At 45.5% G+C, this 72089-nt stretch overlaps 2 protein-coding genes across 5 annotated transcripts; one reads left to right on the top strand and one right to left on the bottom strand.

The window, feature by feature from the left end:
• Positions 1–26919: 26919 nt before the first annotated feature.
• LOC141271717 (uncharacterized) lies at positions 26920–37418 on the bottom strand. The gene is made up of 7 exons (XM_073681811.1): positions 37352–37418; positions 32891–33035; positions 32582–32761; positions 32376–32499; positions 32199–32296; positions 31910–32000; positions 26920–29769 (listed from the first exon to the last, which is right to left on the bottom strand). The coding sequence occupies exons 2-7, from the start codon at positions 32966–32968 to the stop codon at positions 28664–28666; spliced, it is 1677 nt and encodes a 558-aa protein (XP_073537912.1). The 5' UTR covers positions 32969–33035; positions 37352–37418; the 3' UTR covers positions 26920–28663.
• A 6253-nt stretch (positions 37419–43671) lies between these two features.
• LOC141271716 (uncharacterized) lies at positions 43672–66953 on the top strand. 4 transcript variants are annotated; one of them, XM_073681808.1, is made up of 13 exons: positions 43672–43800; positions 49052–49133; positions 49263–49442; positions 49517–49640; positions 49724–49821; positions 50020–50110; positions 54990–55138; positions 56539–56622; positions 56752–56931; positions 57015–57138; positions 57222–57319; positions 57518–57608; positions 60831–66952. In XM_073681808.1, the coding sequence occupies exons 1-13, from the start codon at positions 43775–43777 to the stop codon at positions 62228–62230; spliced, it is 2727 nt and encodes a 908-aa protein (XP_073537909.1). In that variant the 5' UTR covers positions 43672–43774; the 3' UTR covers positions 62231–66952. The 4 variants fall into 4 exon arrangements, with proteins under 4 accessions (XP_073537909.1, XP_073537911.1, XP_073537910.1 ...); XM_073681810.1 differs by lacking the exon at positions 43672–43800 and adding an exon at positions 43820–43972 and having other exon boundaries at positions 57060–57138; positions 60831–66953; XM_073681809.1 differs by lacking the exon at positions 43672–43800 and adding an exon at positions 43820–43972 and having other exon boundaries at positions 49562–49640.
• The last annotated feature ends 5136 nt before the right edge of the window (positions 66954–72089 follow it).

Below are 72089 nucleotides of genomic sequence, written 5' to 3'. Positions count from 1 at the left end.
AGCCAAGCAGAATTTGAAGAAGAGGTAGTATGCAGTGATGCGCAACCGTTTTGTCTCTCTGAATCTGAAGAGGCGGGTGGGCCATTGCCTATGGTCAGCAGCACACCTCAGTACGCATCTGATGATGAGACTCAGGTGCCACTTTCTGGTGCGTACTGTGCTGTCGAGACTACCCAGGAGAAGCAGTTGTTTGAAGAGGGTGGTGTAGATGATGAGGTCCTTGACCCATCATGGCGTGAGGGACAGGAAGGTGGTGGGAGCAGCTCTGAGGAAGAGATTCCCCGAACAGCCCAAAAAGGAGGGAGAGGGAGGGGGCAGACTTGGTTGCCTGTAGCCTCCACTTCGGCACCCATTAGGAGCATGGCTCTTCCAAAATCCAAAGCGGGCGCTCCCAAGACTTGCAGTGCCTGGTCCTTTTTTGACACAGTTGCAGATGACATTTGCTTTGTCAAATGCAAGCTGTGTAATCAGAAGGTGAAAAGAGAGAAAAGTGTCAGCAACCTCAATACCACAAATATGTGGAAACATGTGCGGACCAAGCACGTGGTGGAGTTACAAAAACACACTGAAGACCTAGGCCAACCTACAGCGCCACCTACCACCTCTTCAGCTCGTGTTGTAGCCTCTTCCTCCAGCTCACACACAGCTGGTTCGGCTTCCTCACAGGATCGCCATGGAAGAATCTCTGGCACTGTTGTACAGAGACACAGTGTAATTCCACCCACAGCACCACTTTCCCAGTCATCCTCACACTCCCAGGCCAGTCTACAGCCATCGTTAGCACAGGCATGGGAGAAAAGGCGCCCATACTCGGCAAACCACCCCCGAGCACAGGCTCTGAATGCTGGCATTGCTAAACTACTGGCCCTTGAAATGCTATCATTCAGGCTGGTGGAGACTGACACATTCCGTAACTTTATGGCATTGGCAGTCCCACAATACAACGTGCCCAGCCGATTTTATTTCAGCAGGCAAGCCGTACCTGCCCTGCAACATCATGTGGAGGGAAAAATTAAACATGCGCTACAAAACGCCGTCAGTAGCAAGGTCCACCTGACCACCGATGCGTGGACCAGTAAGCATGGACAGGGACGATACCTTTCCCTCACTGCCCATTGGGTAAATGTTGTGGAGCCGGGTACAGATCTTGAGAGTGGCGCTGTACGTGTTCTGCCAACTCCAAGGATTGCAGGAATCCAGTCTGTACACATTGACTCCTCCTCATACTCCAGTTCCTCTGAATCAGCGCTGCAGGAGCTGTCACGGTCTACCTCCACATCGACCCGTGAACGGTTACCTGTTATGGTGACCAATATGAGCACAGTCGTGGCCAAACGTCAACAGGCCGTATTAAAATTAATTTCTTTGGGGAATCGAAGCCACACAGCGCAGGAGCTCTGGAATGCCATCAAGCAGCAGAGCGACGTGTGGTTTGTGCCAGCGAATCTCCAGCCAGGCATGGTAGTGTGTGACAATGGCCGAAATCTGGTGGCAGCTCTGGGCCTAGGCAACCTCACTCACATCCCATGTCTGGCACATGTGCTCAACTTGGTCGTGCAGAGTTTTTTGAGGGACTATCCGGATCTTGATGCACTGCTTCACAAGGTCCGCATAGAGTGCGCTCACTTGCGGCGTTCCAGCAATGCAAGATCACGCATTGCAGCTCTGCAGCGCCGATTACGTCTTCCGGAACATCGCATCATATGTGACCTACCCACCAGGTGGAATTCAACGTTACATATGTTGGAGAGGTTGTGTGAGCAGCAGGCAGCAGTAATGGAGTACCAGCTGCAGCAGGTGCAAAGAAGTCGCAGTGCGCGCCATTCACACTTCACCACCACTGAGTGGGCCTCTATGAAGGACATTTGCCACGTTTTGCGTGCCTTCGATTATTCCACGCGGATGGCGAGTGCAGATGATGCACTAGTCAGCATGACTATCCCCCTTATCTGCCTGCTTGAAAAAACACTGCAAGCACTAAGGGACGAGGTTTTGGAAGAGGTGGAGGATGAGGAGTCACAAATGCCATCTGCTTCTCTACAGTCTGCGCAACGTGGTTCCTCACAAAGGCCTAGGCAGGGGACACTTTGTGAGGAGGATGAGGAGGAGTCAATGGATGAGGAAGACATCTGTCCAGAGGAGGGAGGTACACAATGCTCTAGTAGTCAGTATCTAGAGCGAGGGTGGGGTGATGCAGAGCAGGCAGAGATCACGCCTCAAGCAGGGGACAGCATTTCTTGGCCAGTTGGCAGTCTGCAGCACATGGTTGATTTCATGCTGCAGTGCCTGAGAAACGACCGCCGCATCGCCCACATTCTCAACACGGCTGATTATTGGGTGTCCACCCTCCTAGATCCTCGCTACCGGGACAACTTACAAAGCCTCATAACACCGTTGAACCGGGAGCGTAAAATGCGGGAGTACCAAGACGCACTGGTGCATTCCATCATGTTCTCCATTCCAACCGAGAGCAGTGCTGCTAGTGCTTTACAAAGCAGCTCAGTGCGTCGAGGCACGACCAAAGACCAGTATGGCCGAAATGTGGCAAAGTTTTGTGTCCCCGCCGCCACAAATGTCTACACCATCACAGACGGCTCCAGTCAGCAGGAGGCAACGTTTCCGTCAGATGGTGACAGACTACATGTCTTGCCCTCTTAGTGTACTCCCAGACGGCTCTTCTCCCTTCAAGTTTTGGGTCTGTAAGCTAGATACATGGCCAGAGCTAAGTCAGTATGCATTGGAGGTGCTAGCTTGCCCTGCTGCTAGTGTATTATCAGAACGCGTCTTTAGTGCCGCAGGTGGTGTACTAACAGACCGTCGCATGCGACTATCCTCCGATAACGTTGACCGGCTTACTTTTCTCAAAATGAACAAGGCCTGGATCTCTCATGAATTTGCCAGTCCTCTTCCAGAATAAATAATTGTTGGCAAAAGTATCCAGGTCTCCTGTTCTGTTCATGTTTCTACCACCTGAACTGTAATCCCTGAGCTCCAACACCGCCAGTTGGCGCTCGGAAGTGCCGTCTGCACAGTCAACACTTGCTGCCATGTCATTGGGGTTCAGCAACGTCAGCTGTTCCCCTGCTGTGCGGACGGCAATTTCTCCTGCTCTGTCCACATTCTCACTACTACAGATTTTAAAGTTGCTCCAATTACACCTCTGGCTCCTCTGTTTCCAGTATTATCCCTGAGCTCCAACACCGCCAGTTGGTGCTCGGAAGTGCCATCTGCACAGTCAACACTTGCTGCCGTGTTATTGGGGTTCAGTAACGTCAGCTGTTCCCCTGCTGTGCGGACGGCAATTTCTCCTGCTCTGTCCACATTCTCACTACTACTGATTTTAAAGTTGCTTCAATTACACCTCTGGCTCCTCTGTTTTCAGTATGATCCCTGAGCTCCAACACCGCCAGTTGGCGCTCGGAAGTGCTGTCTGCACAGTCAACACTTGCTGCCGTGTTATTGGGGTTCAGTAACGTCAGCTGTTCCCCTGCTGTGCGGACGGCAATTTCTCCTGCTCTGTCCACATCCACTGTACTACTGATTTAAAACCTCCTCCAAATACACCTCTGGCTCCTCTGTTTTCAGTATTATCCCTGAGCTCCAACACCGCCAGTTGGCGCTCGGAAGTGCCGTCTGCACAGTCAACACTTGCTGCCGTGTCATTGGGGTTCAGTAACGTCAGCTGTTCCCCTGCTGTGCGGACGGCAATTTCTCCTGCTCTGTCCACATTCTCACTACTACAGATTTTAAAGTTGCTCCAATTACACCTCTGGCTCCTCTGTTTTCAGTATTATCCCTGAGCTCCAACACCGCCAGTTGGCGCTCGGAAGTGCCGTCTGCACAGTCAAAACTTGCTGCCGTGTTATTGGGGTTCAGTAACGTCAGCTGTTCCCCTGCTGTGCGGACGGCAATTTCTCCTGCTCTGTCCACATCCACTGTACTACTGATTTAAAACCTCCTCCAAATACACCTCTGGCTCCTCTGTTTTCAGTATTATCCCTGAGCTCCAACACCGCCAGTTGGCGCTCGGAAGTGCCGTCTGCACAGTCAACACTTGCTGCCGTGTCATTGGGGTTCAGTAACGTCAGCTGTTCCCCTGCTGTGCGGACGGCAATTTCTCCTGCTCTGTCCACATTCTCACTACTACAGATTTTAAAGTTGCTCCAATTACACCTCAAGCTCCCATGTTTTCAGTATTATCCCTGAGCTCCAACACCGCCAGTTGGCGCTCGGAAGTGCCGTCTGCACAGTCAACACTTGCTGCCGTGTCATTGGGGTTGAGTAACGTCAGCTGTTCCCCTGCTGTGCGGACGGCAATTTCTCCTGCTCTGTCCACATTCTCACTACTACAGATTTTAAAGTTGCTCCAATTACACCTCTGGCTCCTCTGTTTTCAGTATTATCCCTGAGCTCCAACACCGCCAGTTGGCGCTCGGAAGTGCCGTCTGCACAGTCAACACTTGCTGCCGTGTCATTGGGGTTCAGTAACGTCAGCTGTTCCCCTGCTGTGCGGACGGCAATTTCTCCTGCTCTGTCCACATTCTCACTACTACTGATTTTAAAGTTGCTTCAATTACACCTCTGGCTCCTCTGTTTTCAGTATGATCCCTGAGCTCCAACACCGCCAGTTGGCGCTCGGAAGTGCCGTCTGCACAGTCAACACTTGCTGCCGTGTTATTGGGGTTCAGTAACGTCAGCTGTTCCCCTGCTGTGCGGACGGCAATTTCTCCTGCTCTGTCCACATCCACTGTACTACTGATTTAAAACCTCCTCCAAATACACCTCTGGCTCCTCTGTTTTCAGTATTATCCCTGAGCTCCAACACCGCCAGTTGGCGCTCGGAAGTGCCGTCTGCACAGTCAACACTTGCTGCCGTGTCATTGGGGTTCAGTAACGTCAGCTGTTCCCCTGCTGTGCGGACGGCAATTTCTCCTGCTCTGTCCACATTCTCACTACTACAGATTTTAAAGTTGCTCCAATTACACCTCTGGCTCCTCTGTTTTCAGTATTATCCCTGAGCTCCAACACCGCCAGTTGGCGCTCGGAAGTGCCGTCTGCACAGTCAAAACTTGCTGCCGTGTTATTGGGGTTCAGTAACGTCAGCTGTTCCCCTGCTGTGCGGACGGCAATTTCTCCTGCTCTGTCCACATCCACTGTACTACTGATTTAAAACCTCCTCCAAATACACCTCTGGCTCCTCTGTTTTCAGTATTATCCCTGAGCTCCAACACCGCCAGTTGGCGCTCGGAAGTGCCGTCTGCACAGTCAACACTTGCTGCCGTGTCATTGGGGTTCAGTAACGTCAGCTGTTCCCCTGCTGTGCGGACGGCAATTTCTCCTGCTCTGTCCACATTCTCACTACTACAGATTTTAAAGTTGCTCCAATTACACCTCAAGCTCCTCTGTTTTCAGTATTATCCCTGAGCTCCAACACCGCCAGTTGGCGCTCGGAAGTGCCGTCTGCACAGTCAACACTTGCTGCCGTGTCATTGGGGTTGAGTAACGTCAGCTGTTCCCCTGCTGTGCGGACGGCAATTTCTCCTGCTCTGTCCACATTCTCACTACTACAGATTTTAAAGTTGCTCCAATTACACCTCTGGCTCCTCTGTTTTCAGTATTATCCCTGAGCTCCAACACCGCCAGTTGGCGCTCGGAAGTGCCGTCTGCACAGTCAACACTTGCTGCCGTGTCATTGGGGTTCAGTAACGTCAGCTGTTCCCCTGCTGTGCGGACAGCAATTTCTCCTGCTCTGTCCACATTCTCACTACTACAGATTTTAAAGTTGCTCCAATTACACCTCTGGCTCCTCTGTTTTCAGTATTATCCCTGAGCTCCAACACCGCCAGTTGGCGCTCGGAAGTGCCGTCTGCACAGTCAACACTTGCTGCCGTGTTATTGGGGTTCAGTAACGTCAGCTGTTCCCCTGCTGTGCGGACGGCAATTTCTCCTGCTCTGTCCACATCCACTGTATTACTGATTTAAAACCTCCTCCAAATACACCTCTGGCTCCTCTGTTTTTAGTATTTACCCTGGGCTCCAATACCGCTAGTTGCTGCTCAGAAGTGCCGTCTGCACAGTCAACGCTTGCTCCAGTGTTATTGGGGTTCAGTAACGTCAGCTGTTCCCCTGCTGTGTGTCCGGCAAATTCTCCTGCTTTGTCCACATCCACTGTACTACTGATTTAAAACTTGCTCCAATTACACCTCTGGCTCCACTCTGTTTTTAGTATTTACCCTGGGTTCCAGCACCGCCAGCTGGTTCTCGGTAGTTCCATTTGCTCTTGTACCTTCTACTACCCATCCGGTTTCCAGTACCGTCAGCTGGTTCTCGGCAGTGACTTTGGCACGGGTACTCCCTCCTGCCCAGCCTGGTTCCAGCACGCCAGCTGTTTCCGGGTAGTGTCAACGTCACTTTGCCTCCAATGCGTTGTCCTGTCGTGTTGTGGTCGGGTTAGCCGACTCTATGGTGCCTGCAGTTTAGGTGACTCCTATGTGGGCGGCGGGATCTGGCAATGAAGGCTGGTTCCATAGTGCCAATAGGACAAGCACCCCCTGTAGGACTGTGGGTTTTGGTAACTGCGGCCGGCTCGCGGCCTTGAACTTTTTTTTACATGGGTACCTTCTGCTACCCATCCGGGTTCCAGTACCGTCAGCTGGTTCTCGGCAGTGCCTTTGGATTAGGTGCCTCCTTCTCGGTATCCAAGTTCCACCAACGTCTGCTGGTCCTTGGTAGTGCTTTCTGGCACAGGTACCTCCTGCTTAGTAACCGAGTTCCAGTACCGTCAGCTGGTCTTCGGCAGTTCCATTGGCTCTTGTACCTTCTACTACCCATCCGGGTTCCAGTACCGTCAGCTGGTTCTCGGCAGTGTCTTTGGCACGGGTACTCCCTCCTGTCCAGCCTGGTTCCAGCACGCCAGCTGTTTCCGGGTAGTGTCAATGTCACTTTGCCTCCAATGCGTTGTCCTGTCGTGTTGCGGTCGGGTTAGCCGACTCTATGGTGCCTGCAGTTTAGGTGACTCCTATGTGGGCTGCGGGATCAGGCAATGAAGGCTGGTTCCATAGTGCCAATAGGACAAGCACCCCCTGTAGTACTGTGGGTTTTGGTAACTGCGGCCGGCTAGCGGCCTTGAACTTTTTTTTACATGGGTACCTTCTGCTACCCATCCGGGTTCCAGTACCGTCAGCTGGTTCTCGGCAGTGCCTTTGGATTAGGTGCCTCCTTCTCGGTATCCAAGTTCCACCAACGTCTGCTGGTCCTTGGTAGTGCTTTCTGGCACAGGTACCTCCTGCTTAGTAACCGAGTTCCAGTACCGTCAGCTGGTCTTCGGCAGTTCCATTGGCTCTTGTACCTTCTGCTACCCATCCGGGTTCCAGTACCGTCAGCTGGTCCTCGGTAGTTCCATTTGCTCTTGTACCTTCTACTACCCATCCGGGTTCCAGTACCGTCAGCTGGTTCTCGGCAGTGACTTTGGCACGGGTACTCCCTCCTGCCCAGCCGGGTTCCAGCACGCCAGCTGTTTCCGGGTAGTGTCAACGTCACTTTGCCTCCAATGCGTTGTCCTGTCGTGTTGCGGTCGGGTTAGCCGACTCTATGGTGCCTGCAGTTTAGGTGACTCCTATGTGGGCTGCGGGATCTGGCAATGAAGGCTGGTTCCATAGTGCCAATAGGACAAGCACCCCCTGTAGGACTGTTGGTTTTGGTAACTGCGGCCGGCTCGCAGCCTTGAACTTTTTTTTACATGGGTACCTTCTGCTACCCATCCGGGTTCCAGTACCGTCAGCTGGTTCTCGGCAGTGCCTTTGGATTAGCTGCCTCCTTCTCAGTATCCAAGTTCCACCAATGTCTGCTGGTCCTTGGTAGTGCTTTCTGGCACAGGTACCTCCTGCTTAGTAACAGAGTTCCAGTACCGTCAGCTGGTCTTCGGCAGTTCCATTGGCTCTTGTACCTTCTGCTACCCATCCGGGTTCCAGTACCGTCAGCTGGTCCTCGGTAGTTCCATTTGCTCTTGTACCTTCTACTACCCATCCGGGTTCCAGTACCGTCAGCTGGTTCTCGGCAGTGACTTTGGCACGGGTACTCCCTCCTGCCCAGCCTGGTTCCAGCACGCCAGCTGTTTCCGGGTAGTGTCAACGTCACTTTGCCTCCAATGCGTTGTCCTGTCGTGTTGCGGTCGGGTTAGCCGACTCTATGGTGCCTGCAGTTTAGGTGACTCCTAAGTGGGCTGCGGGATCTGGCAATGAAGGCTGGTTCCATAGTGCCAATAAGACAAGCACCACCGTTAGGACTGTTGGTATTGGTAACTGCGGCCGGGTCGCGGCCTTGAACTTTTTTTTACATGGGTACCTTCTGCTACCCATCCGGGTTCCAGTACCGTCAGCTGGTTCTCGGCAGTGCCTTTGGATTAGGTGCCTCCTTCTCGGTATCCAAGTTCCACCAACGTCTGCTGGTCCTTGGTAGTGCTTTCTGGCACAGGTACCTCCTGCTTAGTAACCGAGTTCCAGTACCGTCAGCTGGTCTTCGGCAGTTCCATTGGCTCTTGTACCTTCTGCTACCCATCCGGGTTCCAGTACCGTCAGCTGGTTCTCGGCAGTGACTTTGGCACGGGTACTCCCTCCTGCCCAGCCTGGTTCCAGCATGCCAGCTGTTTCCGGGTAGTGTCAACGTCACTTTGTCTCCAATGCGTTGTCCTGTCGTGTTGCGGTCGGGTTAGCCGACTCTATGGTGCCTGCAGTTTAGGTGACTCCTATGTGGGCTGCGGGATCAGGCAATGAAGGCTGGTTCCATAGTGCCAATAGGACAAGCACCCCCTGTAGGACTGTGGGTTTTGGTAACTGTGGCCGGCTCGCGGCCTTGAACTTTTTTTTTACATGGGTACCTTCTGCTACCCATCCGGGTTCCAGTACCGTCAGCTGGTTCTCGGCAGTGCCTTTGGATTAGGTGCCTCCTTCTCGGTATCCAAGTTCCACCAACGTCTGCTGGTCCTTGGTAGTGCTTTCTGGCACAGGTACCTCCTGCTTAGTAACCGAGTTCCAGTACCGTCAGCTGGACTTTGGCAGTTCCATTGGCTCTTGTACCTTCTACTACCCATCCGGGTTCCAGTACCGTCAGCTGGTTCTCGGCAGTGCCTTTGGATTAGGTGCCTCCTTCTCGGTATCCAAGTTCCACCAACGTCTGCTGGTCCTTGGTAGTGCTTTCTGGCACAGGTACCTCCTGCTTAGTAACCGAGTTCCAGTACCGTCAGCTGGTCTTCGGCAGTTCCATTGGCTCTTGTACCTTCTGCTACCCATCCGGGTTCCAGTACCGTCAGCTGGTCCTCGGTAGTTCCATTTGCTCTTGTACCTTCTACTACCCATCCGGGTTCCAGTACCGTCAACTGGTTCTCGGCAGTGACTTTGGCACGGGTACTCCCTCCTGCCCAGCCTGGTTCCAGCACGCCAGCTGTTTCCGGGTAGTGTCAACGTCACTTTGCCTCCAATGCGTTGTCCTGTCGTGTTGCGGTCGGGTTAGCCGACTCTATGGTGCCTGCAGTTTAGGTGACTCCTATGTGGGCTGCGGGATCAGGCAATGAAGGCTGGTTCCATAGTGCCAATAGGACAAGCACCCCCTGTAGGACTGTGGGTTTTGGTAACTGCGGCCGGCTCGCGGCCTTGAACTTTTTTTTACATGGGTACCTTCTGCTACCCATCCGGGTTCCAGTACCGCCAGCTGGTTATCGGCAGTGCCTTTGGATTAGGTGCCTCCTTCTCGGTATCCAAGTTCCACCAACGTCTGCTGGTCCTTGGTAGTGCTTTCTGGCACAGGTACCTCCTGCTTAGTAACCGAGTTCCAGTACCGTCAGCTGGTCTTCGGCAGTTCCATTGGCTCTTGTACCTTCTGCTACCCATCCGGGTTCCAGTACCGTCAGCTGGTTCTCGGTAGTTCCTCAGCTTTCTTGTACCTTCTGCTACATTTCCAAGTTCAAGCTTTTTGAAATGGTTCTTGGTAATCACTCTGGATCTCCCTGACGAGGACCCTGAAGACGAGGACCCTGAAGACCAACCCTAAGAAGACGAGGACCCCGAAGACACCGACCCTGAAGACGAGGACCCTGAAGACCACCCCGAAGAAGACGAGGACCCTGAAGACCACCCCGAAGAAGACGAGGACCCTGAAGACCACCCCGAAGAAGAAGAGGACCCCGAAGACGAGGACCCAGAAGACCAACCCGAAGAAGACGAGGACCCCGAAGACGAGGACCCCCGAAGACGACGACCCTGAAGACCACCCCGAAGAAGATGACCCTGAAGAAGTTGACCAAGAGGACAAAGATGAGAAGACAAGCACCAAGATACAGAAGAACAAGAAACAGAAAACCAAGAACCAGAAATACAAGAAGCTGCAGAACAAAAAGCGGAAGAACATTAAGCATAAGACTAAAAATCAGAGCAAAAGATAATATCTAAATTATAAGCAGAAGATGACTAAGCAGTGTATGGGGGTGAGTCCGTTCCTCCTTGTGGTGCCCCTGGAAAAGACCTGCTGCTGCAGGCCAAACTGAACGCGGACAAATCCTGTTGTAAATCTTTTGTGACGGGCAGAACGAAAGGTGTAATGTCCAACCTTTTATAGATAACAACTACAGGAATGCCTGTCACAAATAAGAATATGATGAAGAAGAAGAATATGAAGAAGATGAAGAAGTAGAATATGAAGAATGTGAAAAAAAAGAATAATACGAAGAAGGTGAAGAAGAAGAAGATGAAGAAGGTGAAGAAGAGGATGAAAAAGATGCTGAGGATGATGAAGGAGAAAGTGTGGGAGAAGTAAAAAAGAAGGTGAAGAGCATGGAAGTAGTGAAACATAAATATCTGACAAAATATAAAATTACTTAACATAGTCAATATTTCCGTAACTCAGAACGTCTTAAAAAAAATATTAATTCCTGCTATTCCATTTGATTGGGCTAAACGTCTATGCCTTTATTGTCTCCCCCACCTCCCCCAATACATTCTACATTATTCTTAGTTGTTTTCCTTCATGTAGAATTAACCTTCAAGGAAAGAAAGGGTTTATTTTCATTCCGATATTTCTGTCCCATTGACTTGCATTGGTTTCCGGTATCGGAATCGGCGATATCCGATACTTTTTCGGTATCGGTCCGATCCAATCCGATCCGATATTTCCCGATATCGGAAGGTATCGCTCAACACTAGTTGTGGTGTTTGGAGAAGCAAGGTCTCCAGACTGGAAAAGCCACAGCTCAGGAAGGAGTTGAGAAAGGCTGAGACTACAACCTGTGTGGACGAAACCCCACACTTCTATGGACTGTGCTATCCAGGGGTGGACACTGACTGCTTGGGGCCCCTGTGCAAGAAATCTGTCTGGGCCCCCCACCTTTTATGGCGCACAGCTACAGATGTATATATAGCCACGCATGCATATATACAGCCTCCTTTATTATGTACAGTATATTGTCGTCCCTCTCTTGTTATGTACAGCTCTGTCCCTTACATATCGGATTATCTATAGCCCCCTGTCTTTATTACATACCGTGTTCTCTTGTTAGATATATAATGCAATGATGGCTGATGGAGCATGGGAAAGCTTCTTTTCTGATAGAGGAGCTGATGGACTGATCTTCTGGTCACCGGCTGCTCCATCAGCCATCATTTTATATCTAACAAGAGACGACTATGTAATAAAAGAGGGCGCTGTGACTGACAAAAATAACAAGAATATGCTATGTCAGGGACAGCATTGTACATAACAGCAGAGGAAGCTATATAATAAGAGATGGCACCATATATAACTAGAGAGGATGTAAGTAATAAGGGAGGGTGTTATACATAATAAAAGAGGAAACTATGTAACTAAGGATGACGCTATACATAACAAGTGAGTACACTATATACTAAGGGACTGTGCTATACATAATAAATGTCACATCGGCGTCTCTGCCTCCTGCCGGGCCAATACACCGTTCTCCTCACCGCCGCGGTCCTGGTCCGGCATCTTCCTGCTCACCTGCTGCTGTGGCGCGCACCATGCGCAGCTTCCCGGGCACTGTGCTTAGGACGCGCGCGCTCCCTCCCTCTTAAAGGGGCCGCGTGCGCCGTCCTAAAGAGCCCCCGTCCAATGGCCGGAGGACTTCTCCTATATAAGGCACCTCCTCGAAAATGGAGGTGCCTGTGCAAGGTTGTTGCTCCGTGTGCTAACACTTGATTCAGCCCTCAGGTCCTGCTGCCAGTCAGTCCTGTCCGCCAGTCTGTCTTACAGTCCAGCCCACCAGTCTGTCTACAGTCCAGCCCGCCAGTCTGTCTACAGTTCAGCCCACCAGTCTGTCTAATAGTGCTGCCCGCCAGTCTGCCAGTTACATGCCAGTAACCTGCCGAGCCCGCCAGCCTGCCTACCAGGAGCACCTGCCAGTAACCTGCCGTGTACGCCTGCCTGCCTGGTGCACCTGCCAGTTACCTTTCGTGCCCGCCAGCCTGCCTACCTGGAACACCTGCCAGTTACCTGCTGTGCCTGCCAGCCTGCCTACCCGGAGCACCAGTCTGGCTATCTGCCGTGCCCACCTGCTTGCCTACCCGGAGCACCTGTCTAACTATCTGCCGTACCTGCCTTCTGATCTACCTGGACCACCCCTCTGCCTTCCTGCCGTGCTCATCCGCTGTATCGGTTAGTCCCTGTCATCTGACCCATGGGAGTCACCTGCTCTCGCACAAAGTGTGGCACCTGGTTCACCTGCCCGGTCCCTCCCTGGTTCACGGAGTCGACTAAGCCGCCGTGTGACCTGGGTCAGGCAGAGTAGGCACTTAGTCACGCCCCTTTGGTCCCTCCTTGCACCGAAGCACAGAGGTTCCACCACCCGGACCCCTAACAATAAGGCTACATTCCTGCATCTGTGTGCAGTGTCGGTGTGCTGCCTGCTTTTACAGACGCATTGAGCATGTCCTATTCTAATCCTCAAAATCGGGTCAGAACAGGACATTCTCTGACCTTTACAGATCTCATTCTCAGATCCGTGATTTTCATGGATGTGTGAATGTTTTCATGGATGTGTGAATGGATCTATAAAACTCTACGAGTCCGTGGACCATCCGATAAAAAAATCTGGCAGCAGACGGACATTTCACACAAATGTGAGCATGCAGCCTAAGGGATTTTACAGACAACATAATGACTCCAAGTCACACAGCGCAAATACAGAATAATATTTACATCCAGGCACTTACCGCTGACGTCTCATCTGATTAAAGTCATTTTCTTCTGCTTCTTCTCCATCTGGTCAGACCTTCATGTCGACATCTCCCAGCCATGACTCGTCTTGTCACGATGATCTTCAGCCTAGAAGATCACATACATTGTATACATACATGTGTCTCCCCTACACTGCGTCCCTGACTACAGATATGTACTCCCCCCCATTAATATACTATTAGCCAATTATTAATCAAAATATAAAGTGATAAGCAGCAGTGTGCCCCCCATTAACTATGATCTCCACCGGCCAATAATATAAATTATTCAGTCTCTGCGACTCTCCCCAATTAACTGTAAGGCTATGTGCACACAGAAAATATACAAGGCTTTACAGTACAAGCAAAGTGAAACCCCCATATAATTGCTCTCTCTCAGCACTCCCCATCATTTTTTGTTAAAATATACTTATTTCCGTATATTTTTTATAAAGGACTTCTTATCAGATGCTGTTGAGGGAGGGCAATGGCCCTTCACGGTTGACCAAGTGAGTGTCAAATTATTATGTTATAAGGTTGATTGCAATCCACAGAAAACCAAACGGAAACAGTGCTCTGTATGGGAGGATTCAGAGAATCTCTAATCCCGTTTATTTCTACTTAGCATTTTATACTGTTTTGAGTATATCAATAGCCAATCACCTACAGCCGTACTACAGTACTACAGGCTTAGGCCAATGTTAGTGCAATTATTACGGAAACACACATATGGTCATATATCATCGTCAGTTTGGCGCATGATGGAAATTTACAAGGTTACCCATCCTGGCTCAGACTAGTCAGATAACAGGAGCAGGGTGACTCACAGAATGTTCTTGTGAGAAAAGGTTAGTGTGGGAAAAGATGCATGTGAAGCATGAGAAAAGAAGGAAAGAATGTATGTTATGCAAAGAGTATAATAACATGATTTTAAAGCAAGCAGACAAAATGGAGTTGCTATAGCATGAGTATCAATATTTCCTTTACACTTGGATAGCATGAATATTAATATGTCCTTTACAATGCGATCGATCAAAGCATATGTCATGATATTCTTATAGAAAAATGTACCGATTTATTCTTGGATTGTCCTTTAAAAAGTATAATTGTAGTGGTTATATAAAATAGTTGAAATAGTTACAAAGTGATTGTCCATTTGTCCATAATTAGCTTATTAGTTGAAATTAACCCATCTTTTCCTGGGATCCTGGATGGTAGGTTGCATCTGTCTAAGTGTCCAGCACGTGTGTCAGGGACTACATGTCATCTGCTTCCTTCACACGTAGATCCTCCGTCGTGTGTCCAAGAGAGTCCCCACCCTGTCTCTAACATGGGGTTATATAGCCTTCTCATAGCATCTGTTCAACCTTTATGGCACTTAACTTACACTGAAGCACAATGGCTTATGCAATCTTATGAAATCTTACAGAATTCAGAATAAAAATGAAATCCATAATTAATACTTAACATTGCTCTTTCACAGCACCCCATCACTGCTATCTCCCAGCACCCCCATCATTGCTCTGTGCCAGCATTCCCATCATTGCTCTCCCCAGCCTCATCATTGCTCTCCCCATCCCCACCATCCTCATCATTGCTCTCCCCATCGCCACCAGCCCCATCGTTGCTCTCCCCATCGCCACCAGCCCCATTGTTGCTCTCCCCAATGCCACCATCCCCATCATTGCTCTCCCCATCGCCACCATCCCCATCGCTGCTCTCCCCATCACCACCATCCCCATCATTGCTCACCCCATCTCCCCTCATTCTCCGGTCTCCCCAGCGTTTCAGTATAAAATAGAAATAAAAAAATAAAAACACAACTTACCTCTCAGTATGCTCCCCCGCAGTATCCTCTTCCAGCGCCGGCAACTTTCGCTCTGACACAGGCCCGCGCTGCATGATGACGTCATCAAGCAGAGCGGGCCTGTGTCAGGGAGGAAGCGCCAGGCAGGAAGCAGAGGACAGATCCCTCCGCTCCACTGCCATTTTCCTCCTGATGGCAGCGGAGCTGGAGGGATCACTCCCTGCCTGCCGTACAAGAGAGGGTAAGCTGGCCATGGGCCCACCGGAGCCTGGGGCTCCGAGAAGCAGGCCAGATTGCCCCTGGTGCTATTGTTTATCTTTTGTTTTGTTGTTTTGCCAGTAAGGCCATGTTTACCTTTGCTGGAGCTGCAGGGCTTTATGCCATATAATAAAGCCTGCAGAGAAAACCCAGTTCCTGAGTCTGCCTACTTCTGAAAGCGGCCGAGCGAGTCGTCTTGCCACAATATACACTGCACAGTACCACTTCTCCTATCCTGTATATATTCACTGCACAGTACCACTTCTCCTGTCCTGTATATATACACTGCACAGTACCACTCCTCCTGTCCTGTATATATACACTGCACAGTACCACTTCTCCTGTCCTGTGTACATACACTGCACAGTATCACTCCTCTAGTCCTGTTGTCAGAGAGGCATCAAAATTGGTTTAGTATTTTCAATATTACTATGTCCAAATAAAAATAAATATTGTAAAACCTGTTTAAATTGATTATCCCAGGTAATCTCCTTTCCTCGGGATAGGGTGATAAGGGATAACTGTCCAATCGCAGGTGTGAGAGTGCGAGCAAGATTTCAGGAACACGTGTGCCTGCTATAAAAATCGGTGGATGTCCTGGGTAAAGGCTGTCAGCCAGCCAGAGAAGTCTGGCAGCAGAGAGGAGCTCATCAAATACCTGGTTCAGAGCCAGCAGAGCATGCAGCAGCAGCACCGAGAGTAGCAGCAGGAGACAAATAAACTCAGCAGGAACAACGGCAGATGGAACTTCTAGTGGGGGAAGTTTGCATCAGAGAGGCCGCCCCTCTCCCAACTCCAGGTGATGTCTCATACATCCGGAAGGCGGTAAGGAGAGCTATGCAAAAGATGACCTCAGGGGATGATGTTGAGGAGTTCCTGACTGTCTTTGAGAGAGTGGCGGAATGGGAGAGATTGCCGCGGGAGCAGTGGGCGGAGGTTCTGGCGACATATTTGACTGGGGAGCCGCAGAAGGCCTATTACAATCTGACTTTACAGGATGCACAGGAATATGCAAAATTAAAAACTGAGATCTTGGCACGCTCAAGATTGACTATGTCTGTAAGGGTGCAAAGAGTCCACCATTGGGAGTATGCTGGTGACAAACCTCCACGCTCACAGATGTTCGACTTGTTGCATTTGGTCCAGAAGTGGCTGCAGCCAGAGTCTTCCTCTCCTGCCCAGATGGTTGAGCGTGTGGTGATGGACAGGTTCATCCATTCCCTTCCTAGACCGGTGCAGACCTGGGTTGCCCAGGGTGACCCTTGGAACGCAGACGACCTTGTGGGTCTGGTAGAGAGGTACCAAGTGGTCGAAAAATCCCTAGGGAAACCCGACATAGTCACCTCCCCGTACTGGAATGCCCAAAAGGGGGCGGGTTCACCACTGAGAAGGTTCAGAGCCACAACTGGGGGGCGTCCCTCTTCTACTGAAAGTGATCTGTTGGCCGTGTTACAATCCAGGACACGTAGCTGCCCAGTGTCGTACGTCTGCTGAGCCAATGGACTGCAGCCTAGGCAGACGAGGTTCATATTATGTGTACCCAGCCTGCAGTGTGGACTGTCAGTCCAGCGATGGGCTGCAGGCATGTGCCGTATCCGTTAATGGAGTGAGGGTCCTGGGGCTGTTGGACTCTGGGAGAATCGTAACCTTAATCAGTGCCACACTTCCTCATCAATTAATCCATACCAAATCTGTGGGCGTCCGCTGCATACATGGGGATGCTAAGAAATACCCAGTGGCCAGAGTGACAGTTGGAACTGACTATGGCACCCAAATCCCACAAGGTCGGGGTGGTCAAGGACCTGATACACCCTGTCATATTAGGGAGTTATTTTCCCTTGTTTTGGCACTTGTGGGGAAAAGGAACCGGACTAAGTAGTGCGGGTAAAAGCCAGGTCCCTGGAGAAGAACCCCTTACAGAGTCTCAAGTAGATGAGTTCCCACTGTGCGTCCTTGCCGGCGATGAGGGCGAGATGGTGACTGAGGAGAACGACCTCCCTGAGTTAGATGTGTCCGGAGAGAACTTTGGGACTGCTCAAGTTCAGGACCTGACATTAAAGGGGGCGTTTGACCAAGTTACTGTATGTAATGGGGTTGCCCAAGAGCCGGGGGCTGACACCAGGTTCCCCCTAGACTCTTTCTCTTTGCAGTGCAGGGGGAGTTGTTATATCGGATGGCCAAACTAAGGGGCGGTGAGATAGTGGAACAGCTATTAGTGCCGGGCCCATACAGACAGAGGGCACTAGATATGGCCCATTCACATGTTCTGGGGGGACACCTAGGGGTCAAGAAAACTCAGGAGAGGATATTAAGAAGGTTTTATTGGCCAGGGTATTACCGAGAAATTCTGAACTATTGTAGGACCTGCCAAATAACTGCTCCCTCCTCCCACTTCCGTAGTCCATTAGTTCCACTACAGGTGATAGGGATCCCCTTTGAGAGGATTGCTATGGACCTAGTAGGACCCTTAGTTAAATCACCCCGAGGCCACCAATACATTCTGGTGATTATGGACTATGAGACCCGATATACAGAAGCGGTACTGCTAAGAAACTCACCGAGTAAATGCATAGCCAGGGAACTTATCCATATATTTGCCAGGACCGGTCTGCCGAAGGAAATCCTAACGGACCAAGGGACCCTGTTCATGAGCAAGGTAATGAAGGAGCTGTGCAAGGTCCTCCAGATTACCCAGCTGCGAACCTCCGTTTACCATCCGCAGACGGCTTAGTAGAGCGCTTTAACAAGACCCTGAAAGCGATGCTCAAGTAAGTCGTATAAGGATGGACATGACTGGGACTACCTGCTGCCCTTCCTGCTCTTCTCGGTAAGGGAGGTTCCACAAGCCTCTACTGTTTTTTCTCCGTTTGAGCTCCTGTATGGACGACATCCGCGAGGGCTCCTGTACATCGCTAAGGAAACCTGGGAAGCCGAGGTTACGCACACCGGAGCATCATTGAACATGTCGCCCAGATGCAGGAAAGAATAGCGAAAGTGATTCCGATTGTGAAAACGCATCTTCTCCTGGCGCAGGTAGCTCAAGCAAGGGTCTATAACCGATCGGCAAGGCTGAGGCAGTTCCAGCCCGGGGACCGTGTTTTGGTGCTAATCCCTAAAGTTGAGAGCAAGTTCCTGGCAAAATGACAAGGTCCATATGAGGTGGTGGAGAAAGTCAGCGAAGAAAGCCGCATCAAATATACCATGCGGACTTGCTCAAGCCGTGGTGGGATCGGGAACCTGTGGAAACTCCTTGCCTGGGAGCCGCTCCCAAAGGCAAGATGGCGGAGGTCACTACAGCGGAGACTCTTATCGCCAACCCAGAAGCAACAATGTCGAGAACTACTACAGCGGAATCGGGAGCTCTTCTCAGAGTTGCCGGGGCATACTCAGGTGGTAAAGCATGACATGCTAACAGAGCCACATGTAAAAGTGAATCTGAAGCCGTACCGGATTCCGGAAGCACGCCGGGAGGTGATCTCGGCCGAGGTGAAGAGGATGTTAGACCTCGGTATGATAGAGGAGTCAAAGAGAGGGTGGTCGAGCCCAATCGTCCTCGTGCCAAAACCCAACGGAGAGTGGAGGTTTTGTAATGACAACCGCCAGCTAAATGAGGTGTCCAAGTGTGACGCATACCTGATGCCCCACGTTGACGAACTCAACGAGAGACTTGGACCGGCGAGGTTCATCAGAAGGGCTATTGGCAGATCCCCATGTCCCAGACGGCCAAGGAGGACGACTTTCTCGATACCTGATGGGTGCTTTCAATACACTCGGATGCCGTTTGGACTACAGTTTGCCCAAGCCACCTTCCAGAGTAGTATGCTGCGGCCTACCTTGACGACATTGTGGTCTTTAGCCCAGACTGGGCTAGTCATCTACCTAAACTACAGGCCGTTCTGGATGCTCTGAGGACGGCGGGATTTACTATAAATCCAAGAAAATGTGCCATTGAGAAAGAGGAGACCAAGTATCTGGGCTATGTCGTCGGGAGAGGCGAAATAAAGCCGAAAGTCAACAAAGCGGAGGAAACAGAGACGGCGTTTCAACAGTTGAAGCTAGCACTGTGTAAGTAGCCAATCCTGGTCGCACCAGACTTTAAAAAAGAATTTGTGGTCCAGACGTACGCTTCAGAGGTTGGTCTAGGAGCCGTACTCTCTCAAGAGATAAATGGGGAAGAGCATCCCATTTCCTATCTGAGCCGGAAGCTTTCGTCCTGCAAGAAGAACATGCAGTAGTAGAGAAAGAGTGTTTAGCCATAAAGTGGGCCGTAGATACACTAAAATATTACCTACTAGGCTGGAAGTTTAAATTGGTGTTAGACCATGCCCCTTTGAGATGATTGAGGGAGAAGAAGGGTAAAAATGCCAGGGCAACTAGATGGTTCCTTGGTCTTCAAGATTTTAAAGTTCATGTGGAGCATAGGCCCGGGAAGTTACACGGGAATGTGGATGCCCTCTCTAGAGTTCCCGGTCTGGTATTGGAAGGTGCCCAAACCCCTGGCTTTGGGCAGAGTGGGGAGGAGATATGTGACAGAGTCACTGGTATAATATGTGAGAGGATGTATGTGTCACACAGTTTGCTAGCCTGTGTGAACTGAAGCCAATAAACTTTCTGCCAGCATGTTATATGTTGGGGGTTAACTCACTTAAAGGGTGTGGTTTTATGGGAATGGCAGAGGGTGGGAGGCCATTCCGCTACCTCCTCTCAGGGTGTGGCTGAGCAAGTTTAAATGCTCAAGGACTATTTTTTTTCGGTTGTGGTGTTTGGAGAAGCAAGGTCTCCAGACTGGAAAAGCCACAGCTCAGAAAGGAGCTGAGGAAGGCTGGGACTACAACCTGTGTGGGCGAAACCCCACACTCCTATGGACTGTGCTATCGTTTATCTTTTGTTTTGTTGTTTTGGCAGTAAGGCCGTGTTTATTTTTGCTGGAGCTGTAGGGCTTCATGACATATAATAAAGCTTGCAAAGAAAACCCGGTTCCTGAGTCTACTTCTGAAAGCGACCGAGAGAGTCGTCTTGCCACAATATACACTGCACAGTACTACTCCTTCTGTCCCGGATATATGCACTGCACGGTACCACTCCTCCTGTCCCGTATATATGCACTGCACTTTATCACTTCTCCTGTCCCGTATATATGCACTGCACAGTACCCCTCCTCCTACCCTGTATACAGTACAGACCAAAAGTTTGGACACACCTTCTCATTTAAAGATTTTTCTGTATTTTCAATACTATGAAAATTGTACATTCACACTGAAGGCATCAAAACTATGAATTAGCACATGTGGAATTATATACTTAACAGAAAAGTGTGAAACAACTGAAAATATGTCTTATATTCTAGGTTCTTCAAAGTAGCCACCTTTTGCTTTGATGACTGCTTTGCACACTCTTGGCATTCTCTTGATGAGATTCAGGAGGTAGTCACCGGAAATGTTTTTCACTTCACAGGTGTGCCCTGTCAGCTTTAATAAGTGGGATTTCTAGCCTTATAAATGGGGTTGGGACCATCAGTTGTGTTGTGCAGAAGTCAGGTGGATACACAGCTGATAGTCCTACTGAATAGACTGTTAGAATTTGTATTATGGCAAGAAAAAAGCAGCTAAGTAAAGAAAAAAGAGTGGCCATCATTACTTTAAGAAATGAAGGTCAGTCAGTCTGAAAAATTGGGCAAACTTTGAAAGTGTCCCCAAGTGCAGTTGCAAAAACCATCAAGCGCTACAAAGAAACTGGCTCACATGACGACTGCCCCAGGAAAGGAAGACCAAGAGTCACCTCTGCTTCTGAGGATAAGTTTATCCGAGTCACTAGCCTCAGAAATTGCAGGTTAACAGCAGCTCAGATTAGAGACCAGGTCAATGCCACACAGAGTTCTAGCAGCAGACACATCTCTACAACAACTGTTAAGAGGAGACTTTGCGCAGCAGGCCTTCATGGTAAAATGGCTGCTAGGAAACCACTGCTAAGGACAGGCAACAAGCAGAAGAGACTTGTTTGGGCTAAAGAACACAAGGAATGGACATTAGACCAGTGGAAATCTGTGCTTTGGTCTGATGAGTCCAAATTTGAGATCTTTGGTTCCAGCCACCATGTCTTTGTCTGAGGCAGAAAAGGTGAACGGAAGGACTCTACATGCCTGGTTCCCACCGTGAAGCATGGAGGAGGAGGTGTGATGGTGTGGGGGTGCTTTGCTGGTGACACTGTTGGGGATTTATTCAAAATTGAAGGCATACTGAACCAGCATGGCTACCACAGCATCTTGCAGCGGCATGCTATTCCATCCGGTTTGCGTTTAGTTGGACCATCATTTCTTTTTCAACAGGACAATGACCCCAAACACACCTCCAGGCTGTGTAAGGGCTATTTGACCAAGAAGGAGAGTGATGGGGTGCTACGCCAGATGACCTGGCCTCCACAGTCACCAGACCTGAACCCAATCGAGATGGTTTGGGGTGAGCTGGACCGCAGAGTGAAGGCAAAAGGGCCAACAAGTGCTAAGCATCTCTTGGAACTCCTTCAAGATTGTTGGAAGACCATTTCCAGTGACTACCTCTTGAAGCTCATCAAGAGAATGCCAAGAGTGTGCAAAGCAGTCATCAAAGCAAAAGGTGGCTACTTTGAAGAAGCTAGAATATAAGACATATTTTCAGTTGTTTCACACTTTTTTGTTAACTATATAATTCCACATGTGTTAATTCATAGTTTTGATGCCTTCAGTGTGAATGTACAATTTTCATAGTCATGAAAATACAGAAAAATCTTTAAATGAGAAGGTGTGTCCAAACTTTTGGTCGGTACTGTATATGCACTGCACAGTACCGCTCGTCCTGCCCTGTATATATATACTGCACAGTACACAGTACCACTCCTCCTGTCCTGTATATATACACACTGCACAGTACCACTCCTCTATTCTTGTTGTCAAAGAGGCGTCAATATTGGTTTAGTATTTTCAATATTCCTATGGCCAAATAAAAATAAATATTGGAAAACCTGTTTAAATTGATTATCCCAGGTAATCCCCTCTCCTCTGGATAGGGGATAACTGTTCAATCGCTGGAGATCCGACTGTTGGGACCCACATGATCCCAAGAATTGGAGCTCTGTAGAGCACAATATAAACGGAGCTGTGGTCGATCATACGCACTATGGCGCCATTCACATGCGGCTCTTCAAATAGCTCCTTTTAGGAGAGTGAGGGGCATGACAAAGTAAAGCAAAATTCACTGATCGAGGGTAATGAGTGTTAGGGTATGTGCACCCGATCAGTAATTGCTGCGGATTGCACGCAGCACCCTTGCGCTGCGTGCAATCCACAGTGGCCAGATGTTACAGCATAGTGGATGGGATTTGTAGAAATCCCATGTCCACTATGCGTCTCTGTGCACCCACGGACACGGACATGTGGCGCGTCTTTTCAGAACGCAGCATGTCAGCATCTCCGCAAGAGAAATTATATCAGTGCAATGTATAGGATGCGGTGAATCCACATGGTTCAATGAACACATGCGGCTTCACCTGTGTGCAGAGCTTTGGACGCAGCATAGAGTGTACTGTGTTCAAAGCACTGCCAATACTGACTGTGTGCACATACCCTTATAGTATGTGGGAGGGTGGGGTTTGTGTGGCAGGTTTGCTTTTTTGACCCAGTCCGGCCCTGACGGTCACTATATACGCAAAGTGCATAAATCCTTAACCTCACCTCCTGGCAGTCCGATAATCTCGGGGATTGGTTCTGTAATGGAACCACTGTCAAAATATCTCGACTGGCTGCTGAGACCATAGTTAAAAAATGTTCCATCATATCTAAAAGACTCTGGTGAATTCCTGAAGACTTTATATGACATTGAATGGTAGGAGGATTTAATTTTAACATCGATAGATGTAGAAAGGCTTTGTACAGGAATTCCCCAAAAAACGGCAATTGAATGTATTTTAACCCCTTTTTGACATTGTCAGTAATAGTACGTCCCTGTGCCCTGGGACTATTGGACTATTACGCACAATGTGATCACACAAGCGGTTCGGGGTGATTGCCGCTGGGTGTCAGCTGATTCTCACAGCTGACACCTGGTGCTATGTGCCAGGAGCGGTGCGGCACCGCTCCTGGCACATTAACCCCCGAAATTCTGCGATTGAAGTCGATCACAGCATTCCTGGAGCAAGGGGAGGCAAGCACGCCCCTCTTATCTTCTCTCCGGCGTCCAGTGCTATCTGTGCTGGGTCCAGGTAGTTGCCATAGTGACCTGATGTAGTGATGATGACATCCGGGTCACCACACATCAGAAACTTAACTGTGATCATGCGCAGTGCACGAGCAAAGTAAATTCTGCATGCAGGCTGGCAGCCTGTATAGCATAGAGATGCTACTGCTGCATCTCTATGCTATACAAGCGATCAGCATGCAAAAGTGAAAGTCCCATAGTGGGACAAAGTGTAAAAGAAAGTGTCAAAGTGGGAAAAAAATAAATAACAAAAATTGTAAAAAAATATTTTTTAAAAAATGAAAAAATAATCCCAAAAAATAAAAATATACTGTACACTTAAATTAAATATTATTTTGAGAAAAAAACAAAACAAAACAATAAAAGTACACATACAGTATTTGGAATCGCTGAGTCCAGAACAACCTGAGCTATAAAACTGTCCCACTAGTTAACCCCTTTAGTGAACACGGGAAAAAAAATAAACGAAGCAAAAAACTACGCGTTATCATACCACCAAACAAAAAAATGAAATAAAACGCGATCAAAAATGTAAATAAAAATGGTACCACTGAAAACGTCATCTTGTCCCACAAAAAACAAGTTGCCATACAGCTCCATCAGTCGAAAAATAAAAAAGTTACAGCTCTCAGAATAAAGCGACGCAAAAAAAATATTTTTTTTATAAAAGTTCTCATGTAAAGGCGCCAAAACATAAAAAAACTATAGAAATGTAGTATCACTGTAAACATACTGACCCGAAGAATAAAGCTGACTTATCAATTTTACCACATGCAGAACGGCATAAAAAAAAAACAATTCCTGAATTGTTGATTTTTGTTTATTCTGCCTCCAAAAATAAGAATAGAAAGTGATCAAAAAATGTCACATGCCCAAAAATGGTACTAATAAAAACGTCAACTCGTCCCGCAAAAAACAAGCTCTTACATGACTGTGTTGTCCGAAATATGGAAAAATGATTGCAAAAACTAGTCTTTGCAAAAAAAGCGTCTTTTAGTGTGCGACAGCTGGCAAACATAAAAACCTGATATGATTCTGGTATCGCTCTAATCGCACCGACTGGAAGAATAAAGTCATCTAATCACTTATAAAGCACGAGGAAAGGCGTAAAAAATAAACTTTAGGGTTGTGCTAGGGTTAAGCTTAGGGTTGTGCTAGGGCTACGGTTGTGCTAAGGTTGGGTTGTATTAGGGTTGGGGTTGTATTAGGGTTGTGATTTTTTCAAAAGTAAGGAAAAAAAAATGATGACGATATGGCGACTAGTGTTGAGTGCAAGTGCTCGCTACCTGAGTTTGCATCGGGTGCTCGGGTATGCACAGAGTATCGCGGGTGCTCGAGTGACATGCTCTGTCCCATATGTTTCGCGGTTGTTATACAGTCAAAAAAAAACCTTGCGGAGATTGCCTGCCATGCAAAGAGCGATCCCCGCATGTTTTTTTTTGGGTGTCTAATAACCGTGAAACCAGCGGGATAGGGACTAGGCATCCACGATACGTGGTGCATACCCGATGCAAACTGAAGTAGCGAGCACTTGCTCTCAAGACTAATGACAACTTATTCAATATGATGACCTAATGTTATCAAATTCTGTGTCGTACCTCTGGGTTCAAAATGTTCACTATACCCCTTAATAAAATCCATGAGGGGTTTGATTTCCAAAATGGTTTCACTTGTGGGGGGTTTCCACTGTTTAGGTGCATCAGGGGCTCTCCAAACGCGACATGGTGGCCGCTCTCGATTCTAGTCAATTTTGTGTTCAAAAAGTCATAGTGCTCCTTCCCTTCTGAACCCTGCCGAGTGCCCAAACAGTGTATTTTCCCCACATATGGGGTATCAGTGTACTCAGGAGAAATTGTACACTAGTTTTTGGGGTCCATTTTCTCCTCTTTCTCTTGTAAAAATAAAAAATTTGGGGCTAAAAGATAATTTTTGTGGAAAAAGTTAGATTTTTTTATTTTCATGGCTCTACGTTATAAACTTCAGTGAAGCACCTGGGAGTTCAGGGTGCTGACTACACATCTAGAGAAGTTCCCTGAGGGGTCTAGTTTCCAAAATGGGATCAGTTGTGGGCAGTTTACACTGTTTAGGCACATCAGGGGCTCTCCAAACGCGACATGGCGTCCACTAATTATTCAAGCAAATTTTACATTCAAAAACTCAAATGGCACTCCTTCCCTTCCGAAGCCCTGCCGTGCGCCCAAACAGTGTTTTTTCCCCACATATGGGGTATCTGCATGCTCAGGAAAAATTGCACAACACATTTTGGGGTCCATTTTTTCCTGTTACCATTGTGAAAATAAAAACATTTGGGTCTAAGGTAACATTTTTGTGAAAAAAGTTATATGTTCATTTTTTTCTTCCACATTCCAAAAACTCCTGTGAAGCACCTGAAGGGTTAATAAACTTCTTGAATGTGGTTTTCAGCACCTTGAGGGGCGCAGTTTTTAGAATGGTGTCACTTTTGGGTATTTTCTGTCACAAAGGCCCCTCAGAGTGACTTCAAATGTGATGTGGTCCCTAAAAAAAAATGGTTTTGTAAATTTTGTTGGAAACATGAGAAATTGCTGGTCAATTTTTAACCCTTATAACTTCCTAACAAAAAAAAATGGTTCTGATGTAAAGTAGACATGTGGGAAATGTTATTTATTAACTATTTTGTGTGACATATCTCTCTGATTTAAAAGCATAAAAATTAAAATTTTTAAAATTGTGTAATTTTTAAAATTTTCGCCAAATTTCCGATTTTTTTACAAATAAACGCAAGTCATACTGAAGTTTTTACCACTATCATGAAGTACAATATGTCATGAAAAAACAATCTCAGAATCAGGGGGATCCGTTGAAGCGTTCCAGAGTAATTACCTCATAAAGTGACAGTGGTCAGAATTGTAAAAATTGGCCTGGTCATTAACGTGCAAACCACCCTCGGGGGTAAAGGGGTTAAACAACGCAGGTGAAAATTAGGACTATAATGACTTTGTAAGTGAAGCTTTGGGTTTTGTTTTATCCCATAACACATTTAAATTTCAGGACAAGTGGTTCCTTCAGCAGGCTGGAACTGCAATGGGTACCCCTGTGGCATGTGTTTTTGCCAATTATTCTTGGCTTTTTTTGAAGATATATATGTCACCACTACCTCAAACCCATATATTAGACCAGTGTTTCCCAAACTCCATCCTCATGGCCCCCACAGGTCATGTTTTCAGGATCTCCATAGTATCACACAGGTGATTGAAGTATCATCAAGGCATCCACAGCACACAAAGAGATGGCTCTCAATTCCTGAGATTAAGAAAGATCAATAACAATGATGACACATTTTCCAGACAAGCAAATGAACTCAAAAATAAATTTTCTTAGTCGAGGTTATCCATTACCCCTACTAAATGAACAGACAGAGTCAGTAAAAAAAACTCAAAAAGATTTATTAAAACAGAAAGATAAGAAAAAGCAGAGTACCGTAGAGAGGTTAACTTTAACTGTCAAACACAAAGCAATGGATAAGGTGATCCATACAGCTATAAGACAAAACGGACACCTGATAGAAAGCGACAAAGAGCTAAACGAGAAAGCCAATAATAAACCCCTATCTTCATGTAGAAGTAGTAAACTGGGAGATTTAATAGTCAGAAACAGAACTGAACACAATACAGGTAACTGGCTAGAGACACTTCAGATGCGGCAGCTGCTCGTTCTGCCACCTGCAGATCACAGATAAAAGGTTCCGCTTAGGACCATTAACCTGACATGTGAAGGACTTTGTGTCATGTAGAACTAAGCATGTGGTATACGTCATCTTCCCATGTAAATTCTATAAGAAAGGTAAAACTATAAGACCTCTGTTTGTCTGATCTAGAGAACATTATCGCTCTATAATTGCTGGAAAGGGAGCTCCTCCACTTAGACGACACATGCATGATTATCATAATGCTGATCCGAACAAAGTGTTTTGCAGGAATAGAAAAGGTCAAGTTCCCTCCACAATTTAGAAATCATCATGTGTTATTATTAAAACAAGAAGCAAGGTGGATTCTTACTTCTGCAGCCCAGGGTCCTTTGGGACTAAATGACAGATTGGATGGGCAACACGGTGACTCAGTGGTTAGCACTGCAGCCTTGCAGCGCTGGGGTCCTGGGTTCAAATCCCACCAAGGACAACATCTGCAAGGAGTTTGTATGTTCTCCCTGTGTTTGGGTGGGTTTCCTCCCACACTCCAGAGACATACTGACAGGGAATTTAGATTGACAGCCCCAATGGAATTAATAGTGGTATATAAGTGAGTAAAATAAATAAATAAAAATACATGTACGTGTTTTTTGTAATTACCTTTTAACATGTTTTTAAATTGCACAATGTGTTGCATGCACTGATAATGACAACTGAACTGTTGAAGAGCAGCTGCGCGTAACGGCTGTGATTCTCCCTCATTCTCCTGCACACTCCCTGTCCTCCACTCAGTTAGATCCTGCTCAAATGTATCCAGTGAGTGCCGCTTTTCTTCAATTTTGATGGATGCATTAAATGAGGCCAATGGCACCCCAACCCGAGCAAAGGAATGGGTCAGAGAGTAATTAATAGGACCCCTAACACATCCCCCCGCCTAGGTTGGTCAAGTATCACGTTCTGAGGACCACTTCCATTAAAATTGTTACCTTTTTCCCCCAAAAATACCAGCAGAAATTAAATATGTGGTGTACTTTAGGGCTGAGGCTTAATAGTGATTTCAGAGTTAGAGTCACTGGGTTACCACGACAGAGAGGGGCCAGAAGACTGCGGTGTCTGGTTTCATGTACTTCTGCACTGGTTAAAAGTACTTCATCATATTCAAAAGTGCAGTTTTTTTCCTTGCTAGCAGTGCAAGGGTTAATCTATTTAGTTGAAGCTCCTGGAGCTTTCCTACCTGGATTGTCTCAGCTGTCCAGTGTTGGCCACTCCCCTCTGCTATATAAGCTCACCTCTGACACTTAGGTAATGCCAGTGTTAGTTCTTACTGCCTGGATCTGGAGTTGGCAGTAGTAGTGGACAACTCCTTTAAGAAGATACAATTTTCAGTTAAAACATTTCCAACATTCTGAACATGAAAAAGGCTTCTCCCCAATGTGACTTCTATGATGTTTATTAAAAGTTGATTCCGTGTAAAACATTTCCCACATTAATTAAATGAAAAAGGCTTCTTCACTGTGTGGGTTCTCTGGTGACTAAGAAGGCATGTTTTCTTCACAAAACATTTTCCACATTCTGAACATGAAAAAGGCTTCTCCCCTGTGTGAATTCTCTGGTGTCTATTAAGATGTGATTGCCGGTTAAAACATTTTCCACATTCTGAACATGAAAATGGCTTCTCCCCTGTGTGACTTCTCTGGTGCGTAACAAGATTTGATTTATGGTTAAAACATTTACCACATTCTGAACATGAAAAAGGCTTCTTTCCTGTGTGAATTATTTGGTGACTTAAAAGATATGATTTGTTCACAAAACTTTGTCCACATTCTAAACAGGAAAATGGTTTCTCCCCTGTGTGAGTTCTCTGGTGTGTTACAAGACTTGATTTATGGTTAAAATATTTCCCACATTCCGAACATGAAAAAGGCTTCTCCCCTGTGTGAGTTATTTGGTGTCTATTAAGATGCGCTTTCAGGTTAAAACATTTTCCACAATCTGAACAGCAAAAAGGCTTCACCCCTGTGTGGGTTCTCTGGTGGTAATCAAGCTGTGTTTTCTGGTTAAAACATTTTCCACATTCTGAACAGAAAAAAGGCTTCTCCCCTGTGTGAAGTCTCTGGTGTGTAACAAGACTTGATTTATGGTTAAAATATTTCCCACATTCTGAACAGGAAAAAGGCTTCTCCCCAGTGTGAGTTCTCTGGTGCTTAATCAAATCTGATTTCTGGTTAAAACATCTCCCACACTTGGAACATGCAAACCTATTCTCTGTCGTGTGGATTTTTTGATGTTTTAGAATACACTTTTTGAGGGGAAAACTATTTCCACATTCTGAATGTGAAAATGGCTTCTTTGCTTTAGGAGCAGTTCGTTTTTTAATGCTTATTTTGTGACTTTGATTTTCCTTAGTAGTCGGTAATGAATCAGAAGACAGGATCTGTTTCAAAGGATCAGATGACAGATCTTTGCTGTGAAGGGATGATGGTATATCTGGAGTAATGGCATTCACTTCAATTGTATTCTGTGGAATCTCAAGATCATCTGATTTAAAAATTGAAGATGTCGGCCGTCCCTCTGATCTCCTGGTACAGTCATCTGCCAAGAATAAAACCAATTATTATTTTAGAATAAAATATCCTTGAATTGTATATTTTTGAGCATTTCTACTTAAACTGTCTGTAAAAATGGTAATTTATGTAAAATATTGAATTATTCATCAAGACACTGACAGTTCACAGTCAATAGAAAACCTCATAGGATGAACCAGTGGATCATAGTGTTCAACTGTTTGTTAATTCTGCCTCCCAAATATGGAATAAAAAGCCACCAAACAATGTTATGCAGGCAAAAATAATATCAATAAAAACTTCTACTCATCTCACAAAAAACAAGTCCCCACTCAGGTCCATCATCTGTCAATGGAAAAACAAAGGTTTCTACACCATTAGTGGCTCAAAGGCTCTTGAAAAGCAACATGGCTTCCATAAACCAATCCAGCAATATCCGCTCTCCCAGAGTCAAATTTCCCCCTCACTTCTGAGCCTTGCAGTGCGCCCAAACCACATTTAGCCTCCATGTATTTGACATTACTATAGTGAGAAGATCCCACTTAATTTACGTTATGTGTCTCCTGAAGCACAATCTGGGCACTATGTGTAGGGTAATAAAATGGTATATTTGCAATTTTCTCTCTCCAACATGCACTGAGTGCTAATTTCCAGAAAGTGCCTGTGGAATCAAAATAATCACTACTCCTATAGATTATTTCACTGAGGGTTATAATTTCCAAAATGGAGTCACTTTATGGGGATTTCTACTGCTCTGGTTTTCAGCAATTTTGTTATTTTAGGGCTTCTGCAAAAGGTATGTCCCATCTTCTCTGGGATCTGCTCCTGCGACATCTGCCTCTGTCACCAGGAGCCGCCTTATTCATTCTACAGGCGGCGCTGGTAATGGAGGAGACATCAGAACCAGAAGCTCTGGGTGATGCAGGTTCTGTCCAGCCCTTGGCTCTGACACGGCTACATGACTATTCTTCTTCCCATCTCACACCAAAGAACAGCAGGTAACACCATGGCCCAAGCCTAGGGGTGCAAGTCCAGATCCATGTAGAGGGGTAAAAGGGTGATGGGCAAGGCAATCCCTATTTTGGACACTAAATAGTGCAGTCAAAAATTGTGAGTATAGACAATGACATCTATTGAAATGATCAAACTCAACAGTCTTCATCAGTAAATAGTAACTAGTGGTGAAACCTCTCTGGGGTAATTAGAGTATGGGGCTCGGTGGCTCTTAGCTATCTAAAGTATCGTAAGGGCACTTGGAAGAGGCAATGGAGACCTTTTTTTTTTTTAAAGACTACCAGGGAGTTACAGACTCACATAAGTGAGGCCGGCCGATCCCACCACAATCAAACTATCACACAGAATTAAGCTGTAAAGAAAGATATGGAATAAAAAAATGTTACATCTCCAACAACGGACTTTATTCATTTATGGTGGACCACTGGAGCTACTATGAGTCCTGACCAGAAGAGTAGAGAAAGTATTAGTGCCCCCATTTCAGGAGAGATTGTGCAGTAATCTGAATTCCTTAGGATTGAAAACATAATGGAATTTATGACGTGGAGTGAATCCATGAAACCAGGGCTCGAGCCATGCCAACACATCTCCTGCAGGCGTGAATAAATGTATATTACATCCATCAGCCACGCACAGCTTAGACATATATCATGGCACAGGTGTAATGTTTTTTATGTAGTTTATCACAATCCTATTTGAAGTTAGATGGTTTTAAAAGAAATTGTAAAGTCAGGATAAAGGGAAACTCTGTTGTTATTATACAGAAATTCACACTTGGCCCTCACTGCATGTTTAATGTTGTCGGTCATAAAAGTGAAGTTAGGCCAGAAAGACTGGACCTGGTCTTGTAGGGACCATATGAGCACATTCAGCAGCACAGAAGGGAGAGAAGGGAGATTCATCCAATAAGATATCAGGATTCTAGGAAGCCAACAGGGGGTAGGTGGATCCCGCAGGTTGTAAATTCTATAGAAAAGGGCTTTCAATGCCCAAAGTCATTCGAACAGTTTTGGGTGAAGGAGAATGTTGTGGTCAAGAGGTAAAATGGTCATCACATGATTGTGATACGGCCGGACTACACCACCGATAAAGCAGCCACAGCCGGTGACTGAGGAGAATATGTGACTTCTCTGCATTTAGTGGTTACTACTCACCTGGGTAGTCATATGTAGGAATCTCCTCTTTACACCGCTCATGACCCCTCACATATGTTTCTGTAGCATTAATATAGGTCAGATCTTCACCCTGAAACAAATATTGTAAAAGTCACAGACAGATGGAGAAGTCGCATCTATGATCAGCTCTAATCCTGCCATCTCCACCGTTCTCATTACACAAGTATAAAACATATAATACTGGTGGATAAAACAAGACTGAACACAAGACCTTCACAGCCGTCTACACATCATAGGGGAGATCTCATGACACCATCTCTCCATCTACCTGATGATCTCGAGGAACACTGGGATCTTCTTGTTTACAGTCCTGTGGAAGAAGAGGACGGGGACATCTCTCTGGTGTTGTCCTCTTACTGGATAGATCTGGAGGAAACACATACAGGGACTGAATTCATTCTTTACATACAGATAATTATAGGCCGTGTGTATTTAGTCCTATTACCTGGTGATGTGAGGGGCTGGGGAACCTCCATCATGACGTCCTTATACAGATCTTTGTGTCCTTCTAAATACTCCCACTCCTCCATGGAGAAATAAACAGCGACATCCTGACACCTTATAGGAACCTGACACATACAATGATACCGTCATACCCCAATCCCTTCATAGCGTTACTGTATAATGTCCCAGCATTCCCAGCAGTGTCACCTCTCCAGTCAGAAGCTCAATCATCTTGTAGGTAAGTTCTAGGATCTTCTGGTCATTGATGTCCTCATGTATCAGGGGGTGAGGTGGAGGTCCTGTGATTGGGCTCAGGTGTCTTCCCCATCCCTCAGACACAGGGTCCTGACAGCGCTCACTAGAGGTCTTCTTCACTACTGTGTAATTCTGGTTATGGAGAGACACATTAATAAATCTCACTCCAGACATTTCCAGAGTCCTCACCTCTCCAGTTCTGTCCATCTGTTATTCCCATAGATAAGAATGATGTAATGTGATGTCATCAGAATCTCTCACCTCTCCAGTAAGCCGGAAGAGGATCTCTAGGGTGAGGTGTAATATTCTCTCCGCCATCTTGTCTCTGTCCATATCCATCTTTGATGGGAGAATTGGGAAAATTCTCTTACATAGAAGATCTTCACTGAGAGGATCTGATATTGACCTGAACAAGAAGAAAAAGAGCCGATGGAACATCATAAAAATCCTGTGTAATAATACAATTACTGGAGATAATAAGGGGAAACATATGAAGAGATATATTATTTTACAGTATTTAGTTTTCTTCTTTACATCTAGTAATAAAACCTATATATTTTAGGCCACAGACAACAAGCAGTTTCTTCCTCGGAGTCTGCAGCTGAATACGTTTCTCATAAACTCATCTTCTTTATTGCTAATTCTCGTCCCATTTACCGACACTGGAATCGACATTAGCTATACTGCAGGAGATATTCATTACATGTAACATGAGAAATAACTACTTCATGATGAGGACGACACATTCATCATCTACTACGGCTCTAGAAAGATATTTGGCCAGAGTCCATCATTGACTACATCTCCGCCTGTCGTCTATATGAATGTTTCCCATCTTCCCCGGACTGTAATCTTATGTCACGTTAGATCTCATGTCTGATTCACACACAGAAGTTTGATGCTTTTATATATAATTTCACAAGCCCCTACATATAATAAACTTAAGTGCCTTTCATGTGGCACTAAAGGGTGTTTACCCTAATAAATAAATGAAAAAAAAAACTATTTTTCGTAACCAGGCAAGGTGAAGCAGACAACTGCGGGTTGATATCAGGCTCAGAACGATCCTGGTTATTGACCCTATCCAGCCTGAAAATACGCGCTTTGCCCACCTCTTCTCTATTGCCCTGGTGCGGTGGCAATTGGGGTAATGATAGTTGAGGTTGATGACAGCTGTGAATTGTCAAAAAACACATTTGGCATCAAGCCCTGGGGTTAGTAATGGAGAAAAAAATACCCAGACAGAAAAAAAAAATTATTTGAAGACTCCCCGACACTCTTCCTGGTTCACCAATTTATTTTTGAAAAAAAAAAACCCATGCAGGTCCGACATAGTCCATGGCGATCCCCGAATCCAACATCCAAAGGCTATGGAGCCTTGTTCAGAGGACAACGCTCTATAGGTCGTAGCAGCAGCCACTCCGGGGCCCACTGCATTCCACAAGACCTGGCAGCTCTGATGAGCAGTGACCTCAGTAACTACACCGCACATCAGAGTCACCAAGTCCTCTGTATAATGGCCCCACACAGTGGCCCAGTGTCTAATGGCCCCACACAGTGGCCCAGTGTCTAATGGCCCCATACAGTGGCCCACAGTCTAATGGCCCCACACAGTGGCCCACAGTCTAATGGCCCCACACAGTGCTCCACAGAATAATGTGCCCCACAGTATCATGGCCCCATATAGTGCACCACAGTATAATGGTCCCATGTAGTGCATCCTGGTATATGGCCCGTGACATTACTAATAGATGGGGGCACACAGGCGACATTACTAATATATGGGGGCACACAGGAGACATTACTAATATATGGGGGCACACAGGAGACATTACTAACATATGGGGGGCACACAGGGGACATTACTAACATATGGGGGGCACACAGGGGACATTACTAACATATGGGGGGCACACAGGGGACATTACTAACATATGGGGGGCACACAGGGGACATTACTAACATTTGGAGGCTCACAGGTGACATTACTAATATATGGGGGCACAGGTGACATTACTAATATATGGGGGCACACAGGGGACATTACTAATATATGGGGGGCACACAGGGGACATTACTAATATATGGGGGGCACACAGGAGACATTACCGATATATGGGGGGCACACAGGCGACATTACTAACATATGGGGGGCACACGGGGCAGTAATACTATTTTGGGCACACAGGGGACATTACTAATATATGGGGGCACACGGGACATTACTAATATATGGGGGCACACAGGGGACATTACTAATATATGGGGGCACACAGGGGACATTACTAATATATGGGGGCACACAGGGGGCATTAATACATGGGGACACACAAGTGACGTTACTAATATATGGGGGCACACAAGTGACGTTACTAATATATGGGGGCACACAGGGGACGTTACTAATATATGGGGGCACACAGGCGACGTTACTAATATATGGGGGCACACAGGGGACGTTTCTAATATATGGGGGCACACAGGGGACGTTACTAATATATGAGGGCACACAGGGGACGTTACTAATATATGGGGGCACACAGGGGACATTACTAATATATGGGGGCACACAGGGGACATTACTAATATATGGGGGCACACAGGGGGCATTAATACATGGGGACACACAAGTGACGTTACTAATATATGGGGGCACACAGGGGGCATTAATACATGGGGACACACAAGTGACGTTACTAATATATGGGGGCACACAAGTGACGTTACTAATATATGGGGGCACACAGGGGACGTTACTAATATATGGGGGCACACAGGCGACGTTACTAATATATGAGGGCACACAGGGGACGTTACTAATATATGGGGGCACACAGGGGACATTACTAATATATGGGGGCACACAGGGGACATTACTAATATATGGGGGCACACAGGGGGCATTAATACATGGGGACACACAAGTGACGTTACTAATATATGGGGGCACACAAGTGACGTTACTAATATATGGGGGCACACAGGGGACGTTACTAATATATGGGGGCACACAAGTGACGTTACTAATATATGGGGGCACACAGGGGACGTTACTAATATATGGGGGCACACAGGCGACGTTACTAATATATGGGGGCACACAGGCGACGTTACTAATATATGGGGGCACACAGGGGACGTTTCTAATATATGGGGGCACACAGGGGACGTTACTAATATATGAGGGCACACAGGGGACGTTACTAATATATGGGGGCACACAGGGGACGTTACTAATATATGGGGGCACACAAGGGACGTTACTAATATATGGGGGCTCACAGGGGACATTACTAATATATGGGGGCACACAGGGGACATTACTAATATATGGGGGCACACAGGGGGCATTAATACATGGGGACACACAAGTGACGTTACTAATATATGGGGGCACACAAGTGACGTTACTAATATATGGGGGCACACAGGGGACGTTACTAATATATGGGGGCACACAGGCGACGTTACTAATATATGGGGGCACACAGGCGACATTACTAATATATGGGGGCACACAGGCGACATTACTAATATATGGGGGCACACAGGCGACATTACTAATATATGGGGGCACACAGGCGACATTACTAATATATGGGGGCACACAGGCGACATTACTAACATATGGGGGCACACAGGGGACATTACTAACATATGGGGGCACACAGGGGACATTACTAATATATGGGGGCACACAGGCGACATTACTAATATATGGGGGCACACAGGCGACATTACTAATATATGGGGGCACACAGGCGACATTACTAATATATGGGGGCACACAGGCGACATTACTAACATATGGGGGCACACAGGGGACATTACTAACATATGGGGGCACACAGGGGACATTACTAATATATGGGGGCACACGGGGGACATTACTAATATATGGGGGCACACAGGGGACATTACTAATATATGGGGGCACACAGGGGACATTACTAATATATGGGGGCACACAGGGGACATTACTAATATATGGGGGCACACAGGGGACATTACTAATATATGGGGGCACACAGGCGACGTTACTAATATATGGGGACACACAGGTGATATTACTAATATATGGGGGCACACAGGGGACATTACTAATATATGGGGGCACACAGGAGACGTTACTAATATATGGGGGGACACAGGTGACGTTACTAATATATAGGGGCACCCAGGAGACGTTACTAATATATGGGGACACACAGGTGATATTACTAATATATGGGGGCACCCAGGAGACGTTACTAATATATGGGGACACACAGGTGATATTACTAATATATGGGGGCACACAGGGGACATTACTGATATATGGGGGCACACAGGGGACATTACTAATATATGGGGGCACACAGGGGACATTACTAATATATGGGGGCACACAGGGGACATTACTAATATATGGGGGCACACAGGGGACATTACTGATATATGGGGGCACACAGGAGGAGTTGTGGCCGCTGCAGGTGAATAGGGGAATATTATCATGTGGAGTCACAGGGGGAAAAGGGAGAATTATTACAGAGGGGAGGACATTACTCTCTGGAGGACAGGAGGAAACCGCAATCACTGCACACACAGATAGGAATCGCAGGTGTGAATAAGGACTATAGTGAGTGCGATAATAATGTGCACAGTGCTGCGCAGTATGGCGGCGATATAGAAGGAAGAGGAAGAAATAATTCACATAGAAAATAACGCGGAGTCTGCACAGACCTCCAGCTGCAGAGCCACACCCCGGAAAAGGAGGAGCCACCTGGGAAAAAGGCAACCGAGCCGCCACCACATATATGGCTGCTCTGTGCGCACAGGAGCTGTGATGAGGTCACAGGAGGGGAGGAGTCAGGGGTCACATGATCAGGGGCCTCAGTGGATGCAGGACTCTGCTGTGCTGGTTGTCATGGTGCTGGATGAGCTGAAGTTTATGTGTGGGGTCAGGAGGGGTTTACAGTGTGGATGTAGCAGAGCCGCGTGTGTACGAGGTGTACGGAGCAGAGCCGTGTGTGTACGAGGTGTACGGAGCAGAGCCGTGTGTGTACGAGGTGTACGGAGCAGAGGCGCGTGTGTACGAGGAGTACGGAGCAGAGCCGCGTGTGTACGAGGTGTACGGAGCGGAGCCGCGTGTGTACGAGGTGTACGGAGCAGAGCCGCGTGTGTACGAGGTGTACGGAGCAGAGCCGCGTGTGTACGAGGTGTACGGAGCAGAGCCGCGTGTGTACGAGGTGTACGGAGCAGAGCCGCGTGTGTACGAGGCGTACGGAGCAGAGCCGCGTGTGTACGAGGCGTACGGAGCAGAGCCGCGTGTGTACGAGGTGTACGGAGCAGAGCCGCGTGTGTACGAGGTGTACGGAGCGGAGCCGCGTGTGTACGAGGTGTACGGAGCAGATCCGCGCGTGTACGAGGTGTACGGAGCGGAGCCACGCGTGTACGAGGCGTACGGAGCGGAGCCGCGTGTGTACGAGGCGTACGGAGCGGAGCCGCGTGTGTACGAGGCGTACGGAGCGGAGCCGCGTGTGTACGAGGCGTACGGAGCGGAGCCGCGTGTGTACGAGGCGTACGGAGCGGAGCCGCGTGTGTACGAGGCGTACGGAGCGGAGCCGCGTGTGTACGAGGCGTACGGAGCGGAGCCGCGTGTGTACGAGGCGTACGGAGCGGAGCCGCGTGTGTACGAGGCGTACGGAGCGGAGCCGCGTGTGTACGAGGCGTACGGAGCGGATCCGCGCGTGTACGAGGCGTACGGAGCGGATCCGCGCGTGTACGAGGCGTACGGAGCGGAGCCACGCGTGTACGAGGCGTACGGAGCGGAGCCACGCGTGTACGAGGCGTACGGAGCGGAGCCGCGTGTGTACGAGGCGTACGGAGCGGAGCCGCGTGTGTACGAGGCGTACGGAGCGGAGCCGCGTGTGTACGAGGCGTACGGAGCGGAGCCGCGTGTGTACGAGGCGTACGGAGCGGAGCCGCGTGTGTACGAGGCGTACGGAGCGGAGCCGCGTGTGTACGAGGCGTACGGAGCGGAGCCGCGTGTGTACGAGGCGTACGGAGCGGAGCCGCGCGTGTACGAGGCGTACGGAGCGGAGCCGCGCGTGTACGAGGCGTACGGAGCGGAGCCGCGCGTGTACGAGGCGTACGGAGCGGAGCCGCGCGTGTACGAGGCGTACGGAGCGGAGCCGCGCGTGTACGAGGCGTACGGAGCGGAGCCGCGCGTGTACTAGGCGTACGGAGGAGCGGAGCCGCGCGTGTACGGAGCGGAGCCGCGCGTGTACGAGGCGTACGGAGGAGCGGAGCCGCGCGTGTACGGAGCGGAGCCGCGCGTGTACGAGGCGTACGGTGCGGAGCCGCGCGTGTACGTGGCGTACGGAGCGGAGCCGCGCGTGTACGAGGCGTACGGAGCGGAGCCGCGCGTTTACGAGGCGTACGGAGCGGAGCCGCGCGTGTACGAGGCGTACGGAGCGGAGCCGCGCGTGTACGAGGCGTACGGAGCGGAGCCACGCGTGTACTAGGCGTACGGAGGAGCGGAGCCGCGCGTGTACGGAGCGGAGCCGCGCGTGTACGAGGCGTACGGAGGAGCGGAGCCGCGCGTGTACGGAGCGGAGCCGCGCGTGTACGAGGCGTACGGAGCGGAGCCGCGCGTGTACGAGGCGTGCGGAGCCGCGCGTGTACGTGGCGTACGGAGCGGAGCCGCGCGTGTACGAGGCGTGCGGAGCCGCGCGTGTACGAGGCGTACGGTGCGGAGCCGCGCGTGTACGTGGCGTACGGAGCGGAGCCGCGCGTGTACGAGGCGTACGGAGCGGAGCCGCGCGTTTACGAGGCGTACGGAGCGGAGCCGCGCGTGTACGAGGCGTGCGGAGCCGCGCGTGTACGAGGCGTACGGAGCGGAGCCACGCGTGTACGAGGCGTACGGAGCGGAGCCACGCGTGTACTAGGCGTACGGAGGAGCGGAGCCGCGCGTGTACGAGGCGTACGGAGGAGCGGAGCCGCGCGTGTACGGAGCGGAGCCGCGCGTGTACGAGGCGTACGGTGCGGAGCCGCGCGTGTACGTGGCGTACGGAGCGGAGCCGCGCGTGTACGAGGCGTACGGAGCGGAGCCGCGCGTTTACGAGGCGTACGGAGCGGAGCCGCGCGTGTACGAGGCGTACGGAGCGGAGCCGCGCGTGTACGAGGCGTACGGAGCGGAGCCACGCGTGTACGAGGCGTACGGAGCGGAGCCGCGCGTGTACTAGGCGTACGGAGGAGCGGAGCCGCGCGTGTATGAGGCGTGCGGAGCCGTGCGTGTACGAGGTGTACGGAGCGGAGCCGCGCGTTTATGAGGTGTACGGAGCGGAGCCGCGCGTGTATGAGGCGTACGGAGGAGCGGAGCCGTGTGTACGAGGTGTACGGAGCTGAGCCATGTGTGTGCGAGGTGTATGGAGCGGAGCCGCGTGTGTGCGAGGCGTACGGAGGAGCGGAGCCGCGCGTGTACGAGGCGTACGGAGCAGCGGAGCAGCGTGTGTACGAAGCGGAGCCTCGTGTGTTCGACATGTACGGAGCGGAGCCTCGTGTGTGCGAGGTGTACGGAGCATGTATGAAGTGTATGGAAGCAACACAAGTTTTTTCTACAGACAGTTCTTCCTCTTCAGAAGGGAATTTGTATAGCTCCTCTGATAATATCTACAGGACTTACAAGCAGCAGATAAGGACATGGTAGGAAATTGCGAGTTTTGAAACTTATTTACAGAGGAGAATCGTATATGGGGGTGTGAGAATCCCAGTCCTTCCCGATACACATAGAGATGATGAGGCGTTTATGAAAGGTTGGGAAGATCTCCTGACAGCTCCTTACGGATGATTAATCACCTTCTCGAATATGAGAAGAACCTGTTACTGATGAATCAAAAATTAGAGAAAGAGATAAGAGAAATTGAACAGTTTGCTTCACAGCCTGATTTTGTGAATTTGGAGTTAAAATTACAAAAAAATCTTGAAATATTTAATAGGGACATCAAAGAAAGGAAGCATGGGAATTTTATATGAGATCTGAAAGACTTCGAGACTGGAGAGGTATAGAAAAATAAATGTATTGGGCAAAGATCAACAAGACCCAGGTTTACTGACCTTTCGCGTACTGATCTATCGGAGTCTGATAGCGCTGTCAGTGGGCAGGGAGATTTTAGGTTAGGAATGAAAAGAAAGAGCGGATATAAAAGGAATCGGAGACAAAGGAAATTGTCCCTCTCTAAATCATTGGGGGGACAATTTGTGGAACAATTCAAAATTGTTTTCCAGAACCCCCCTCTCCTGCTTATTTTCATCTACATTAACCACTATGAGAACAGAACCAGTAACTCAGGGAGTGGAAAGCTCAGCCCACTATACCTGCTGTGTTTGGAAATATGATGTCAACGGGAACACCAATTGTCCCCCAAATGTCAGTAGCGGCAGCTTTACCTGCAACCCCCATGACTATGACAACAACAATGCCATCAATAGGCGCCACTGGACAGACTTTCCCTTTTTTAGGGAACAAATAATAGACAATGAAAGTAATAATAGGTCTCTCTGTAATGATGATAATTTACAAATTTTCACTTAGTGACATACAGATAAGACTTCTAAGGAAAGGGCGGTCATTTACTCCAACCCCAAGGTTTGATCTCTTTGTATGGACGAAGGATGTCAACTTATTCGCCCGTAAACTGGCCTTGCATAAATATCATGCAATTAACCCCTTGATGACCGGAGCAGTTTGCGTTTTTGATTTTTGCTCCCCTTGTTCCCAGAGGCATAGCGTTTTTATTTTTCTGTCAATATGGCCGTGTGTGGGCTTATTTTTTGTGGGACAAGTTGTACTTTTGCACGCCATCACTGGTTTTATCATATCATGTACTGGAAAACGGGGAAAAAATCCAATTACGGTGAAATTGCAAAAAAAAGTGCAATACCACAGTTGTTTGGTTTTTTTACCATGTTCGCTGAATGCTAAAACTGACCTGGCATTATTATTCTCCAGGTCATGACGAGTTCGTAGACGCCAAACATGTATAGGTTCTTTTTTATTTACGTGGTGAAAAAAAATCCAAAGTTTGCTAAAAAAAAAAAGTCTCCATTTTCCGAGACCCGTAGCGTCTCCATTTTTCGTGATCTGGGGCCGTATCTACCATTTTGGGGTAGATCCGATGTTTTGATCGCTTGTTATTGCATTTTATTGCAATGTTGCGGCGACTAAAAAAACGTAATTTTGGAGTTTAGAATTTTTTTTCTCGTTACGCCGTTTACCGATCAAATTAATTATTTTTTTAGATTGATAGATCGGGCGATTCTGAATGCGACTGTACCAAATATGTGTATGTGTTTTTTTTTTATTGTTTTATATTTAATGGGGCGAAAGGGGGTGATTTAAACTTTTATATTTTTTTTATTTTTTTAATATTTTTTAAAAAAAAATTTTTATTTTTTGCTTGCTTCAATAGTCCATGGGAGACTAGAAGCAGCACTTGCCTGATCGGCTCTGCTTCATACAGGCGATGAGCAGATCATCTGTATGTAGCAGAAATGCTCACTGGCTATGAGCACTGACCACTGGGCGGCACTCATAGTAGTCTTGACATGACAACCTATTTTTTTTCTCTTTAAATAAGGTAGTTATGTTAAATATTCGAATTTGGCACAATTCCTGAAACCTTCTTCCCCAATCCACAGCAATTGCAACTTCCTGCACCAACAGGTGGCAGGACTGTATCCGTTTGCAAAATGGCTGACATCGATGTTCGTATTAGACAACGTTCTGTGATTGAATTCTTGCAGAAGGTGAAACGCCCATTCGAATTCATGAGAACCTGAAAAATGTGTACGGTGATGCAACAGTGGATGTCAGTACTGTTAGACGATGGGTTCGTCGCTGTAACACAGCTGAAGGGCCATCACCGTTGGCTGACAAAATGCGGAGTGGCAGGCCAGTAACCGCAGTGACTCCAAGCAGCATTCAGCGAGTCGATGACATCATTCGTGGTGACCGCCGGGTGACTGCAGATGAATTGTGTGGCATTATCTGCCTCAGTAAAGGCAGTGTGATGAAAATTATTCCACAACTGGGATACAGAAAAGTTTGTGCACGGTGGGTCCCAAGAATGCTTTTTACCATGCTGGAATACATGCCCTTGTCAAACCAAGACAGTGGAAATGGATGCAAATTATATTGAAAAGTGATACATTAATCGTTAATGTTGTCGTTTTCAACCTATGTAATTGCATTTGAATTTTTTGCCAATTAAAAGGAGAAAAAAAATAGGCATTACTTATTGACTGACCCTCGTAGATAGAAAATAGATAGACGATAGATAATAAATAGATAGATAGATAATAGATATATAATATATAGATGATAGATAATAAATATATGATAAATACATAGTTGATAGAGAGATAATAGATCGATGATAGGTAATAGATGACAAATAGATAGATGATAGGTAATAGATGATAAATAGATAGATGATAAGTAATAGATGATAAATAAATATAGATAATAGCTGATAGGTAATAGATGATAAATAGATAGATGATAGATAGATAATAGAGAAATGATAGATTATAGATAGATATATGGATAGATATATGATAGATAATAGATGATAAATAGATAGATAATAGATGATAGATAAATAATAGATAGATAATTGATAATAGATAAATGATTAATAGATAATAGATAGATGATAGATTGATGATAGATAGATAGATGATAGATAGATGATAGATAATAGATGATAGATAATAAATAGATAGATGATAGATAGATAGATAGATAGATAGATAATAGATAGATGATAGATAATACATAGATGATAGATAATAGATTGATGATAGATAATAGATAAGGGACTCCGGTCTCTTCCTCATGGACTGGTGACACCTAAGATGTCTGACAGCAGCTCGCTGGTGACATCATTATCTTCGTCAGCCATTAAAGACATCAGAGCTCAAGGACCATCTTGTTTCCCACTGAGAACAATCTGTAATTATCTGCAAACTGGGGGGACACAGACCCCACCCATAATCCAGCACAGCAGAGTCCTGCACCCACTGAGGCCCCTGATCATGTGACCCTGACTCCTCCCCTCCTGTGACCTCATCACAGGTCCTGTGCGCACAGAACAGCCATATATGTGGTGGCGGCTCTGCATCTGGAGGTATGTGGAGATTCCTCATTACTCTCTATCCGGATATTCCTCTCCCTTCTATATCGCCTCCATACTCCGCAGCACTGTACACACATTATTATCACCGTTGAGCTTGAGGAAGCGAGAGGAGAAGGAGGAGGATATGGCTGATGGACTCTCCGGGACTCTGGACAGCAGAGAGGTGACGTCTGGGCCAGAGAGGTAGATCTGGGTGTCATCAGCGTACAGATGGTGCTGGAAGCCATGGGGATTTATGAGCTGTCCCAGGCCAAGGGTATAGATGGAGAAGAGTAGGGGTCCTAGGACAGAGCCTTGAGGGACTCCAACAGAGAGGGGGTGGGATGAGGAGTTAGTGTGGGAGTGGAGACGCTGAATGTGCGGCTGGAAAGGTATGAGGAGATCCAGGATGGGGCGAGGTCTTTGACGCCAAAGGAAGAGAGGATCTGTAGTAGGAGGCAGTGGTCAACTGCGTCGAAGGCAGAGGACAGGTCTAGAAGGAGGAGTATGGAGAATTGGCTGTTAGCTTTGGCTGTAAGCAGGTCATTAGTAATTTTGGTCAGGGCAGTTTCAGTGGAATGATGGGGGCTGAAGCCGGATTGTAGGTTGTCGAAGAGCAAGTTAGATGAGAGATGGGAGGAAAGTTTAGCGTGAACATGTTGCTGAAGGAGTTTGGAAGCGAATGGGAGCAGCGATATGGAGCGATAGCTTGACATAGCGGTCGGGTCGAGGGATGGCTTTTTGAGGGCAGGCGTGATTGTGGCATGTTTGAAAGCAGAAAGGAAGGTACCAGAAGTTATTGATAGGTTGAAGAGGTGGGTTAGGGCCGGGATAAGTGGGGTAGTTAGGTTGGGGAGGAGGTGGGATGGGGTCGAGTGCACAAGTGGTGAGGTGTGATTTGGAGAGGAGGCAAGTAAGCTCTCCTTCAATGATGTTGGAGAGGGAGGTAATAGGAAAAGGGAATTGGTCTGGTACACAAAGGGGTTGTGGTGGTGGAAAAATAAAGACTTGCCTTAATTGGTAGATCTTTTTTTTGAAGTGTGTGGCAAAGTCCTCAGCATGATGTGGCCATCTCATCATTATTCCTGTCTGTCCTCAGGCTAAGGCTCATTATAACTTTGAACATCACAACAGCAGAGAGGAGTATCATAGAAGAGGTTTCCCCTTTCAGTGTTCTGTACACAATCTACGAGCCTGTGTAACAAATACTATAATCAGCATTACTCACCTTCCCCTACTCCAGTGCCGGCTCTCTGCTGCTGCTCGGGTCTTCTTTATAGGCTGCAGTGGTGATGTCATGTCTTTAGCGTGTGTGACAACCGCAGCCAGTCACTGAGCTCAACGAGTCATGCTGAATAAATAGTCATCAGTTCTGAGATCAGTGGTTGACTGCAGCGGTCTAATGCGCTACATCTATGATGTCACCAGGGCTGAAAATTTAGTATCTAACAATTTTTTCGTATCGCCATTTTCTGAGACCTGTAACTATTTTCATTCTTCCATCGATGGATCGGTTTCAATGATTATTTCTTGTTTTCTTTGTTTTTGTTGATACAATTTTGGAGGAAATATGACATTTTAATAGCTTTTTATTACATTTTTATGTGGAATTGAAGTGATCAAAAAACATTATTCCTAGTGTTTCAATTTATACCACATGGGAAAAAATATTTCAAAATGTTATTAATTCAGGCAGTTACGTGCATGGCAATACCGAATAATGTTTTCAATGTATTACATTTTGCTATTTACTTTGGGGGGAGGGGAATGATATAAACATTTATTGTTTGTGTGTTTTTTTAATATTTTGTCTTTTTCATATATATATTTTTCATTACTCTCCTTAGTTGTCCTGCCCATTTGTCCCCACTTCCACATAGTGCTATAACCATCTATAGTGCCCTATAAAGTAATAGCCCCCCTCTCATTGCCATATGCAGTATTGATCCTCATCTTTGTTACCCCCATAGTTTTAGTGCCCCACAGCCCACACCGCTAATAGGTTTCTTCTCCTCTTTTGCTGTAATCTACAGGATATGGCTGTAATCATTTATTTATTGTAACTCCTGAGCGTGCACTGCACCCTGCTAGGTGCCACCATGCCAGTGTTTCTTTTTGTATTACCATAAAAAAAACAGTGCACCCCTAATACACATTAACATAACTGAGAGATTTAAACTTGCTTATAACATATCATAATCACAATGGAGACAAGTGTCAGATTATTGCCCAACTATTTTCACTTTTTGGCTTTGTCAAGGTGAGATGTGGAATCCACGATCTATGGATTGAGGGATGATTCCTGAACATTGCACCCATAGCTTGTAGCAGTTGAGAATAAAAAATAGTTTTCTTGATCACTTTGAAACATACACTGTGTGCGCATTTATTAGGCCAGTGAATATTTTGACCATATGATAATTTTTCTGCAAATTTTACAAATGCAAGCTATATAAACATTTGTTATTGGATGAAGTACTGTATTTTTCGGACTATAAGACGCACCTTTTTTCCTCCAAAATTTTGGAGATAAGTCGGAGGTGCGTCTTAAAGTTCGATATACATAAATACTGTAGCTGTGAGGGAAGCGACAGTGACAGTGGCGAAGTAGTGGGGCACAGGAGGCAGCAGCCGCCTGCTGCAGCCTACACTGTGGCCGCTACTAAAGAAAATGAATATTCACTGCTCCCCACGCCCAGTGAATATCCCATGGCTGTGGTGAATATTAATGGACTTTGATAGCGGGCATGTTGACAGCTGAGCACAGCAGGAGCCGTGCTACGGCTACAGCGTGCGCGCTATTAGGGAGAATGAAGGTCACTGCTCCCCACGCACGCAGTCCCAGCGTGGGGAGCAGTGACTTTTCCGGCACAGAGCGGAATACAGCGCTGGAGGAGAGAGGAGGTGAGTATGATTGTTTATTTTTTTCTGTGCAGCGTGATGGAGATCAGGGGGTGCCAAGCATACCAGAATGAGGGGGCCATACATACAGGGATGAAGGAGGCCATGCATGCAAGGATAAAGGGGGCCATGCACACAGGGATGAGGCATAAGGGGGGCCATGCATACAGGGATGAGGCATGAGAGGGGCCATACATACAGAGATGAAGAGGTCCATACATACAGGGATGAAGGCGGCCGTACACACAGGGATGAAGAGTGCCATACATACCAGGAAGAGGAATGAAGGTACCATACATACGAAGAAGAGGGATGAAGGTGCCATACATGCCAGGATGGGTGTGAGGGGGGCCATACATACCAGAATGAAGGGTGCCATACATACCAGGAAGAGGGGTCCATACATATCAGGATGGGGATGAGGGCCACATATAACAGGGAAAAGGGGGCCATATATACCAGGATGGGGCATATTAACAGAATTGGGGGACAATAACAGTGTCAGCAGTAGACCCCCTCCCCCTTAACAGGGCATCATGACCACATTTTTGGCTTAAATTTTTTTTTCTATTTTCCTCCTCTAAAACCTAGGTGCATCTTATGGTCCGGTGCGTCTTATAGTCCAAAAAATAAAGTAGATCAGGTGATGTGTAATGAGGGGTGTGTGGCCTATGGATATTGACACCCTTTATCAGGGGGGGGGGAATTATTGGACAGCTTCTTGTCCTCAGACAAAATGGGCCAAAAAGAGTTTTAACTGACTCTAAAAAAGTCAAAAATTGTTAAAAGTCTTACAGAGGGATGCAGCACTCCTTAAATTGCTCAGATATTGGGGAGTGACCACAGAAGCTTCAAAAGTCTACAGGGTTGAAAAAAAATATACAGAATAACATTAACTGCAAAAGATTTCAGAAGACTCAAACGTGAAGCGACCAGGAAGATATTATCCTCCACTGCTGTCGTATTCCAGAATTGCAGCCTCCCTGGAGGCCCAGAAGAACTAGGTGTTCAGTGCTCAGAGACAAGGCCGAGGCTGAATATCAATCTCCACCAACAAGACACAAGTGCAAACATCAAGACTTAACCAAAAGAAAGCTGAAGACAGATTTTTTTTAAAGGTTTTATGGACTGATGAGAGTGACTCTCGATGGAGCAGACGGATGGGCTCGTGGCTGAATCATTAATGGGCACAGACCTATACTTCAACTCAGACGCCAGCGAGATGGAGTTGGGCAATGCTATGGGCTGGTATTATTACAGATGAGCTAGTTGGACTTTTTTTAATTGAATATGGACTCAAAATCAAATCCCAAACCTACTGCAAGTTTTTAGATGACGCTTTCTTTAAACAGAGGTACAGAAAAAATCTGCATCTTTAAAAAAAAAACAGCAGGATTGTTCTGCGGGAGAATGCTCAATCGCAGCATCGAAGTCTTCACTGCTCAGTACCCGGAAAGGCCTTAAAGATGAAAGAGTAATGACATGACCTTTTCCTCACTGGATCTAAACCTTCAGGAGAACTTTTGAGCTTTTCCTTAAACTCGAGATTTATGGTGAAGGAGAACAGTCCCCTCTTTGCTAAGTGTCGGGGGCTGTGCCTGGTGCTGCCCACAAAGATGATCGTCAACAGATTAAGAAACTAATGGACTCTATGGATGGATGGCTTATCACTGGTGTTGATAAGAATGGTGGCTATATTGGTCACTGATAAATTTTTGTTAAATGTCAGAAATGTATTTTTGGACATTGAGATGTTTGGTTCTTATTCTCAATATACCAGATGAAAATAAACAGTTAAGATGGAAAATTTACATTTTTCATATAGTTGCATAATAATTCTGGACACAGAGATATTCTCCTAAAACAACACCTCACTTTTACTTTCTTAAATATTCAGGTTTCAGGTTTATTACTCTTTGGATTGACCAACAGCATTGGAGATGTTAAATAATAAATGTAATCATCAAAAATACAAATTGTCTAATGTGCACACAGTGTAGAGTAGATGGTGGAGATAGAAGACGTCTTCTTTCTAGAACTTATCATGGAGTGGTGAGATGTATATAAATAAACCATTAACATATTTTATTGGCTGTACAAAGACTGCTGTTTCTTTATATTGTTAAATTACCTGAATTATTTTATAACTTCCATAATCCCAACTGATAGCACATAGGTATCTCTGTATGACCTCAAGATGTATGAAGTGCTCTACCACATTATTGCTTTATACCGGCATCACAATGCTATTCATGTTTTTTATTACACAGAATTTTATATATTTTACACCAACTCATCTTCAATCCACTCAGATTCCCACAGTATGAGATACTAATAGTTTATCTATATAATTTTCCTATAGAAGAATGGATAGAGACAGAAAGAAGATAGTGGAGAGGATATTACACCTCACCCTAGAGATCCTCTTCCGGCTTACTGGAGAGGTGAGAGATTCTGATGACGTCACATTACATCATTCTTATCTATGGGAATAACAGATGGACAGAACTGGAGAGGTGAGGACTCTGGAAATGTCTGTAGTGAGATTTATTAATGTGTCTCTACATAACCAGGATTACATAGTAGTGAAGAAGACCTCTAGTGAGCGCTCTCAGGACCATATGTCTGAGGGATGGAGAAGACCCCTGAGCCCAATCACAGGACCTCCATCTCACCCCCTGATACATGAGGACATCAATGACCAGAAGATCCTAGAACTCACCTGCAAGATGATTGAGCTGCTGACTGGAGAGGTGACACTGCTGGGACATTATACAATAACGTTATGGAGGGATCGGGGGGATGACGGTATCATTGTATGTGTCAGGTTCCTATAAGGTGTCAGGATGTCACTGTCTATTTCTCCATGGAGGAGTGGGAGTATTTAGAAGGACACAAAGATCTGTACAAGGACGTCATGATGGAGGTTCCCCAGCCCCTCACATCTCCAGGTAATAGACAGGACTAAATACACACGGCCTATAATTATCTGTATGTAAAGAATTAATTCAGTCCCTGTATGTGTTTCCTCCAGATCTATCCAGTAAGAGGACAACACCAGAGAGATGTCCCCGTCCTCTTCTTCCACAGGACTGTAAACAAGAAGATCCCAATGTTCCTCAGGATCATCAGGTAGATGGAGAGAAGGTGTCATGAGATCTCCCCTATGATGTGTAGACGGCTGTGAAGGTCTTGTGTTCAGTCTTGTTTTATCCACCAGTATTATGTGTTTTATACTTGTGTAATGAGAATGGTGGAGATGGCAGGATTAGAGCCGATCATAGATGTGATTTCTCCATCTGTCTGTGACTTTTATAATATTTGTTTCAGGGTGAAGATCTGACCCATATTGATACTACAGAGACATATGTGAGGGGTGATGAGCGGTGTAAAGAGGAGATTCCTACATATGACTACCCAGGTGAGTAGTAACCACTAAATGCAGAGAAGTCACAGATTCTTCTCAGTCACCGGCTGTGGCTGCTTTATCGCTGGTGTAGTCCGGTCGTATCACAATTGTGTGATCACAATTTCACCTCTAGATCACAACATTTTCCTCCATCCAAAAATGTTCACATTACTTTGTGTAATTGTGAAAGCCCTTTTCTATAGAACTTACAACCTGGAGGATCCACCTACCCCCCTGGGATTAGGAGACGTAACCTGCCCAGATCTGTAAACTATAAAGTCAAATGACAGTGTACGTAGAATGTGCTGACAAGTGAGAAAATCACTTGAAGAATAATATTATGATGGGTCTGTAAGAGAAAGCAGAGGGTAATGATGCTGTTGGCTTCCTAGAACCCTGATATCTTATTGGATGAATCTACCTTCTCTCACTTCTGCGCTGCTGAATGTGCTCATATGGTCCCTACAAGACCAGGTCCAGTCTTTCTGGCCAAACTTCACATTTATGATCTACAACATTAAATGTGCAGTGAGGGCCAAGTGTGAATTTCTGTACAATAACACCAGAGTTTCCCTTTATCCTGACTTTTAAATTTCTTTTCAAACCAACTAACTTCAAACAGGATTGTGATAAACTATACAGAAAACATTACACCTGTGCCATGATATATCTCTAAGCTGTGCGTGGCTGATGGCTGTAATATACATTTATTCCCGCCTGCAGGAGATGTGTTGGCTCGAGCCCTGGTTTCATAGATTCACTCCACGTCATAAATTCCATTATGTTTTCAATCCTAAAGAATTCAGATTACTGCACAATCTCTCCTGAAATGGGGGCGCTAATACTTTCTCTACTCTTCTGCCCAGGACTCATGGTAGCTCCAATGCTCCACCATAAATGAGTGCAACTCCGGTTTAGGTTTGAAGTTCTCTCCCCTGATACATACATTGTTGTTGAGGATGTAACATATCTTTTATTCTGTATTTTTTTCCAGGTTCATTCTGTATAATACCTTTATTGTGGTGGGATCGGCCTGACTCACTTATTTGACTCTGTAACTTCCTGTTAGTCTTTAAAAGGTCTCCATTACCTCTTCCCAATGCCCGAGGTCTAAATTTAAGGCACCTCATCTCTGCACTATTTATAAAAAGTTCTCTTTCAATGTCTAATATTTCATCTTGAAACTCATCTCACAGAAAATATTGGCCTTTATCATTGTTTAGACCTCAGAGAGGTTTCACCACTAGTTACTAATTTTTTACTGATGAAGACTTTTTGAAGAGTTTGATCATTTCAGTAGATGTGTTCTTGTCTATAGTCACAGTTTTGACTACAGTAGTTAGTGCCCAAAATACTCTGATTTAACCCCTTCCTGCAGCCAGTTTTGTGTTCCTAATTAGGCCCCATTTTTTAAATCTGACGTGTGTCAATTTATGTGGTGATAACTTTGCAATTCTTCACAAAGTATAATAGGAAACAAATGGACCTTAGAAAATAATTTGTAACGTCTCTTGAATCCTACAATCCCCTATATACGGCTGAACACTACTGTCTGGGCACATGGCAGGTTAAGAAGGGAAGAAGCGACATTTAGCTATTTGAATCCAGATCTTGCTGGAGTAGTTTGCAGACACAATATATTGGGGGCGCTGTTCATGGTCACCTGGAAGATCAAAAGATGGTCACCACGAACAGGCTTGGCGCTATATACTCCAGATCCCAGGGATTGCCTTTCTCATCACCCTTTAACGTCAAGACGAACAGACAGGTAACCAGGTCATAAGCAGGAGGGCAGAGAAAGTACAAAATCAGAAGACACAAGAGTAGTCAGTAAACGGGCCGAGGTCACAACAGGAAGCAAATACACAAGCCGGGAGCGGAGCACAGAGGACTGAACCAGAGGAGAACAAGGCTGTATCTGGCAGCTTCCAGCAATATGCTTCCAGCTTTAGTAGGGTGTGGTGCTCTCCCAAGTGGCTGAAGCAGGAAGCAGATTACTCCAGCTGGACAGCACACACACCCATACTGCCAGACTGGATGGTACTACAGGTACCAGCAACCCTAATCTTAGTGACTGCACAGAACCTGCGTCGCCCAGAGCTTCTGGTTCTGACGTCTCCTCCATCACCAGCGCCGCCTGCAGGATGAATAAGGCGGCTCCTGGTGACAGAAGCAGACGTCGCAGGAGCAGATCCCAGAGGAGATGGGACCCACCATTTGCAGAAGCCCTAATATAACAAAATGGTAGAAAACCAGAGCAGTAGAAATCCCCATAAAGTGACACTATTTTGGAAATTATAACCCTCAGTGAATTAATCTATAGGAGTAGTGACTATTTTGACTTCACAGGCACTTTCCAGAAATTAGCACGCAGTGGATGTTGGAGAGTGAAAATTGCAAATATGCCATTTTATTACCCAACATATAGTGCCCTTGATTGTGCTTCAGGAGACACACACCGTAAATTAAGTGGGTTCTTCTCACTATAGTAATGCCAAATACATGGATGCTAAATGTGGTTTGGGCGCACTGCAAGGCTCAGAAACGAGGGGGCGATCTGACTTTGGGAGAGCGGATATTGCTGGATTGGTTTATGGAAGTAACGCGCCCCCTGGGCCGTGGGGTACTAGGTAGCCGTCCTGGTCGATGCTGGGGGAGGTCACAGTGGCGGTGACCCGGTCCGTGACTCAGGGCGGTCAATTAAAGGGGAAAAGTAAAAGGGGAATAAAGTTTTTAGAGATAATGTTCGTGACGCCACCTGTGGTATGCGGCTATATGGCCCGCCACTGCGGTGCAGATCCTCTGGAGCTGATGGTGACGCAGCAGAGTTGGTTCAGCTCTCCACAGGCAGAGATTAGCTCCAGGGCAGTAGATGGGGATTTTATGAGGTAGATGTTTGTTGGTGCAGTGTAGTGCAGGGCTGGTGATGGCGCAGCAATTATTCAAGGACACAGTGGGGTGCAGTCTTCAGATTTTACTCACAGTTGTTAAGTTCCTCAGGTTGCACTTTCCAGATTATAACCGCCCACATCGTCCTGTGTCCTCCGGGGTAGTGATCCAGCAAACTCTCAGGTATTTCAGGAGCACTTGCACGGGACCCCGTTCTATGTACCTTTCCCGGTTGTCTCACTGAGCTGGTTCTCACTATCCTGTCCTGTGCCTCACAATCAGTGTCCCAAGCCAGTAGCCTCGGGTCTTGTCGGGTGACGTGCAGTCCCCTGGACCCTATGCGGCCACCTTTTCGGCGATGTAATTGTGGTTGTTGGCTGCAGCAACTTGAAAATGCAGCAGCCTCCGGTTATCTAGCTGAGCCGGGTTGTTCTCCACTAGTTTAGGGGCCGGTCCCCTCTCTGCGGCCTGATCCCTCCACGTCCGTGTAGATTCGGGTGCACAGGTGGCATCCGCACTCACCGTGCCCCTGGGATCCCCTCACTTCCTCTTGGAGCCCTCCTCACCGCTCCTCTCTTCTCTTCAGTCTCTCCTCCTGGGCCTCTCAGACTGGGCCCTGCTCCTTTCTCCACTCCTCTGACCTGAGCTCCTGCTCCCAACTCTCTCTCCTCTGAACTGGACTGACTGAACTCCTAGATGGTTCCCCTACTTCTTATACTCCTTCTGTCGGTGCTCCCTTGATCTACTTCCTCTTCCCATACCCACTACATGGTTCCACCCTCCAGCTAGGGACCAGGGACTGTGCTCTCCCTTAGGAGTAATCTCGCCCTTCCCTACTGAAGTGGAGTGTATTGGATGCGAGTGTGTGGGTCCCGGGTAGTACTCCCTCCTTACCTGAGAGTGGGGTACCACACCACTGGGTGAGATGCAGTACCTCTGTGGCAACTGAACCTGCATGGGCGCCACAGAAGCCATGTTGATTCTCAAGACCCTTTGAGAATATAATAATGTAGAATTTTTATTGGTATCATTTTTGCCTACTGTAAGAGGGCCGCCATACATGTCCTTGAGGGAAGATATGTGTCGCTGAAGTTGGCAGCTTCAGTGATGTGAAACCGGGAAAGCATGCTCCAGCACACATAGTGCTGATAGTTTTAATAGGGCGTATCAGGGCCGTTTTTTTCGAGCAGTCATAAGAGATGGGGGGCGATTGGCTGCTCACATATCTCCACCCCAGGGCGTGTGTATAAAATGGAGACCAAGTGTCTCATTCAGTGTCTGTGGCTGGAGGTGTGGAGACCTCCAGTGTTTGAGGGTAAAAAGACACTGACCGTGAGCGGGTGAACCCGCCATATTGGATGGACTGTTTCCTTTCCGTTTTGTTACACTGTGCCGGACAAGGTTTTCTTTTGCTTACTTCTGGAAGTGCGGTTTATGCAGCATAATAAACCTGCCTTGGACATTTTTAAAGAGACAGTGTCCTGTGTCTACCTCTAACATGGCTAAGTGAGTACCGAACCCTACACTACATAACATTGTTTGATGGCTTCTTATTCCATATTTTGGAGGATGAATGAACAGTTGGACACCACGCTCTACTGGTTCCTCCTATGAGGTTTTCTATTAGACTGTGAACGGTCATTCTGTCAATAACTTCCCATTTCTACAGACATTTTAAGTACAATTAACACAAGAATCCCATAGACAAATAAATAAAGATTGCATACCACTTCTAAATCAATCTAAGAACAAACACATCCCTGGGCTACATGCTAATCCAGGAAAATAAAGAAATATATGCTCAAGTTTAAATATTCCTCTATTTTTTAGATTTGTGTCTAATAAAATTGATTTTTAAACTTGAGCATATATCTCTTCATTTCCCTGGATTAGCATGTAGCCCAGGGATGTGTTTGTTTAGACATTTTAAGTAGAAATGTTCAAAAATATAAATTTCAAGGATATTTTATTCAAAATTAATAATTGTTTTTTTTCTTGGCAGATGACTGTACCAGGAGATCAGAGGGACTGGAGAGTTTTAAATCTGATGATCTTGAGATCCCACAGGATACAATTGAAGTGAATATCATTACTCCAGATATACCATCATCCCTTCACAGCAAAGATCTGTCATCTGATCCTTTGAAACAGGTCCTGTCTTCTGATTCATTACCGACTACTAAGGAAAATCAAAATAAAATAAGCATTAATAAACGTACTGCTCCTAAAGCAAAGAAATCATTTTCACGTTCAGAAAATGGAAATAATTTTACCCTCAAAGTCTATTCTTAAACATCAAAAAATACACACAGCGGACAATAGATTTTTTTGTTCCAAATGTGGAAAATGTTTTAACCAGAAATCAGTTTTTGTTGATCACCAGAGAACCCACACAGGGGAGAAGCCTTTTTCATGTTCAGAATGTGGGAAATGTTTTAACCAGAAAGCACATCTTGATATCCACCAGAGAATTCACACAGGGGAAAAGCCTTTTTCATGTTCAGAATGTGGGAAATGTTCTAACCAGAAATCAGCTTTGGTTAACCACCAGAGAACCAACATAGGGGAGAAGCCCTTTTCCTGTTCAGAATGTGGGAAATGTTTTAATCGTAAAATGATTCTTGAAAGTCACAAGAGAACTCACACAGGGGAGAAGCCCTTTTCCTGTTCAGAATGTGGGAAATATTTTAATCGTAAAATGATTCTTGATGGTCACTAGAGAACCCACACAGGGGAGAAGCCCTTTTCCTGTTCAGAATGTGGGAAATGTTTTAATCATAGAATGATTCTTGAACGTCACAAGAAAACCCACACAGGGATGAAGCCCTTTTCCTGTTCAGAATGTGGGAAAGGTTTTACAAGGAAATCAGGTTTGATTAAGCACCAGAGAACCCACACAGGGGAGAAGCCCTTTTCCTGTTCAGAACGTGGGAAATGTTTTAATCGTAAAATGATTCTTGATAGTCACGAGAACCCACACAGGGGAGAAGCCCTTTTCCTGTTCAGAATGTAGGAAATGTTTTAATCATAGAATGATTCTTGAAAGTCACATGAGAACCCACACAGGGGAGAAGCCCTTTTCATGCTCACAATGTGGGAAATATTTTAATCGTAAAATGATTCTTGATAGTCACAAGAGAACCCACACAGGGGAGGAGCCCTTTTCCTGTTCAGAATGTGGGAAAGGTTTTAATCGTAAAATGATTCTTGATGGTCACAAGAGAACCCACACAGGGGAGAAGCCCTTTTCCTGTTCAGAATGTGGGAAATGTTTTACAAGGAAATCAGGTTTGATTAAGCACAAGAGAACTCACACAGGGGAGAAGCCTTATTCCTATTCTTTTTTTTTTTTTTTTTTAATCCAATAAATTTTTATCGAGATTTTTTCATTAGTTTTTTTTTTTAGAAAACAAGAAACCAGTTCATACAATAATAAAGTAACATACCATAGGGATGACATACATTCATCTCTCCTGTATATCCTTTCAGCTTGCCCATTACCATCTGATACAATATGAGATACTAATAATTTATCTATATAATTTTCCTAGAGAAGAATGGATAGAGACAGAAAGAAGATGGCGGAAAGGATATTACACCTCACCCTAGAGATCCTCTTCCGGGTTACTGGAGAGGTGAGAGATTCTGATGACATCACATTACATCATTCTTATCTATGGGAATAACAGATGGACAGAACTGGAGAGGTGAGGACTCTGGAAATCTCTGTAGTGAGATTTATTAACGTGTCTCTCCATAACCAGGATTACACAGTAGTGAAGAAGACCTCTAGTGAGCGCTGTCAGGACCCTATGTCTGAGGGATGGGGAAGACCCCTGAGCTCAATCACAGGGCCTCCACCACACCCCCTGATACATGAGGACATCAATGACCAGAAGATCCTAGATCTCACCTACAAGATGATTGAGCTGCTGACTGGAGAGGTGACACTGCTAGGAATGATGGGACATTATACAGTAACGCTATGGAGGGATCGGGGGGATGACGGTATCATTGTATGTGTCAGGTTCCTATAAGGTGTCAGGATGTCACTGTCTATTTCTCCATGGAGGAGTGGGAGTATTTAGAAGGACACAAAGATCTGTACAGGGACTTCATGATGGAGGTTTTCCAGCCCCTCACATCACCAGGTAATAGACAGGACTGAATACACACGGCCTATAATTATCTGTATGTAAAGAATGAATTCAGTCCCTGTATGTGTTTCCTCCAGATCTATCCAGTAAGAGGACAACACCAGAGAGATGTCCCCGTCCTCTTCTTCCACAGGACTGTAAACAAGAAGAGCCCAATGTTCCTCAGGCTCATCAGGTAGATGGAGAGAAGGTGTCATGAGATCTCCCCTATGATGTGTAGACGGCTGTGATGGTCTTGTGTTCAGTCTTGTTTTATCCACCAGTATTATATGTTTTATACTTGTGTAATGAGGACGGTGGAGATGGCAGGATAAGAGCTGATCATAGATGTGACTTCTCCATCTGTCTGTGACTTCTACAATATTTGTTTCAGGGTGAAGATCTGACCCATATTGATACTACAGAGGCATATGTGAGGGGTGATGAGTGGTGTAAAGAGGAGATTCCTACATATGACTACCCAGGTGAGTAGTGACCACTAAATGCAGAGAAGTCACAGATTCTTCTCAGTCACCGGCTGTGGCTGCTTTATCAGTGGTGTAGTCCGGTTGTGTCACAATTGTGTGATCACCATTTTACCTCTAGACCACAACATTTTCCTCCATCCAAAAATGTTCACATTAATTTGTGTGATTGTGAAAGACCTTTTCTGTAGAACTTACAACCTGGAGGATCCACCTACCCCCTGGGATTAGATGATCCTGACCGTTACCTGCCCAGATCTGTAAACTACAAAACCAAATGACAACGTACGTAGAATGTGCTGACAAGTGAGAAACTCAGTTGAAGAGAAAGCGGAGGGTAATGATGCTGTTGGCTTCCTAGATCCCTGATATCTTATTGGATGAATCTACCTTCTCTCCCTTCTGTGCTGCTGAATGTGTTCATATGGTCCCTACAAGACCAGGTCCAGTCTCCCTGACCTAACTTAACTTTTATGATTGAAAATATTAAATGTGCAGTGAGGCCTAGTGTGAATTTCTGTACAATAACAACAGAGTTTCCCTTTATCCTGACTTTTCAATTTCTTTTCAAACCAACTAACTTCAAACAGGATTGTGATAAACTATACAGAAAACATTACTCCTGTGCCATGATATATCTCTAAGCTGTGCGTGGCTGATGGCTGTAATATACATTTATTCCCGCCTGCAGGAGATGTGTTGGCTCGAGCCCTGGTGTCATGGATTCACTCAACGTCATAAATTCCATTATTTTTCAATCCTAAGGAATTCAGATTACTGCACAATCTCTCCTGAAATGGGGGCATTAATACTTTCTCTACTCTTCTGCTCAGGAGTCATAGTAGCTCCAATGGTCCACCATAAATGAATGCGACTCCGGTTTAGATCTGAAGTTCTCTCCCCTGATACATATGTTGTTGTTGGGGATGTAACATATCTTTTATTCTGTATTTTTTTTACAGGTTCATTTTGTATGATACCTTTATTGTGGTGGGATCGGCCTGACTCACTTATGTGACTCTGTAACTCCCTGGTAGTCTTTAAAAGAAGGTCTCCATTACGTCTTCCCAATGCCCAAGGTCTAAATTTAAGACACCTCATCTCTTCACTATTATAAAAAGTTCTCCTTCAATGTCTAATATTTCTTCTTGAAAGTCATCTGACAGAAAATATTGTCCCTTATGATAGTTTAGATTGTCAAGAGCCACCGAGCCCCATAATCTAATTACCCCAGAGAGGTTTCACCACTAGTTACTCATTTATTACTGATGAAGACAATACTCTGACTTAACCTCTTCCCGCAGCCAGTATTGTGTTCCTAATTATGCCCCATTTTTGAAATCTGACGTGTGTCACTTTATGTGGTGATAACCTTGGAATTCTTCACAAAGGATAATAGGAAACAAATGGACCTTACAAATTATTTTCCAGCTTCTCTTGAGTCCGACAGTACCCTATATACGGTTGTACCCTACTGTCTGGGCACATGGCAGGTTAAGAAGGGAAGGAGCAACATTTAGCTATTTGAATGCAGATCTTGCTGGAATAGTTTGCGGACACAATGTATTGGGGGCGCTGTTCATGGTCACCTGGCAGCTCAAAAGATGGCTACCACGAACAAGCTTGGCGCTATATACTCCATTTTCTAGATCCCAGGGATCGTCTTGCTCATCACTTATTTAACCCCACTACATGGATCTGGACTTGCACAGAGACCCCTAGGCTTGGGCCACAGTGTTACCTGCTGTTCTGTGGAGTGAGATGGCAAGAAGAATAGTCAGATAGCCGGGTCACGTCCATGAGTGCAGAGAAAATACAAAATCAGAAGACACAAGAGTAGTCAGTAAACGGGCCGAGGTCACAACAGAAACAAATACACAAGCCGAGAGCTGAGCACAGAGGACTGAACCAGAGGAGAACAAGGCTGTGTCTGGCAGCTTCTGGCAATATGCTTCCAGCTTTAGTAGGGTGCGGTGCTTTCCAAATGGCTGAAGCAGGGAGCAGATTACTCCAGCTGGACAGCACACACACCCATACTGCCAGACTGGATGGTACTACAGGTCACAGGCATCCAAATCCTAATGGTTGGATAGAGCCTGCCCCGCCCAGAGCTTCTGGCTCCTATGTCTCCTCCATCACCAGCACCCCCTGCAGGATGAATAATGCGGCTCCTGGTGAGAGAAGCAGACGTCGCAGGAGCAGATCCCAGAGGAGATGGGATGCACCATTTACAGAAGCCCTAATATGACAAAATGTCAGAAAACCAGGGCAGTAGAAATCCCCATAAAGTGACTTCATTTTGGAAATTATAACCCTCAGTGAATGAATCTATAGGAGTTTTGATTATTTTGACTCAATAAGCACTTTCTGAAAATTAGCACGCAGTGGATGTTGGAGAGTAAAAATTGCACATTGGCCATTTTTTACCAAACACATTATGCCCAGATTGTGCTCCAGGAGACACACACCGTAAATTACGTGGGTTCTTCTCACTATAGTAATGCCAAATACATGGATGCCAAATGTTGTTTGGGCGCAGAAGCGAGTGGGGGATTTGACTTCGAAAGAGCGGATTTTGCTGGATTGGTTTATGGAAGCCATGTTGATTCTAAAGAGCCTTTGAGAATCTAATAATGTGGAATCCTCTGTTTGACTTGAGTGGGGACTTGTATTTTGTGAGATGAGTAGAAGTTTTTATTGGTATTATTTTTGCCTACATAACATTTTTTGATGGCTTCTTATTCCATATTTTGGAGGCAGAATGAACAAACAGTTGGACACCACGCTCTACTGGTTCATCCTATGAGGTTTTCTATTAGACTGTGAACTGTCATTCTGTCAATAACTTCCCATTTCTACAGACATTTTAAGTACAATTAACACAAGAATCCCACTGAAAAATACCACTTCTAAATCAATCTAAACAAACACATCCCTGGGCTACATGCTAATCCAGGGAAATGAAGAGATATATGCGCAAGTTTAAAAATCAATTTTATTAGACACAAATCTAAAAAATAGAGGAATATTTAAAATCCTCTATTTTTTAGATTTGTGTCTAATAAAATAGATTTTTAAACTTGCGCATATATCTCTTCATTTCCCTGGATTAGCATGTAGCCCAGGGATCTGATTGTTTAGACATTTTAAGTAGAAATGTTAAAAAATATAAATTTCAAGGATATTTTATTCAAAATTAATAATTGTTTTTTTTCTTGGCAGATGACTGTACCGGGAGATCAGAGGGACAAGAGATTTTTAAATTGGATGATCTTGAGATCCCACAGGATACAATTGAAGTGAATGCCATTACTTCTTCTATGAAACAGGTCCTATCTTCTGATTCATTACCGACTACTAAGGAAAATCAAAATAAAATAAGCATTAAAAAACAAACTGCTCCTAAAGCAAAGAAGTCATTTCCACATTCAGAAAATGGAAATAGTTTTACCCTCGAAAAGTCTATTCTTAAACATCAAAAAATACACAAAGCGGACAATAGATTTTTTTGTTCCAAATATGGAAAATGTTTTAACCAGAAATCAGTTTTTGTTAATCACCAGAGAAGTCACACAGGGGAGAAGCCTTATTCATGTTCAGAATGTGGGAAATGTTTTAACCGGAAATCAGATCTTGTTCGTCACCAGAGAACTCACACAGGGGAGAAGCCTTTTTCATGTTCAGAATGTGGGAAATGTTTTAACCGGAAAGCGCATCTTGATAGCCACCAAAAAGTACACACAGGGGAGAAGCCTTTTTCATGTTCAGAATGTGGGAAATGTTGTAACCAGAAATCAGATCTTGTTCGTCACCAGAAAACTCACACAGGGGAGAAGCCTTTTTTATGTTCAGAATGTGGGAAATGTTTTAACCAGAAAATACATCTTAATAAACACCAGAGAACCCACACAGGGGAGAAGCCTTTTTCCTGTTCAGAATGTGGGAAATGTTTTTACCAGAAAACAAATCTTGTTAATCACCAGAGAACTCACACAGGGGAGAAGCCTTTTTCATGTTCAGAATGTGGGAAATGTTGTAATCAGAAATCAGATCTTGTTCGTCACCAGAGAACTCACACAGGGGAGAAGCCTTTTTCATGTTCAGAATGTGGGAAATGTTTTAACCGGAAAGCGCATCTTGATAGCCACCAAAAAATACACACAGAGGAGAAGCCTTTTTCATGTTCAGAATGTGGGAAATTTTATAACCAGAAATCAGATCTTGTTCGTCACCAGAGAACTCACACAGGGGAGAAGCCTTTTTTATGTTCAGAATGTGGGAAATGTTTTAGCCAGAAAATACATCTTAATAAACACCAGAGAACCCACACAGGGGAGAAGCCTTTTTCCTGTTCAGAATGTGGGAAATGTTTTAACCGGAAAGCGCATTTTGATAGCCACCAAAAAATACACACAGGGGAGAAGCCTTTTTCATGTTCAGAATGTGGGAAATTTTATAACCAGAAATCAGATCTTGTTCGTCACCAGAGAACTCACACAGGGGAGAAGCCTTTTTCCTGTTCAGAATGTGGGAAATGTTTTAACCGGAAAGCGCATCTTGATAGCCACCAAAAAATACACACAGGGGAGAAGCCTTTTTCTTGTTCAGAATGTGGGAAATGATTTAACCAGAAATCAAATCTTGTTAATCACCAAAGAACTCACACAGGGGAGAAGCCTTTTTCATGTTTAGAATGTGGGAAATGTTTTAATCGTAAAATGATTCTTGATAGTCACAAGAGAACCCACACAGGGGAGAAGCCTTTTTCATGTTTAGAATATGGGAAATGTTTTACCCTTAAATCAGCTTTGATTAAGCACCAGAGAATTCACACAGGGGAGAAGCCTTTTTTCTGTTCAGAATGTGGGAAATGATTTAACCAGAAATCAGATCTTGTTAAATCACCAAAGAACTCACACAGGGGAGAAGCCTTTTTCCTGTTCAGAATGTGGGAAATGTTTTAACCGGAAAGCGCATCTTGATAGCCACCAAAAAATACACACAGGGGAGAAGCCTTTTTCATGTTCAGAATGTGGGAAATGATTTAACCAGAAATCAAATCTTGTTAATCACCAAAGAACTCACACAGGGGAGAAGCCTTTTTCATGTTTAGAATGTGGGAAAGTTTTAATCGTAAAATGATTCTTGATAGTCACAAGAGAACTCACACAGGGGAGAAGCCTTTTTCGTGATCTTTTTTTTTTAATCCAATTCACTTCTGAGATTTTTTTCACTAGTTTTTTTTTTTTGACAAAGCAATAAACCAATACATACAATAATCAAATAACATACCATAGGATGACATACATGCATCTCTCCTGTATATCCTTTCAGCTTGCCCATTACCGTCTGATAACTTGCAGTTACTATATCTTACAATTAACATTCCACATTCTTGAAATCTCTTATATAAGCATAATATTGTAATAAACATTATAATCCTATACACATATAGGTGTGCTATATTACCCATACCACATGTTAAGGAATTCCAATACACATTACAATGAAACATTAGACCTCACCAATACTGCCCTTCTCCCATAAGTCATTGTCTCTCCAACAATAACCCCTTGATGACATTCCAGGTGTATCCGACCATAAGCCCCATATTTTCTCAAATGTATTCATTCAGTTTTGTTTTTTATATATCCCTTTTTCTAATCTGATAATATTATTTATCCTATTTTTGAGTTCACTAATTTCTGGAGGTAAGGGGTTAATCCATTTGGATGCAATATGTTTCCTAGCTTGAAATAAAATATGTGAAATCCTAATGAAATTGGGTCAAATTCCATATCATCCTCTAATATACCTAATAGGCATTTTTTGGGGTCTGGTTATCTATTTTATATACCCTCTTTATAATAGACAGAACTCCTTTCCAGTATTTACCTATCTCCCGGCATTCCCATAGCGGATGTAATAGGCCCGCAGCATCCATTTTACATCCTGGACATTCAGCAGCAGTCCGGTATCCTATGTTACATAGGAATCTAGGCGTCTTATATTTCCTGTGTATTAATATGATCTGGGAAAATCTCTGCGCCTCATTTACAGATAATTGGGGTACCAGTTCTAATACCGCTCTCCATTGATCCTCAGTAGTGATGAGTGAGTATGTTCTATTAACCCTTTCGCCGAGTATGCTCGGGCCGAGCTCCGAGTATTTACAGCTGCTCGGTGATATGGTTGAATCGCTCCCGTGTGCATGATTATGGTAATCTGCACCACACATCGATTTTCTTTTTATACTTTTCCAGAAGAACATATAGATTCAGTGCAATGTAATCCGGAGATCTTTTTGTTATACTTATACTCGGTATTAGAATTTCTCAACCGTTTGTGTTCGTGTATGTTCTAATATGCTCGAATTAGGGATATCATCAAATGGTAGAATAACCAACTTATCCCAATTAATGGACAGTCCTGACCATTCACCAAACTCTCCAATAATGTTCAGAATAGGATCAATAGACTTCTGGATATCACCTACAGTAGAAACCAGAAGTTTCCATACACTATATAAAAAGACACATCAGTGTGTTTCTCTCAATATCTGACATGAAATCAGATTAAGCCTTTCCCGATTCAGGTTAATTAGGATTACCATAATTTATAATATTTGCCAAATGCCAGAATAATGAGAGAGAGAATGTTATAAGGAATTTTTATAACTTACTGCAAAGTCAAAAGTTTATATACATTTCATTAGTATTTGGTGCCATTGCCCTTAAACTGAATGACTTGGGTCAAACTTTTGGGATATCCTTCCACAAGCTTCTCACAATAGTTGGTGGGAATTTGGGCCCATTCCTCCTGACAAAACTGCTGTAACTGATCCAGGTGTGTAGGTCGCCTTGCTCGCAGCCTTTTCAGCTCTGCCCATAAATTTTCAATAGGATTGAGATCAGGGCTTTGTGATGGCCACTCCAAATCATTGACTTTGTTATCCTTAAGCCACTTTGTTACCATTTTGGCAGTATGCTTTTGGTCATTGTCCATTTGGAAGACCCATTTCCGCCCAAACTTTATCTTCCTGGCTGGTGTCTTCAGATGTTGCTTCAGTATTGCCACATAATCTTCTTTTCTCATGATGCCATCTATTTTGTGAAGTGCACCAGTCCCTCCTGCAGCAAAACAAACCCACAACTTGATGCTGCCACCCCCGTGTTTCACAGTTGGGATGGTGTTCTTAGGCATCCAAGCTTCTCCCTTTTTCTTCCAAACGCAACAATGGTTATTATACCCAAAAAGTTCAATTTTAATTTCATCAGACCACAGGACATGTCCCCAAAAATTAAGGTGTGTGTTCCTGTGTGCATTTGCAAACATTAATCTGCCTTCTTTATGTTTCTTTTGGAATAATGGCTTCTTCCTGGCAGAGTGGCCTTTCAGCCCATCTTGATACAGTACTCGTTTCATGGTGGATATTGACACAATCTTACCAGCTTCCGGCATCATCCGCTGCTGTTATACAGCTGTGACACATGAAGGGATTGCCTAACAAACAGGCAATCACTGCATATGTCACAGCTGTGTAACAGCCGCGACACATGCAGACGCGGCTGTTTCAACTGAAATGCCAAGCACGCCGAAACTACTCGGCGAGTACCCAAGTGCGCTCGTTTAAAGGGTTAAACAAGCATGCTCGCTCATCGCTAATGTCAGATATTGAGAAAAGTATGCATATGTGTCTTTTTATATAGTGTATGTAAACTTCTGGTTTCAACTGTATATATATATATATATATATATATATCAGTAAATCGTTAGCATAGAGTGAAACTTGTTCATCTAAGTTACCATATTTACAGCCTACAATATCCGGACTAGCACTCAACATACAGGCCAAAAGTTCAATGGCCATCGCGAGAAGGAGGGGAGACAGGGGGCATCCCTGCCGCGTGCCCCTCTCCAACATTATTGAAGCATATAAGAGACCGTTATTTCTTATTTTAGTCTGAGGTCCAGAGTACAAAACCTGTATGTATGATAGGAATTTGGGACCCACCCCAAACCTTTTCAGAACCTCCCACAGGTATTTCCATTCTACGCCATCAAATGCTTTAGCCGCTTTGCGAGAAAGAAAGAATAGCTTTGTGTCCCATTATTACATCTGATTTATGAATATTCAAAAAGAGCCTTATAATAAATTTATTGCTGTTTGGCATAAAGCCTGATTGATCCTGATGAATAATCTCTGCAATAATGTGAAATAATCTAATTGTCAGGCCTTTGCAATAATTTTAGTGTCTACCAATAGAAGAGAAATGGGACGATATGACTCGGATGCAGCGAGTCTTTCCCTGATTTTAAAAGGACCACCACAATTGCCTCATTCGTAGATTTTGGCATGTGACTCGATTCTAATGCTTCATTAAAAGTATCTAATAGTTTAGGAACTAGGAGAACCTTATATTTTTAAAAAAATTCACATAGCAGTCGATCAGAGCCGGTGCCTTTTCATTAGCAAGGGACTGTAATGCATCCTCAAGATCAGACATTGTCAGTGGGTTTCCTAGGAGCTACTTTCCTCTTTAAACTTTAGGTAATTTTATATCATCTTGAAACAATCCCAAGTTCGTCCTCATTACCTCTAAATCTTGATTCATAAATATTAGAATAGTAAGTATGAAAGGCATTTAGCACATTGTTTCCTGATGTGGTATCTCCATTTTCCATAATCAACTGAGTGACATAAGATGGACCCTCCTGTGATTTATCTACGGTAGAGAGAAGATGCCTCACACTTTCCGCCTGTTCAAAATATTTTTGCTTTGTAAAGAACTGCTTGTTTTCCGCCTTAGAGATAAGATGATCATGAAATAATCTCTGAGCTGCCTCTTACTCCCGGCCATTACCAGCTGATGGGTTTAGGGTGTATTGCACCTCAGCCTGTTGTACCCCATTTTGGAAATTTTGTGTGAATTCTTTAGTTTTAGCTTTGTATCTAATAATATCTCTTATAAGTGTTCCTCTACCATAGGCCTTCATGGCCTCCCATAGTATTATTATTATTTTTTTAAAACATTTTATTGGTTTGATTGTAAAGATCATTCAAAACACATCCAAACATAAACACAAGAAAAAAATCAAACCAAATGGATCTTGCCATACGTTATGACATAGACCAATCCTTCCTTTCTAATTTGTTCTTATTCTCATCCTCCTTCCTTTCCCTGATGTACATGCTATTGATTATTAATCTGTCTAACCATTTCACACCTTTATGCAAGTTGGTTTCTCATTATGTTCTAATATCTATTACTTTTCCCAGTAGATTCTTATGTATCAAACAATATTTGCAGAATCATCTGTAGGGTCTTGTAGTTTTTCTAGGGACCCTCTCAATGTCTCGGTGTGACACCAAACAGAGTTAACAAATGACGTTACGATATGTGATTTCTTCTTTATTACAGTGTTTTTCAATAAAACTTTTCCATTTAACAAATTATTTGCTCGTGAGTTTCTTATTTTTTTCTGCTTCTATTCTTTCTAGATATAATAGATTTAATTGTGAGATGAAATCCTGTAAAGTCGGGATTGAAGGTTCCAACCAGCAGCCTAGTAACATACGCTTTGCCAATAGAACCAAAACATAGAATAATGGGGAGGATCTTAAACGGAGACCTTCCTTCTTTCGTTGTGTTTTAAAGTTCCACATTTCTTTAATGCAATCTAGAATAGCCCCCAGATGCATAATTCTGGATACAGCAAAAGCCCATGTAACAAGACCATAGAAAGGGTTTTACATTTAGGACAATAAGTAATTCTATCAGGTTTAAGGGGCGTTTTGGGGAGATCAAAGGCATATCTTGCTTTATGAATGATCTTAAATTGGGTTTCCCTCCACATCTTATTAGTTATTGCTTTACAGGTTTTTCCCCAACCTTCTCTTATCTTAACTCCAGTGTCTTGATGATTAAATTATTCCTCCCAGTGTTTGAAAAAAAATTCAGGATTTACTCCCAACTAGAGATGAGCGTTGTTCGAATTGAACTGTTCGCCAATCTCAAATTCGACCTGTTTTGGGCGGTGTTCGAGCCGTTCGACGAACCCGAATGATTTGAAAAAAATCCGGCTGTTCGAGGTTATGTTCGATAACTGTTCGTGCACCCAAATCATAACTGGATTTTTTTTCACAGTAATGCTGATAATCAATGTTAATACGCAATTTGAGTGTACAGCGGGGCGGGGGAGGGGCAGGGAATGGATCTCTGCAGAAATAATGAAGATCTCCATTTTTTTTTTCTCTTTCCCGCATTTACAGTGGGGAGGTGCAATCTTGTCAGCCTATCAGCAGCGCACACACGGAGCGAAGTGCTTTTTTTCACACAAGCAAAGGCATGTGTAATTGGCTGTGTATGTCACATGTCCTTGCCCTATAAGACCCAGCCATTTTCCCCATCGCCACCATTTTCTCACTGCTGCAGCTGAGTGTTAGACGGCACTGCTGCTGCTGTCAGCGCTATATTGTGTAACTGAATTGCAAGCGAATTTTCTCTTAAATAGACAGAAAGGTGTAGGGAGTAGGGACTAGTTTGTAATTGCAGCCCTTTTGAGGGCTAGGTTACAGCAGTTCCTAGCACTTTTTGCCAGGCAGGTCTGTTTTAGTGCTGTGCAAGTGTTTTTCACAGCATTTGGCTAAATCTAGCTAAGCAAATCCTTTTGGGCCTCTTGCACTGTGTGTTAGTCAGTGGAGTAGCCTATCTGTGTTGCAAGCTACACCACCTGTGTATGTAATACAAATTTTTTACTGCACCTAGCCAAGTAAAACCTTTTGAGCCTGTAGCAGTGTGTGGTACTCATTGTATTAGGCCATCTATACCAAGCTCCACCAGCTTTCAAATTACTAATAATTTTTAGCTGCATCTTGCCTGTAAAATAATTTTGGGCATATTAGCAGTGTGTGGTACTCATTCTATTAGGCCATCTATACCAAGCTCCACCAGCTTTCAAATTACTAATAATTTTTAGCTGCATCTTGCCTGTAAAATAATTTTGGGCATAGTAGCAGTGTGTGGTACTCATTGTATTAGGCCATCTATACCAAGCTCCACCAGCTTTGAAATTAATAATAATTTTTAGCTGCATCTAGCCCGGAAAATAATTTTTCTTCCCAATAGTGGTAGCAATAGAAATATGGGGCGCGCGCCTGGCTAACAAAAATATACGCTTCATAACAAAAAACACCAGCCTAGCGCACTGCATTAATAAGATGGCATCATCGTCTCTCCCAGTGCTAGGCCTACTATGCCGGCTAGCATTCCTGTGCCTAAAACACAATGTATGGGTCCGCATTAGCCACGATGCTGAGGGGTCTAAAGCTGCTGCTAACGCTTTATTACAATTCAATTGGCAGATTTTCATAGAGCTCCTCCCCAACGCCCACCCATAGGGCAACAGTTGCCCACCCTCCCTATGGGATCTAGTGGCGAATAGTTGATGCCATTAATCAGAGCGTCAGTTGCCCCGTCGACGTGGCAAGCATACGGTAAGGCATGGGAAGAGTGGACACGACTAGTAGCAGGCAGACGGGTTGACCAATGTGAACAAGCCAGATTACAAGTCACCATAGAATTTCTCCACCAGCTAATGATGAGGGGCATATCAGGGGCGTCAGCGCAGCGGTGTCTGACCGGAGTAGCATTTCACTTCCAACTACTGAATTGGGGAGATGTGACAAAGAGATTCATCATCAGACAATCCATAAAAGGGTGGAAAAGGGGTAAGCCAAGTCAGGAGTGTAGACGTCCCGTCCCGTGTCACTAAAACTGATTTCTCACATCATATCCCTAACACCATTAACATGACACTCACAATTTGAAGCAACACTACTGTCTAATGCATTTGTGATCGCCTTCTTCGGGGCGCTATGCATAAGCGAATTAGTCCCTCAATCCAAAATTACCACCAGTGGAGGCTTATTACACCAGGACGTAGTCATACCCAATAATGCAATACGTCTACACATACGCCAATCGAAAACGGTTCCAGCGGGCAGGGGCACTTGGGTACTTCTACAACCCACAAACGGTACACTGAGTCGGGTAACAATAGAAAAAACATATATAACCATCACAAAGTAATTTCTTCCTATCCCACATTGATGGAATGCGATTATCAAGATACCAGTTCCAAGCTATATTTAATAAATGCATAACATCGCAGCAAGAGCAGGACTGTCAAAAACGGAATTCAGAGGATAGGGAGATGGCGATCCACGTGTTTGGCGAGATACATAAGACCGGACTTGTTATCCTAACGTGGTTTGTTTCTTTTACAGGTGACGTTAAGCCAACAGTGTGGGTGATAGGCCACTCGTATATATATTGGGCAGAAAAAAGGGCAAGAGTCCGCCCAGGCGGGAGGAAATTATAGTTTCATAACACATATTTCAACTGGAGAGGTATTAGAGGCCTGCTATGGCCACAGGTACTAATGGAGGTAATCAAGGTAGGGAGAGAAGCAAGAGGTCCGGTCATCTTAGTTATACAGGCCGGGGGAAACGACCTAGGTCATCACAAGAGTGCATAACTAATGGCAATAATGAAACTAGACACTGAGCGCTTCAGAGAATTTTTCACAAAACTAACTATAGTATGGTCAGAGATTGTGCCGATAGCGGTATGGCAAGGTCCGAAAGACATCACGGCCATCGAACGGACAAGGCGGGTAATAAATATTCGAATGGCAAAATTTAGAAGAGACAGAGGGGTGTAGTGATACAACACCGACAACTGGAAGGAGATAAAGCAGGCCTCATACGGCCCGACAGTGTTCACTTAATGGATATTGGACTGGACATATTCCTGTCAGGACACCAGGACGGAGTGGAACAAGCGTTAAGAGTGATGGATGGGGGTCAGAGTCCTGCATACGAGTACGCAGGATCCTCCGTGGCCTGGAAATAGAAAGGACATGTTGGAGAGTTACACTTGTTGGCCAACTTGCCGGTGTCGAGACCCAGGGCATGCTGCAACAAGCTGAATTATGTTAGAAATAAAATGCCTTTCTAATGGAATGAGTATAAAGAGTTAATAAAGCTGTGACCGATCCTCACCCATCCAGTTGTAAGAGTTACATTATTGTATTGTCAAGGAAAGGGGGTCGGTAGGGGGGCTGAGCGTCTGGGTTTGGTTGGGGGTCCCCACAGTCTGCCTAGGCTAGATGCACTTAAAAATTCTTATTAGATACACAGGCGGTGCAGCTTGCTTCGCAGCTGGGCTACTACGCCCAAAGTATTGCCTAGGCTAGATGCAGTTAAAAATTCTACGCTGACTAGCAGACACTGAAGCTTTGGAGCAGACCTCTGAGTAAACAGCACTTCAGACTCAACCATCTGTGTTACCCCAAGCCATAGTGTATGTAGTTTCTTACAGTTAAAAGGGGGAGGGGGGGGCGACCCAACCAGGGCCGGCTCCAGGTTTTTCTGGGCCCCGTGCGAAAGAGTCTCAGTGGGCCCCTTTAACACATACCACGATTCATGATGCAAAGATACGGCGGAGAAATATATATATATATAGTACAATGCAAAGATTTTACTTCATGAGTGATATCTATTGTAAATTCCACAATAGCTCAGAAACCGGTGAATCGCTCCACACAGAATAGTGGCCACCATATAAGGCTCCATACGGAATACTGGTCCCCATATAACGCCCATACGGAATACTGGCCCCCATATAACGCTTCATACGGAATACTGGCCCCCATATAAGGCCCCATACGGAATACTGGCCCCCATATAAGGCCCCATACGGAATACTGGCCCCCATATAAGGCCCCATACGGAATACTGGCCCCCATATAAGGCCCCATACGGAATACTGGCCCCCATATAAGACCCCATACGGAATACTGGCCCCCATATAAGACCCCATACGGAATACTGGCCCCCATATAAGGCCCCATACGGAATACTGGCCCCCATATAAGGCCCCATACGGAATACTGGCCCCCATATAAGGCCCCATACGGAATACTGGCCCCCATATAAGACCCCATACGGAATACTGGCCCCCATATAAGACCCCATACGGAATACTGGCCCCCATATAAGACCCCATACGGAATACTGGCCCCCATATAAGGCCCCATACGGAATACTGACCCCCATATAAGGCTCCATGCGGAATACTGACCCCCATATAAGGCTCCATGCGGAATACTGACCCCCATATAAGGCTCCATGCGGAATACTGACCCCCATATAAGGCTCCATGCGGAATACTGACCCCCATATAAGGCTCCATGCGGAATACTGGCCCCCATATAAGGCTCCATGTGGAATACTGGCCCCCATATAAGGCTCCATGCGGAATACTGGCCCCCATATAAGGCTCCATACGGAATACTGGCCCCCATATAAGGCTCCATACGGAATACTGGCTTCCATATAAGGCTCCATACGGAATACTGGCCCCCATATAACGCTCCATACAGGATACTGGCCCCCATATAACGCTCCATACAGGA

The sequence above is a fragment of the Phyllobates terribilis genome, unplaced genomic scaffold (assembly GCF_046119375.1).
Source record: "Phyllobates terribilis strain yellow unplaced genomic scaffold, ASM4611937v1 Scaffold_5__5_contigs__length_657084704, whole genome shotgun sequence".
Taxonomy (NCBI): Eukaryota; Metazoa; Chordata; class Amphibia; order Anura; family Dendrobatidae; genus Phyllobates; species Phyllobates terribilis.
The sequence above is the reverse complement of the archived record's forward strand: the minus strand, read 5'-3'. Positions and strand labels throughout refer to the sequence as shown.

Coding starts and splice junctions, on each gene's coding strand:
- LOC141271717 (XM_073681811.1), bottom strand. CDS start 32,968: ATGGATATGGACAGAGACAAGATGGCGGAGAGAATATTACACCTCACC. Junction 32,500..32,581: donor TTGAGCTTCTGACTGGAGAG/GTGACACTGCTG, acceptor TGTATGTGTCAG/GTTCCTATAAGGTGTCAGGA. Junction 32,297..32,375: donor CCAGCCCCTCACATCACCAG/GTAATAGGACTA, acceptor TGTTTCCTCCAG/ATCTATCCAGTAAGAGGACA.
- LOC141271716 (XM_073681807.1), top strand. CDS start 43,941: ATGGACTCTCCGGGACTCTGGACAGCAGAGAG. Junction 57,320..57,517: donor ATGTTCCTCAGGCTCATCAG/GTAGATGGAGAG, acceptor TATTTGTTTCAG/GGTGAAGATCTGACCCATAT. Junction 57,609..60,830: donor TCCTACATATGACTACCCAG/GTGAGTAGTGAC, acceptor TTTTCTTGGCAG/ATGACTGTACCGGGAGATCA.